The 60,948-nt window shown below is 43.6% G+C and overlaps 1 protein-coding gene across 1 annotated transcript; it reads left to right on the top strand.

The window, feature by feature from the left end:
• The first annotated feature begins 700 nt into the window (after nt 1-700).
• LOC144616131 (uncharacterized) lies at nt 701-23,902 on the top strand. Its single transcript, XM_078445697.2, has 5 exons — nt 701-1,591; nt 9,594-9,735; nt 16,555-16,700; nt 22,809-22,906; nt 23,506-23,902. Exons 2-4 carry the CDS (start codon nt 9,641-9,643, stop codon nt 22,901-22,903), a joined length of 336 nt encoding a protein of 111 aa, XP_078301823.1. The 5' UTR covers nt 701-1,591; nt 9,594-9,640; the 3' UTR covers nt 22,904-22,906; nt 23,506-23,902.
• Nucleotides 23,903-60,948: the final 37,046 nt, after the last annotated feature.

Here is a 60,948-nt window from a genome sequence, read left to right as displayed (position 1 = left end):
TCCCATAGATTTCTCATTTGAGTCTTACAGAAACCTTTGTGAGGTAGATTGGTATGGGGCACCTAACAGTGATTTTGTACACACTTAGGTGTTCACTAAGTATTATTTTACGACTAAGTGAATAATCTTTCTTGCAATGGATCTGTTCCTGAAAGGGGATATGTTAACCTGACGCTAAAGGAATTAAATTATTGTTGGTGTAGTAGGAAAGGTCATGAAAGGAACTCTGCTTTGTGGCCTCCTCAGTGACGAAGTTCACCACCTTATATAACGGAATTTTTACATCTTCACACCAGAATACAGTCAGTCCCCACATTAGGTGTTACAAGTTCTCAAAGATCAAACATTGCCTGGAACTAACGCTAAAATTAAGACACAGAAGTAACCCTTAAAAGGCCCATAGCAGGTACTCAGTAAATAATTGTTAAACTGGGCAAAGGGAGTTTACTGTCTTTTTTTATTATTGGAATTTTACTATTTATAATTTATTATTATTTATAATTTTGGTATTTTGAAACTCCCTTATTGAGATTCAGTAACCACAGCTATTTCATTAATTTGAGACAGCCAATGTATACCGAATGGTTCAGTAAATGTTCCAGCCTACCTATTCGTTTTATTTCAAAAAGTAATTTACATGTAATTGTTGGTATTAACTGTTTTTTTGTTTTGTTTTGTTTTTTTTGGTATTAACTGTTTTTAAGCCGCTTTCTCTATGACTTTTGAGCTAGTCTATTATAAAGTCTCCTTTCTGTTTATCTCAATTGATTAGAGGCTACAATCAAACAAAAAAAGAGGACTTTTTCTTTTCCCTGAGTGAAACAGGAAATCAAGGGCAGCTTCCCCAGACCCAGTCTGTGCCTTGCTTTCTATCCACTCCTCCCTGACACTCACTGCACTTTGTGAAACAAATACACAGAGGTGTCTGCTCAGACTCCTGGAAAGAGACTGCCGACTCCTTCCTGGCTGCTGTAACTCCTCCTATTCTAGGCAACCAGGTTTCAGCAAGTGTGCCTGGCAGGAGTGGGTTCACATTACATTCTTTCCTGAATCCTTCTTTCAGACACAATTTGATTAATTTTCCCTCTGTGAACCATCCTCCACCCCCCAATAAGAATCGGTTAGGATTCTAACCTATACTCCATCAGACTCATCAGCCAGTAAAAGATTCAGTCTTGTGCCGGACAGCAGCTCTGTGAGAAACTCCTGTTGTCTGGCCGTTCTACTGAGAGTCAAGGGTTTAGTGTTGCTGACAGATTAATTTGAATAAATGCTTCTGACACAGGTTGTTTTATAATCCCTGCCTTACTGCATTTTGAGGAACACACACACACACACACCCATACAAGAATATATTGATTGGAACCTCGGAAGAAGCCTCTTGTTCTCAGTCATAATAACATCATTTCCCATAAGCCTTTTACCTCTTCATCCATGAAAAAAATAGGAATGGCCCATGTGAAGGGAAGGTGTTGCTAGTCAAGGGGAGAGTTCCTAAGTCTTTTCCAGGATAGATCAGTGGCCTCTGTGGGTGAAGAGGATGTGTGTGTTCACATAATGTTCCTGGAGCCCTGCCGGAAGCAACCATATGGTAATTTGAAAAGTTGATGCCTAATTTTTGATGTCGGCATTTTCTACTGCCCAGGAGATGGATTTTAAGTTAGATTCAAGGTGGCTGCCCCCAGCTCTCTTTTACTGGGAGTGCCTAGTCATTGATTTGAATTACAAACAAAAATCACATGGCATCATTCACTAGCCAATGTGTTTCATTATCCATTTGGTTAATACTAGTGATGCCCAAATGAGTGAGGTTCTCTCCAGCTTCACCCTTCTGCCACCTTCTCTTTCTAGGTGGAAGAGACCAAAAATATCAAAAGGTAATTTCAAAGGTTCTTCAGGGAAAAGGAAAGCACCAAAAACTGAAAGGACTCAGAATGCACCTTTCCCCAAAGTGTAAAGTATAAACAAATTCTAGATCCAGTTCCTAGGAAGACTCATTGCTGAGACGAAAGCCTGGCAACGTCCCAATTTGCAATTGAGTATAAAAATAGCAGAGTTTCTATTTCAGATAATCTGATGCTCCCCAGGATTTTTAAGGACAAGTAACCTCAGAGTGGACATTTTGACATTTCATTCTTTGCTTTGAAAAATCTATCGTGGCAAAACCTAAGAAGGCTGTTTATCTTTGGGTTTGGGTTTGCATTAGCAGTCATGCTCTGCAAAAGAAAAATAATGTTGAAATCGCACTTGCAAATCAAAGGTTCAAATATAATAGACCACAAAATTATATTGCCAATTTGCTCTTTTTCTAGGAGGTTCATAGATTATAAAATAGACATCAAACCACTACTCACCATAAGAGGAAGGTTATTTGCAAGACTTTTTAAACTTATATTGATGACGCCCATTAAGACTTTACCAAACCCTTATGCCTTGCTAAATGCAATCAGAAAGACCGTATAGTCCCCTGCTACCACAAGCCTTTCAGTCTGAGGATGCTTTCTGTTCCTCTAAAGTGAGTTTGAGTAGCTTAAATAAATCCAGCAGGGACACGGTAAAGTATAGAGGTTAAAAGTAAAACCGCATGCACTTCTGGTAAGAGATCTGGGTTTGGGAGGCCTGAAGCTTATAAACTTAAGGACCCTCATAAAGAAAAGACCCCACATAATTAGATCCAAAAGTGAGCGTTTAGAATGATAAAGATTATAACAAGTTACTGAAGCCTTGATATTGCAGATTCCTCTTTTCTGAGATCTCTTTAGGCAATTACCAGAATTGCTTAACAGAAGTGCTTCTGATTGCAGCCTGGCTTCCCCTTTCCACCTGGAACATTCTACAACTCCCTGCAACCCCTAGCTTAACAGCTTAGCAGGGATTTGTTAAATGAGGGACGCTGAAGCTTCGCTTCATCGGTTTCAGGGAGAATCCACCTCTGCCTCTCTCAACTTCAATTCCCTCATCCATAAATGGGGTAACATGTTATGGGGATTACATGAGACATTGTATGTCAAGCACTTGTCAGAGTGCCTGATATGTAGTAGGTCTTCATTAAAGGCTTGTAGTTATTACCAGTAATAAAGTGTGGTAGCCAGCTGCCATTGTACACTTATATGTGGTTATTAAAGCTTAGCACAGTTATAAGTATTTTTAAATCATTTATTATTCATTTAATCCCAACTGTCTCATGACGTATTATTATTAATCCCATTGTACAGATGAGGGAACAGATACAGAGATGTCAAGGACACACAAGGGAAAAAAAAAAAAAAAACTTGGAGAAACTGGGATTCAGACCTATGCATTGTGGCTCTGGAGCCCAAACTCTTAACTACTATATTACATATATTGATTCACAACTGCCTTTCAAATACGGGAAACTGTAGAATGTCTTGGGTCATATCAGAGAGTGATGTAGCCCTCAGTCCCAACCTGTCAACCTGAGAGCTGACATGAACCTATAGACGCAGGTAAGGTCCTGGGTTTCAGCTAGGGATGCCTGAAGAACAGGTGTGCGGTAATTCCTGGTATGGCTTACCTGCAGTGAATCCTCTCGCTTTTCCCAACGGCAAAGTCAAAAGTGAGTGAGTTGCCTATAAAGAAAGTATTTATTGTAAAAGGTTCACATAGCAATGAGAATACAAGCAAGGTGGGTAAAATAAGGTAGTATTCAAAGAAAGGTTGTTTCCAGATAATTTGGGGGGAAATATGCTATTTCTACAAAAAAGGGGTACTTTAATTATGTAAGAACATTTGTTTTTTTCCTTTTTAAATCACTATTGATACACCTGTGCCTCAGAAAACGAGGCAAATGAGAAGAAAGCTTTTGCACTCTGTTACAGTCATGAGGAGAAGCGGGGCCTTGTTGAAGTTAGACTGACACATAGTGGATCCTCAGAAAGTGCTGGCAGCCAGTAGTAGTAGTAGTAACAGCAGCAACAGCAATAAGGAAGATAGTTGTGTTCAGATTCTATCTTAGCCACTTGTGTGCCTGGGAGAGTTTAAAAATCTTTCTTGAGGGGCACCTGCATGGCTCAGCAGGTTAAGCATCCGACTTCAGCTCAGGTCATGATCTCATGGTTCGTGAGTTCGAGTCCCATGTCGGGCTCTGTGCTGACAGCTCCGAGCCTGGAGCCTGCTTCTGATTCTGTGTCTCCCCCTCTCTCTGCTCCTCCCCACCCCCATTCTCTCTCTCTCCCTCTTTTTCTCTCTCTCTCAAAAATAAACTTAAAAAAAAATTTTTTTAATCTTTCTTGGGGCACCTGGGTGGCTCAGTCGGTTAAGCAACTGACTGGTGGTTTCATTTCGGGTCATGATCTCACAGTTTGAGCCCTGCGTTGGGCTCCAGAGCTGGCAGCACAGAGCCTGCTTGGGATTCGTTCTCTCCCTCTCTCTGCCCCTCCCCTGCTTGCACCGTCTCTGTCTCTCAAAATAAATAAATAAAGTTAAATCTTTCTCAACCTCTTTCATCATCTATAAATGAGAAAGTACCTGTTCTGAGTGTTACATGGAATAACATGGAGCACCTGGTATAGGTGTGGCTGATTATGGGCTCAATGAATGGGAGCCATCGTTAGTACTGTCCTTACCGCCAACAATAGTATTGGTGACTATGTCTCAGGCCATCATTTCTTTTTTTTTTTTTTTTTTAATTTTTTTTTTTAACGTTTATTTATTTTTGAGACAGAGAGAGACACAGCATGAATGGGGGAGGGTCAGAGAGAGAGGGAGACACAGAATCTGAAACAGGCTCCAGGCTCTGAGCAGTCAGCACAGAGCCCGACGCGGCGCTCGAACTCACATACTGCGAGATCGTGACCTGAGCCGAAGTTGGACGCTTAACCGACTGAGCCACCCAGGCGCCCCTCAGGCCATCATTTCAAGCTTAATCTGGAAGAAGAGATCGGTAAGACTTTCAGAACACAATGCTCAGACAACCTTCCAAAATGTGCCAGGAACCTGAGAATAGGCTCCCCTGTCAGAAAGTAATATACAATCCAGTGTAAAATGACGAATTACCTCTTTCTCTCCAAAGCCCTACTTAATAGTAGAGCACTTAGAAAGGCACAAGCCCACAAGAGGAACAGGACAGGGAAATCAAGAGACAAAAGGTTTCAACAATTTTGGATGAAGGAAAGCAGATGAAGGAGTCGTCACTAGACAAGTAGATTAGAGAAACTAGAATCTAAAGTGCCCACAAAGAGGGGGATACTAATGAGAAGTGAGCTAATTCCTTTTTCGCAGAAGGCAAGGGCCACAACGTGGGCCTGAGAACTGGGAAATCGGTTGAAGTAAGAGCACATGTAAGGTTGGGGGCTACCTGCCCCTTCCTCATCTTTTTTTTTTTTTTAATTTTTAATGTTTATTTATTTTTGAGAGAGAGAGAGACAGGGCACAAGCAGGGGAGGGGCAGAGAGAGAGGGAGATCCATAATCCAAAGCAGGCTCCAGGCTCTGGGCTGTCAGCACAGAGCCCGATGTGGGGCTTGAACCCATGAACCATGAGATCATGACCTGAGCTGAAGTTGGAAGCTGAACCGACTGAGCCACCCAGGCACCCCTCCCTTCTTCATCTTCTTGCATACAGGGGACTATCTTGTGAGCCCCTAATCTCCCTGCCCACATTTAGAAGAACTATGAAGGGGATGTGATCCAGATTGAGTACATAGCCATAGGAGAAAGTAGCAGGGGGGAGACTCAGAAATGATGGTGGAGATTACATTACTGCAATTCTGTCTTACCCTCTTCCAGAATGCCAACAGTCTGGCATATACCAGGGGATTCTTTCTCAGAGAAGTGAACAACCTGAGAAAAAAGTCTCCATATACTGACATTGGGCAGAGAGGTGAGGGTTCCTCCAAGGAAACTTGGCTACTCACCCAAAGGAGAGATGCCTCATTCAGTGAGCTCCAACCACAAACAGAGAGCTTTCTATGCACTTTTCAGTGTCTATCTCTTAAATATGAACAGATAGTCAAGAATCTGAGTGACTAAGCCAAAAAAAAAAAAAAAAAAAATCCATGAAGTAAACTTTGAAAACTATAACAACAACCTCAGGGAGGTAAAATACTGCTTCTTATAATACAAGAATAGGGTGCAATTTTTAAAAGGCCTTATAGGAACTAAAATGTGGTAGAAATGTTAAAAGAAAAAAAGCTTCAAAGGAAAATAAAAATTGAGGAAATCAAACAAAAGTTAGATGGAAATTAGTAGAGAAAATACAGAGAAAAAAACTGAGTGGATCAGTCTGAGACATCTAACATCTACCTAACAGCAGTTTCAAAAAAGCAAATAGAGAATAAATTATTCAAAAATTAATACAAGAGAAATAATAGAATTGAAAGACAGAAAACCCCTAGAATGAAAAGGCCCACTGAGTGTTTTTAATAAATGCGTGAAAAAAAATCCACAATGATTTCATCGTTAACAAAATTTTGGAACCCTTGGGCTAAAAAGAAGATGCTCAAAATTTGAGGAGAGAAAGGGCATCTGGGTGGCTCAGTCAGTTAAGCCTTTGACTTTGGCTTAGGTCATGATCTCTCAGTTCCTCAGTTCGTGGATTTCAGCCCCATGTCGGGCTCTGTGCTGGCACCTCAGAGCCTGGAGCCTGCTTTGGATTCTGTCTCCCTCTCCGCCCCTCTCAAGTTTGCACTCTGTCTCCCTGTTTCACTCAAAAGTAAATAAACATTAAAAACAAAAACTTGAGGAGAGAAAAATCAGGGCCAAAAAATGAGAATTGGAATTTTAGACTTTTCAATTATAAATATTTAATAAATATTTATAAACAGCAGCATCTGTTGCAAAGGAGACAAAGGAAACAAATTGCAAAAGTCTACAGGCAAATTGTGTTCAATTTAGGATTGCACACCCAGCCAAATTATTGACCAGGTGAGAGGGAGAATAAAGATATTTCTAGACATATAAGGAGAGCAAACACTACCTCTCACAAACTGTCTTAAGAAGCTTGTGGAAGATGCAGTCCCACAAAACAATGAAATAAGCCATGAAAGAAGAAAATGTATGGTATACAGAAAATAAGGATGTCAGTACAGGAGAGGCATTGTAAGATGATAGTAAGCATCTGGACTCTGGAACTACCAGGTGACGTGAGAGCAGAGAGGGCCTTAGAGGAAGTCTCCCACGAATACAAAAGAGAATGATGAACGTCATCTTGCTATCATGTAGATCAAAAAAAAAAAAAAAAAAAAACTTCTTGGTATTCAGGACATCTGATGATAAAGTTAGAAATTATTTTTTAAGTTTCAATATATTAAAAGCAATGCAACAGATAAAAACCGAGGCAATTATTAATTCAAAATACCGTGTGAAAAAACATAAGCATAGTGCACTATTTGGTTCTCCAGTAAACCATATTTATCAAGCCATAAAAATGTAAATACTGATGAAGGATTTTGCTAAAATGTATGGGGGGTTGGGGAGGGAAGTGGGGTGCGGGAAGAGAGTTAAATCCTCATCTACCCTAATTAGAAGTTATCAATATCTAAAATGAAAAAAAAAACTAAAATAGAGGAGAAGCATATTTTACAAAAAGATAGGAGACAGAAGAATTAAATAAAGAGTTACAAATGTCTGCCTCTGCGGCTAGGGGAAGGAGAAGGTACAGCGTCTTGATACGTTTTCCTTTTGTGCATTCCTCTGCTAAAACTGTATTTTTAAAGCAAGATCAAAAAAATCGGTGTGGGAGATTTCAGAAATAATGGCATTTCTTTGCCCAGGCCAGTCGACGTTTTTCTTGTCAAGGCTCTGATCTAGCCAGTCACCAGAAGCCACGGAGTCTTCTGGCACAAGGAGGGGCTTAGGGGCGCTCCTTCTGGAAGAGTTCCACAGCAAAATGGAGACACAGATGAGAGCTGTGTGTGGGCAACTTACCCAGGTTCTCTTTGTCTTTGTTTTTTCATCTGTGAAAGGGGCCCCATGACATTCCCCCCTCATTAAGCCCCTGGAGGACTGAATAAAGGAGCCACGTGATGTGCTCAGCATAGTCTCTGGCTAATGAGTTCTCACTAAAGGATACTTTATTTTTACCACGATCCCTCAGCCCCAGAGTGAAAACTAGCTGACATTAAGATCTGGAATTAGTAGGATCCAGAGCTTTTGACTTCTGATTTGAGCATGTACGGACAGGTAGACTGAGTCGTAGTCCTGTGCATGCTGTATCAAGAGCGGGAGCTTCATTCTTCTGCACGTCGCTGTCCAGTTCTCCCAGCACCATTTGTTAGACTGTCTTTTTTTCCATTGGATATTCTTTCCTGCTTTGTCAAAGATTAGTTGGCCATACGTTTGTGGGTCCGATTCTGGAGTCTCTATTCTATTCCATTGGTCTATGCGTCTGTTTTTGTGCCAATACCATGCTGTCTTGATGATGACAGCTTTGTAGTAGAGGCTAAAGTCTGGGATTGTGATGGGCATTGAGGAGGGCACTTGTTGGGATGAGCACTGGGTGTTGTATGGAAGCCAATTTAACAATAAATTGTATTTAAAAAAAAAAAGAGAGAGAGCAGGAGCCACTTCTGGAGACCCTTCCCCCCTCCCCGACCTGTCTTTCCATCATCTCTTTCTATCTGGCACTGGGTTCCAATTCTCCCACCAGTATCTGAAGCGCTTTCTCTACTTAGAAATCCTTCTCAGCAAATGAACATGCCTGAAGTTTTCATACGTGAAGTTCAGGGTATGTCTTTTGGAAATGATTTTTTCCTTTGAAATTCTAGATCCAAATCTCAAAAGGGCCAGAGTGGGGGCCCAGTGGAAGAACAGGAGAGAGGAAGAATTTCCTTCGTGCGTGTATTACGTCCTGCTAAATGGAATGCCGAGGGTACGTACACAATTCCCCTGAGGCCCAAAGGCTTTGCCATGCCTGGGAACTGTGCAGTGCATACTGGTACCCAGTGCGGCTGTGACAGGGTGTGCTGTTGCTGTGAGTTACTCCTGCCCTTCCAAACCCGCCTCGAACCAGCATCAGCGTTGTCCGTGAGTTCTCCATCTGCCCTGGCTGCTCTCTCGGAGGCTCTAGAACCAGAGCGAGGCTCAGGGGGGCCCCGGGTGGGGGGGGAGGGGGCTTGCAGCTGCCAGCTCAGCAGTCCAGGCTGACTCCTGAGGTCTGAGTGACAGACTGCAGCCACCTGATCCTTTCAAACACATCCTAGGTTGCCAGGAAGCCCCCAAACATCAGCCGTCCTGTGTCTGCACGTGGCAGTTTGTGGTCTTCGGGTGCGGAGCCACAGGCTCTTCATTTGTGTATGTCTCACTGTGGCTTTCTGGTTGGCGGTCTAGACTCTTAACCCAGTGAGATTCCTGAAGGTTTCAGAGTGACGGGAGAGACCATTAGCAAGTTTTTCTTTGTTGAGAGCTACTTAACCATCGCCTATCAGACAAAATCAGCTGTTTGTTGAAGTGGGCGGCTTCTCACTTTTCTGGTCCTCAGTGACTATTCATAAGATGTTTCCTCAAGTTTTACTTTTGTGAACAGATTGGTCTTAGTATCAGCACCCTCGGTGAATTTTTTTTTTTTTTTTTAATTAAAGGGGCCATCAGAGGCCCAGGGTCTAATTTAATTAAACTACTCTGCTTCATAACCAGAGCTTTGATGGAAGCATCTCTTCAGGATTGATTCACTGCCTCTGGAAATGGGCCTGAGTTTCCCACGCAGGTGTGGCACGTTGGAGGAGGAACAGCAAGGAGAGAAAGGCTGTGACAGTTCATCTCATCTACTCCAGCTTTGGTGAGTACAGCTCTTTAAGACCCCTGGGAGAGGGATTCCGGTACCCACACTCCAGAGCCTTCCCACCCCTGACCACATGGCCCTCTCCATCTGCAGACCCTGAGCCTACGCACACCTAGTGTTTCTGTTCATTGCCGTTCAGCTAAGGAGTCGTTGCAACGGGGAAAATAAATTAGAACTAAATGAGACTGTGATTCAGAGTCCCGGAAGCATGACTGCCGATGAGCATTACTGGTTGTTTTATGTCTCCACTGCCTGGGGGGGGGGGGGGGGGGGCTCCCACATCAGTGACTGGCAATCTGGCTAATCGGCACATGGAAGCCTGGAGAGGGGTCCCACTCGCTGCGAGAGTATCTGTCTTCAGGTTGTGTCCACTCCTAAGAAAAAAATCACGTATCTACGGCATATTCGCAAATCGTTAAAAAGCTCTTACTTCACTCTTTTCCCTTGCCTACCCTGGAGAAGTCCAAATTAGAAAACTTCCTATTTAAGACAATCAACAGAGGAGAACAACAGATCAACTTGAGCTAACATCAGTAGCAGGAAGACCAATTAACAAATTCATGGATTGTGCTGCTTACCCGTATATTCCTAAGGTTAATTATGTGCTCAAGTAATAGCTTTTGCCTTGATTATGAGACCCTTAGGAAATAAAAGTGTGTTTCCACTTTACAAGTATGTTTGCATTTCAGTCCTGCCCTGACACCACAGGAACTGGGTTCCGCAAATACCTCCTCTGCACACAGCTATAATCGAAGGAGAGATTTAAGTAGTCTCAAGACTCAATGTGTAAACAGAAACATAATTCATAAAACTGCTAACCTCCACCTACACATGTCTCTCTCTTTCTCTCTCTGCTTTGGATTATTTATAGTGTCAATTCTTTCCAGATGTTGTGGACCGGAGAGTGTCGAGTGAAGCATCTTTTCCCATTATTCTCTGTTGGGAGGAATCCGTAAAATTAGCTCCTGGGCCTTAAATATATGTACAGAAGAAAGAAACATCACCGACATTTTTAGGGGACACTCTCAGCAAAGGCTGTTCCGGCTTCCTATTAATTAGTGTAGCTTATATCTTTTGAGGGATTATCCCATGGCAAGCACTTTACGTGAATCCATTCGTATAACTTTCTCTGAGCGTATGAGACAGATACTATCATTATCATCATCTCTCCTTTACAGGTGAGGAAACTGAGGCACAGAGAGATCATGCAAACTGCTGTAAGAACTAGTTAAGTTAGAATTTGAACGTGGGCAGTCTGACTCCAGAGCCTACATACGGAACCACCAGGTGCTGTTGTCTCTTCCTTCGGGGCCCAGCTTCGGTACACAGGGTTAGAGGACAGTGGGTTATGTCACAAAATGGAGAAGCGACACCTAGAAGGGATACTGCGTCATTAGTAACCTTCGAGTGAGGTGAAAAGCTACCTCTTCTGCCTGCAATCACTTCAGAAGTAATCTGACCCAAAGTAATCAGAGTATCTGTTTCTTTGGGGGCTGCTGAAAGTGTGACAGAGATGTGACCAGACATCTCTGTCAGGCTGATCCTTCCCTTGGCTTGCCAGGAGCTCCGGGCCGGCCTGGGTGGGGCACCCACCGAGTGCTTGCTGAAGATGGGTTGACCTCATGGCAACACAGCCACGCCTTAACAGAGGCAAACTCTGACAATGTGGATAAATGAAGAGATGGCTTATTAGCTTTTAACGAAGACTAACCACAGAATTCTCTAGAGTAAGACACATGTATCAAATTCATTTTGTATCTACCTTTTCACCAGAGCACCTGCTGGAAAAGGTAGGCGATACGTCCAACAGTTGTGTGCGTAGGTTGTGTGTTTAGGTTTACAGCCAGGTGACCTCAGGTGTGCCCCTCAACAGCCTCATCTGTGAAAGGGTATCTATCTCATAGGCTGTAATGAAGACAAAATCAGATAATCCAGGTAAAGAGACTCAGCGTGTGGTCCTCGGACCAGGAGCAGCTCACGGGCCGCCTTCTCAGAAATGCGGACTCTCAGGTCCCATCCCAGACTTGCTGGGTCAGAATCTGTGTTTGGCCCTCCAGGTAGTTCACCTGCATGGTCCTTCATCACAAATACTGAATTGGAGGAGCCATAGTAAAGCGAACACATGATCACTGTTAGTTGTAATTTTATAAACTGAGATCATTTACCATCAAAGTGAATTCAGCATCGCTGTTCTGGGAGTAAAGTATGCAAAGTGGGGGAGGCCTTGGAAACGAGCTGCGAGTTCCCGGTTGGAACCCCCCTCCCCTGTCTCCACTATTTGTCATTTTTCTAAATTCTCAGAGACGGAGAGAAAGCACCTGAAGAAAGTAGCAGAGACTATCTGGGGAAACCGTTGGGAGAACCAAAGTCAGGGAAACAAACAGTCACAAAACATACAGCTTTTGCATCAGGCAGTGATGGAAGCTGGCAGGTCATGCCTAGTACCGAAACTAGAAAAGGCTTTTTTTAAAAAAATTACTATTATTATTATTTTCAGCACAACCCAAGCCTCCTGCCAGATCATGGCTTTTAATTTAAGTGCACAGTTACTGCTCAAAAGTGATTCACAGGTCTTTAAAGAGCCACTCTCCTTTGGAAGTCAGTTTAGAATGCAGAGGGTTTGAAGATTAGTGTTGAGAGTGAGAGCATTTGACTGCCTAAGGATTCAATCTCTCAGGTACTTAGATATTTTGCAGCGAGAACTGATGTTCATTAAACTGTAAGCAAATTAGAGTTCAAGCCAAAGATATAAAGGAAGACGTAATTAGTGTACAGGAGCCATCCACCATCGTTAGGCTTCTCGTAGGTGAGAAGTCTTCTACTTGAGAATTAGTTCCTTGCACAAAAGAAAATTATGCAGCTGCTTTACGCAGGCTGCCGATGCTGTGTTTTATTGCACTCAATTTACAATGAAATGAAGCAGAAGTCTGCAAGACTGCATTAAAGCGTTAATTTTCCTTTTGGGCTTTACCTCCATTTTATCTTTAGAGGAACCCAGAATGGTTTGGTAAATAGAGTATTTTGCCAGTCAATAAATAAAAAAGGTTATTTTTACCAAGTGGACTCTATATTGCTGCTACACGTGACAGAAGCTTCTTGGGAGTTCAGGGGATGGGAGGGCACGCCATCCTTCAGCAAAACCGGTTTGGAGAAAAAAACACTGCTCCGTGTCCTCCAAAGCTGACTGCCCAGTGGTGGTGTCAATTCTGACACACCATGAGGGCTGCCTTCCTGGGCCTGGGTTCCAGGCACAACTTAGGGAGACAGACAAAGGAATTGAACTTCCAGAGCAAGAGAAATCCGTTAGATGTATTGTAGTACCAATCCTGCAGCTCCAAAAGGAGCTCTGTAAGAAATGAAATACCAGGTCTCCCTCACCCCACCCTGTAGCACTTTATTTTCAGGCAGTCGAACTAGAAATACTGAGGGAGCCATGTTTGAGTTTGTAGAACTGCCACATGCCCTACCCGACACGCCCCTCCAACGATCCCTCCACAGACACTGTGATTTGAAAATTGGGACCAACTTGTAAAGAGCTTGGAAAGGGCACTCCCTTGAATCTGGAGGGCAGTGGTAGACCAGCAAGGTTGGGGGGAAGGCTATGGACTGCGACCCTAATTCTCTGGGTCTGCAGAACAAGCAAAGGCCCCCTTGGGTCTGGACTGAAGGGAAAGGCAGTGGATGCAATAAGCAGCCAAATAGGTCCTTGAGGAGGAGCAGAAATATGGCGGCTTCCTGGAGGGGCTGGGGAGGAACCTGAAAGCTGGATGGGAGATTGGCAGCTCAACAGGGGCATCACACCCAGCCTGTCCTCCACCTGCAGCCTGGAGGTCTGGCTTTGTAGGAAAGGTGCTGCTGCAGCTCAGTGGGCTGGGAACACTGCTTTGGAAACTAAATAATGACAGTACTAACAGCTACCTCTTGAGAGCCCATTTTTACAGTGAGTCTGAGAAATGGGTGACTTTTATCTCTGTTTTACCAATGAGCAAACGGAAGCAAACAGAAACATGCTGTCATTTGCCTAAAGTCACCTAGATGGATCGTGGTGGAGATTGGAGATTAGCATCCACCCAGGAAACTGAAGCTGGCCTCCCTCTCTGCTTAGTTCCAGAACATTCTGGAAACTGGGAAATGTGTAAGACACAAGAAACTTGGGATATTATTTCTGAGGGAAGGAGCAGAATGTCTAGGAAAGTGGCAGAACTGGAGATTTGGGAAGGCAGGGAAGAAATGAAAGAAGGATCCCAAGAAGGAGAGAGGATTGTTAAGAATGGAAGAGAGTTCATGGCCCCAAGTTCTGGGCAGTGAGAAGTGAGGCTCTCCACTTTGTTCCCATTTTGTTTGAGTCAAGAAACTCCAAAGCTTCCTGGAAGCTTGAGTGTGGCAACAACAGCCAGGATGGAACCTGGAGGGACATGACCCAAACCACTCCAGAAAGTCCTCCCCATCGTGGAACATAGGGCCAAGGCTTGGTGACAAAACCCCAGTTAGAGCCCGAGACCCCTCCCCACCGATTTCCCCTGCCCAGAGGATAACCAGGTACGCTCCTCAGGGACACTCTTTCAAAGCAGTAGGAAGCAGACCTCACACCCAGTCTCTGTTTACCTAAATCCATGTTCCAGAGGAGGCTGCTGGTGGTGCCTCACTGGGTTTTGGAAGAGGGAGGAGAGGGGACCCCCAAATGGACAGGTGTGATGCCAGGGCCAGATCACATAAGGCACTTCTTTCTGGAGCTCTGTCAGTTAGTGGCGGTTTGATTTCACACCTGTCTTTCACCCAGTGCCTTCTTCCTAAAAGCACCATAGTGTGTTTTGTTTGTTTGTTTTATAAAGTGTACATTTCAAATTTAATTTTCTCAGTGGCTTTTAAGATACTTGCACCAAGACTTTGGAATCACTTGATGAAACATTGAATGGGGCGCCGGGGGGTGGGGGTGGTGGGAGAGGGAATACAATAGGAAAATAGAGAGAACTAAAAACACGAAGTCCTTTCTGCCAGCACTATGCATGAATCATTAAAAAAACTCCCAAAGCAGCAATATATCTGCTGTTTTGCTTGGAAACAGCAGCACCTGGCACTCCTGAGTGTTTCCTGGGCTTGGTCTGTCAGTGCTTGGCCTCCTCCTCATCAATTAACATTTCTGAAAAGTCCTTCTAGTGTGACATGTGAGGGCACTCACCTTGCTGTCCTGGGCATCAGGCAGCTGATCCCTGATATTTTGTGAAAGAAACAGGTCCTGCCGCCCTCGTCGAGGGTCTAGGGGCTGTGGGAGGAAACAGAGCAGAACCAGGAGCATCGGGAGAGTCCAGGAATGGAGGGAAGGCCCTGCCAGGCACCAAAGAGGACTCAAGTTAAGTCTCCAGTCTGGACTCCTCCTGGGGGACACCAGGGAAGCCCCTGACCCAGGAGTCCCCCTCAAGAGGACTGCTGGGAGCTGCAGGGATGGAAATGGGGTAGGAGGGGCTTTGGACACACAGACACCAAATGTTCTGAGATTTCCAGGACTGCCCCGATTCCCGGTTCCCTATTATTCTTTTCAATTCATTTCTGCTCTAACGCCGCATATACATTGCTAAAAACCCCGAGTTCTACAAAATGGCATGCTAAAAAATAATAGGGCTTATGGGAAAAATAGATCTGGGACAGTTCATAAAAATCTGTGGAACTTGGTAACCAGAACACTAGCAAAAACAATCACAATCCTAATAAAATATGAGCCTGTTTATATGTCTCCTGGCATTTGCACTCAGCATCACCGGCTGTGAATTCTTCCCAGCCTTAACTTCCCCCCATCTTGTTCTAAACGTGGGTCATGGAGGGCACTTGCTGCCACTGGAGATAAGTGCCATCAACAGTGAAAGTTCGATTCATGGTATAGGTTGCCTTATTAGGTGTTTTTAGCTTTGGGGGAAATATAATCAAGCTCCTAGGAATAACTCTTGCTTATAAGAAATATTGAAGAAGAGGCTCCTGGGTGCCTCAGTTGAGGGTCTGACTTCGGCTCAAGTCATGATCTCCTGATTCGTGAGTTTGAGCCCCATGTCGGGCTTGCTACCAACAGCTCAGAGCCTGGAGCCTGCTTCAGATCCTCTGTCTCCCCCTCTCTCTCTCTCTCTCTCTCTCTCTGCCCCTCCCCCACTTGTATTCTCTCTCAAAAATGAATAAACATTAAAACATTAGAAATATTGGAGATTGATGAATATTTTAAACGGCACCATGAATATAACAGTTAGCCAAATCCAATGTAAACCTGATCTGAACATGCTTTTTTCAAACAGGGAAAATTGAGAAATGACTTGTAACAGGTGATATTCAAGCATTAGTATTCATTTCGTTGGGTGTGATACTGATATTGTGGTTATGTTTGTAAAATATTGGCTAGACATAAAAACAAAACCATGAGGTAGATATGTCAGAAAATGTTAACAGTTGTTAAATCTAAGAGATGTGTATGTGAGGTTTCTTTATACTATTCTGTTTTCTGTTTGAATGAGATATTTTTGTAATAAAAAAATATGGGATCTTGTACTGCCAGAAAGTAAAGGAGGGCTCAAAAAAAAAAAAGAAAATGGAACAAAAACCCCACAGTTATGGGAGCAGGCCAACTGAAAGAGCTCCCAATGGCCAAGGTTGGACCAATTTGAACAAGAACAACAAAAAAAGTAGCATTAAAGATAACCAAAGTATAAAATAAATATTTGTAAGTCCACACTGATATTAAAGAATGATTGTATAAATCAATAAACTGTGGAGAAAAGACAAATCTTCTGTGCAGAATTCCAAATAAATCATGTTTATATATACTCTACCCCCAAGGAGGTGGATCGCAACAGTGTGGGCCGTGCATAGTGACTTCCTTCCAAAGAATATGGGAAAGGAGGGGAAAGGAGTATCTTTACAAGTGGAGAAGCCTGGCAAATACTACCTCAGCCTGATGGTGATCAAGGTCAGCATCACCAGTGGTAAGTCATGTTGTTAACATGTATCTTTGATATATAATAGAAATGTCACTTGACCTCTGTGATCTCCCTCAAAATCCCTATAACCGCAGTCTAATTATGAGAAAAACATCAGACAGATCCCAAAAGAGGGACATTCTACAAAATACTTGACCCATACTCTTCAAGACTGGTCAAGTATTTTGTAGAATGTCCCATCTATTAGGATTTGATGACCAGAAAGGTCATCAAAGCCAAGGAGAGTCTGTGAAATGATCACAGCCCAGAGGAGCCTTGGGTGACTTGATGACTAATCAAAATGTGGTGTCCTGGATGGGATCCTGGAACAGAAAAATGACATTAGGTAAGGAACCCTGAATGGAGTTTGACAAATGTACTATGCTGTTCTATGCTAATGTAAGATGTTACTAATAGAGGAAACTGGATGTGGGGTATATGGGAACTCTCTGTACTATCTTTATGATTTTTCTGCAAATCTAAAACTGGTCTTAAAAGTAAAGTGTATTTTTTGAAAATAGGAGCAAATAAATTAGCAAGATATAATTGCCCCCTCAATTATATTTTGATTTTAAAAAATAGCTTGGTGTATGATTGCCAGCATATATCTTGGGGCAGTTGAGATAAAGGAAATAGACTTATAGTTCTTCTTGAGAAGAAAGGATCATCTGTTGGCTTGAAGTTATTGCAGTGATGGAGTCTTGGCACCAGGTAGAGAGACATGGGAGAGAAATGGCAAACCATAATTAGAACAACTAGAAAGTTTAGCCCAAATGGAAGTCCTTTGGTAGCTGACAAAAATCCTCCAGCCCAGAAGTTTAACCAATCATTAAAGGAAAGAGAGGGGCTGTTTAAAGCTATGATAGGTAAAGGCGTTCAGACCAGTGGACCAGTGGACCAGATGTGACAGGATAGGGACCCCCCACCCTCTCACCTCCACTCATTGTTTATCCATTCTTAGATCTTCCCATATTGCCAACCTCAACACCTCTGGAAATACCCTTGGTTCGCTCCCATATTCTTACCACTGACTTACTTTTTTTAAATTTTATTTTATTTTTAATTTTTTTAAAATTTACATCCAAATTAGTTAGCATATAGTGCAACAATGATTTCAGGAGTAGATTCCTTAGTGCCCCTTACCCATTTAGCCCCTCCCCCCTCCCACAACCCCTCCAGTAGCCCTCAGTTTGTTCTCCATATTTATGAGTCTCTTCTGTTTTGTCCCCCTCCCTGTTTTTATATTATTTTTGTTTACCACTGACTTACTTGATTGTTGGTTTGTTTTTTTTTTTTTTTAAATAGCTTTATTGGGATATGATTCACGTACCAAAAATTTCACCCTTTTAAAATGTACAACTCAGGGCGCCCTGGTGACTCAGTCAGTTAAGTGTCTGACCCTTGATCTTGGCTCAGGTCATGATCTCACGGTTGGTGAGTTTGAGCCCCACATTGGGCTCTCTTATTGTCAGTGCAGAGCCTGCTTCGCTTCAGATCCCCTGATCCCTCTCTCTCTGTCCCTCCCTCACTCATGCTCTTTCTCTTTCTTTCAAAAATAAACATTAAAAAAAGTACAAGTCAGTTGTACCTCATGTATTCATAGAGTTGCACAACCGTCACCACTCTCTAATTTTAAAAGTTTTCATCATTCAAAAAAGAAATCCCATATCCATTAGCTGTTACTCCTCTCAACCCCCACTCCCTGGCAGCTACTAATCTGCTTTCTGGTTCTATGAGTTTGACTATTCTGAACACTTCATGTACATAAACTCATATACTATGTGATCTTTTGTGACTGGCTTCTTTCACTTAGCAAAATGTTCAATATCCATTCATGTTGTAGAATATATTTGGTACTCGATTCCTTTTTTATGGCTGAGTAATTTCCCATTGTATGAATGAATATGCCACATTTTGTATATCCATTCATCAGTTGATGGACATTTGGGTTGTTCCCATTTTGAGGTTATTATGAATAATGTTACTATGGGCATTCATGTACAATTTTTGTGTGGTCATAGGTTTTTGTTTCTTTGGAGTGTGCACCTGGGAATGGAATTACTGAGTCATATGGTCACTCTGTGTTTAACTTTTTGAGGAACTGTCAAATTGTTTTCCAAAGTGATACACCATTTTGTAATCCCACCAAGGATGTATTAGGGTTCCAATTTCTCCTCACCAACACTTGTTATTGTCTGCCTTTTTTATTGTAGACATTCCAGTGGGTGTCAAGTCAGGTATCTCAATTGTGATATTGATTTTCTTTTCCATAATGAATAGTAATGTTGAGCACCTTTTCTCTTTTCTTATTTTTCCAGTTTTGTGTGTGTGTGTGTGTGTGTGGTATAATTGACAAATAAAAATTGTATATGTTTAAGGTGTACAACTTGATGTTTTGATATGTGTATACATTATAAAATAATCACCACAATCAAGCTAATTAGCATATCTATCATGCCAGATGTTAAGTACCTTTGCACCAACTTATTGGTAATTTGTGTATCTTCTTTATAGAAATGTCTGTTGAAATCCTTTCCCAGTTTTAAAAATGGATTATTTGCCTTTTTATTGAGTTATGAGAGTTCTTTATAAATTCTGGAACCTATAAGTTCTTTATAAATACAGGTACTTACTAGATATACAATTAGCAAATTTTTTTTCCAATTCCATAGCTTTTCCATGTTTTTTTTTTTTAACTCTTTAAGTAGTATACTTGGAAACACAAAAGTTGTTTTCTTTTTTTTAATGTTTATATTTATTTTTGAGACACAGAGAGACAGAGTATAAGCAGGGGAGGGGCAGAGAGAGGGAAACACAGACTCCGAAGCAGGCTCCAGGCTCTGAGCTGTCAGCACAGAGCCCGACACAGGGCCTGAACTCCTCCACCGCAAGATCATGACCTGAACCAAAGTCCAACACTCAACGGACTGAGCCACCCAGGCGCCCCAAAAGTTTTTCGTTTTGATGAGATTCAATTGATTTTTTTAAATCTCTTGTGCTATTGGTGTTGTATTTAAGACACCATTGCTTAACCCAAGGTCATAAAGATTTACTCTGATGTGCTCTATTAAGACTTTTATAGTTTTGGATCTGGCATTTAGGTCTATGATCCATTTTAAGGCAATTTTTATGTATGGTGTAGATTAGGGGTCAAAATTCATCCTTTTGAATGTAAATATCTAGTTGTCACAGCATCATTTGTTGAAAGGACTATTCTTTCCACTATTGAATTACCTTGCCAGGCTTTTTGATGACCAACTGACCATAAATGTAAGGATGTATTTCTATTTCCTTGTTTTTTTAATAGTTATTATTTTCTTGGGGCGCCTGTGTGGCTCAGTCGGTTAAGCGTCAGACTTCGGCTCAGGTCATGATCTCACGGTTTGTGAGTTCAAGCCCCGCGACGGGCTCTGTGATAACAGCTCAGAGCCTGGAGCCTGTTTCGGATTCTTCGTCTCCTCCTCTCTCTCTGTCCCTTCCATGCTCATGCTCTGTCTCTGTCTCTCAATAATGAATAAACGTTAAAAAAATTTTAAATAGTTATTATTTTCTTGTTACAAAGAAATATTCATGAGAGAAGTTTTTAAAAATATGACAAAGAACATAATAGACTATATTAAAACATGCTGTGATCTCATCATCTAGAGCAAACCAAGTTTTTGAAAACTAGATTCCAAATAGTTTTGAGGGGCACCTGGGTGGCTGGTTTGTTAAGTGTCCAACTCTTGATTTCTGCTCAGGTCATGATCTCATGGTTTGTGAGATCCAGCCCCTTGTCAGGCTCTGTGCTGATGGTGCAGAGCCTGCTTGGGATTCTCTCTCTCTCCCTCTCTCTCTCTCTCTGCTCTGCCCCCCTCCCCATCATGTGTTTTCTCTCTCTCTCTCTGTCACTCTCTCTCTCTCTCTCTCTCACACACACACACACACACACACACACACAAATAAATAAATAAATAAATATTTAAAAAATATATTTTTTTGTAATGCAAAAGCCTGGGGCAGAGGGTATAGGTGTTTTGATAGTCTCAATATCCTAAAAGCTCTGGGGTAATTCTTATGTGTAGCCATATCTGAGAACCACATGAAGAAAGGCCATCTTGGGTTGTGCAGATGTGCTCAGCTGTGGGCATGAGGGTTGTGCAAGCATCCTGGGAGCGAGCTGCCGTAGGCAGCATCGCAGCAGCTGAACTTGGACCTGAACAGTCAGGGTGTCAGTGTGTGTGGAGTGCCGGACACAGCCTCACAGGTGTCCCCCTGCCTTCCCATTGTTGCCATTTTTGGAGAAGCATGCCCATCCTGCTCCTACTTTGGTGACCCACCAGACTCAAGGTTTAGCCTTTCTTTGTCTATGCTATTACTATTTCTGCTGGGCTCTTTTGATTTCTTCCTAATGTCTCTCTTTCTCTAAGTCTTAAATGTACAACCCTCCAAAAGAAGATCTGATTGGAATGATTCACATCTAACATGGAATCCTCATTCTTGGTCACTGGGGGTGACTGTATAATTTGTCATTCAAATTGGGACCTTTCTGAGAGTGAATATGAAAGCTAATTATAGTTAAGCTGGAGAAACAGATATGAACCGAGACTGTTCCAAGTAGACTAAGATGTATCGTCACCCTACTTATAGGCCACCAATATTCTTTAGTTTTAGTGTAGCATTTTCCAAAGTGTGCTCTGTGTGAAACACTATATATTATATCCTTCCTCTTCACACCTGTTTTGGTGGTTTACGGTGCACGTTAGCATATTAGAAGCCAAGAAGGAGTTGATCAACTTTATTTAAGATCTCCCATGTTTGGAGTGCCTGGGTGGCTCAGTCGGTACGCGTCCGACTTCAGCTTAGGTCATGATCTCGGGTTTCTGGGTTCGAGCCCTGTATCAGGCTCTGTGCTGACAGCTCAGAGCCTGGAGCCTGCTTCGGATTCTGTGTCTCCCTCTCTCCCTCTCTCTCTGCCCCTCCCCTGCTTACACTCTCTGTCTAAAATAAATAAACATCTTTAAAAATTTTTTTAAAAAAGATTTCCCATAGTTATTGACTGGGTTCCTTTTCAGTGCGGATTCCTTCTTTCATTTCTCATGACCTACCTCTAGCCAACTGGGGCAGCCCAGCCCAGCCCCTCGAACTCAGTAACCGGGTCAGGGATGGCCACCTGAAAGAACTTGGGCAAAGGAGAGCACTGATCCCAGAACTTGCACAAAAACTACCAAACATTTTTCTCTTTTCTTCTCTGGAAGACGTGAGGTAAACATGGAATGCTGCTGCTATAAAATGAAAACAAGCCCAAGTATGCCATCAGCTCCCTGGAGGGCAGAGAAGAAAGTTCTGCATGCCACTTCACCTTGGCAGTTCCCCAAATGAGAGACTACTTCTAGCAGAGGATTAAAAAAATGGCAATTATTCCTGTCAGTGACCAACTCAGAGGCCATTCATAAGAAAAACTGCAGAGACAGATAAATCACTTCCCCAGAAAGAAACCGGGTCCTTGGTGACATTGTTGAACTACTCCTTGGATGGTTTCTCTACTGAATCCAGCCCTGACTTTGGGTTACTAGTTAATTACATACCTTTTGTTACTAAGCCTGTTTGGTTTGGGTTCTCTTTCACCTACAACTAAAAAGACAAAAATAAAACAAAAAAACCCCAACTAGTTTGGAGAAAGCTGATTTTTGTCTTAATTTTCTAGACCACAGACCCTCTGGACCAGGGTAGTGGGGGTGGCAGGAGGAGGTGTCACATGTCACAAATGTGAGCCGCCGTTGATGAACACCTGCTCGGGAAGAGGGCTGTGGTAATGGCAGGCTGGGTGTACTCTTTCGTACTTTATTTGACAATTTAGCACAAACCATGTTCTATGTCACTAGATATCCTTCTGCAACATGATTTATAATCTCTGTGTAGTATTCCATTGTATGCATTTATCATCCATTTACTTAACCACCCCCTCTAAGTTGTTCTTTTTAAAAATAATGTAAATAATGTTTTGATGAACATCTTGTACATCATTGTTCATGTTCGTCTCTGATTATTTCCTTATGACTAGTTACTAGAGATGGAGTCACTAGGTCAAGTGGTCTTACAGTTTCATATACGATTTGCCAAATTGCTCTCCAGGAACGTTGCACCAATGTATACTCCCAATACCTGCACAGGAGGGAATGTGTGCCTGCAACTCCACATGGGGACATTTAAAAATCTCTGCGAATTGATAGGTAGGAAATATCTCCTTGTTCCAAAGTGCTTTCATTTTATTGTTAATTGGCCATCATTGACCTGTATAGGTTATTTCTAGTCCGAGAAGTGGGAAGGTCCACAAGGAACGCATCACCAAATATACAGGGGAGGATGAGTCCCGAAGGCCGCAGGGCAGTGCGGGGCACCCTGTGAGCTGAGAGCCTGAGTCAGGTGGGCGCCTCGCCTCCCAGAGTTCTGGAGCCGGGCCTGGGATGTGGAAGGAAAGAACTGAAGAGAGAAAAGCAGAGCACAATGGGAGGGGGGCTTTATAAAGACGGATCAGCATCAGGTAAATTCCTCTTTCTGGAGAGACACTGGAGAGGAAAGAGGACAAGGAAAAGAAACTCAGATCCTTTCCCGGGGAGAAGATGCCAGCCAGGGCTTGCTTCGGCAAAGCCATTAAACCCAGTTGTCATGGCTCTTCACCCCATTTCAGAGGGGTTCTTGGAGGAAGGTGAGGGCCTCGTGGCCCTGGGATGGGGACCACCCTGCCTGCCCAGGACCAAGGATGCCTCTTTAGATTAAATGCTAGTTCTCATCTCGGGAATAAAATTATATCGGTCTTTTTTGTCTTTAGTCTGCGGACAGATCCTGCAGGGACGTGTCAAACACCCATCTTTCCTGGACTTCTCTGGCTGGCCTGCAGACCCTCTTTTTCTGCTTGAACCTTTCTTTCTCGTCGACATTTGCCCGTGGCTTTTCGGTCCTGCACACATACCGCACCCCAAAGACAATGGAACCTAAGACTGGTTTTAAAGACCCATGCATTTTGTTTCTCCAACTGCAAAAAAATCCACACAAGAACAAAGAATGAATACCAACTGCACACGCTTTGCCAGCGGAGATAATGACTATTAACATGATATTCTACAATCTAGTAGTTTTCCTTGGCATAGATAAATATGTGATCTTTTCCAACTGTGATTTCTAAAAGAATACTCTTTCCAAGACCTCCCCCAGCGTCTCCTTCCCCCATTTGCTCCAAATAAATCGTGTGCTACAGACTCATGAGTTTATTGGAGAAAGAGAGAGAACAAGGTGACTGCTTTAGAAATTCTCTGTGATGAGCATAAAGGAAATTACTACCTAACCACACATTTCAAAGATTTTCTTTTGTACAGATATGACCTGTCAGATGGCCCCAGCTTCCTAAGCTTCCAGGGGGTTATTGTGAAAGAGATTCTTTCTTTCTTTTCTTTAACAATCATAAATGGAAAATAAGATCCAAGCTGGGTAGTAACCAGGCTGAGCAATTGCTGGGAGAATGGGAGGCAAACAAGAGCAGACAGCGTGGTGGCCGAGGTGAGGCGTCCCCTCTCTGCGGGAAGCAGGCAGGGAGGTTTCCGGACAGGCTCAGGAGGGCTCCACCTGGTTGCCAGAGCAGGCCTCTCTGGAGCACCTAGCACAGCCTTGGATCCCAGATGCAGCACTTACTCTGGTAGCTTCTTTGGTTTCACCGCTTCGCCGCCAGCGTATTTAAGTGCAAGGTTGCCAGTGATGCCCTCGGGACACATAGGGGAGCCCCAGGTGTAGCGGCTGCTGAAGGACTGCTATAGACCAGGGCACCCCGCTTCCTGACCCCATGTGGCCCAAAGAGGCCCACCACCAGGATGAGCTCTGGGTCTAACCCAGTCCTTCGAAGGCCCAGAAAATTTGTAGAGACAGTCCTAGAACTGCACTTGGCTCATCTAATTGGAGAAGATTTCTTGAAAAATAATAATAAAGGTGTTATCCTGACAAAAGCAAAGGTAATTTTTACTGAGATGCTTCACGGGTCCTTTAGTGCTCTTTAAGAATACTGTAGACAGCGGTTCTCAAAGCATGGCCCCAGACGACGGCATCGACTCGGCAGAAATGCAAGTTATGGCTTTCCGCAGCCTAGGGGACCATTGCTTAGACCACACCCGCATAGATGTGACTAGGAGCCGCTGAAAGCAAAGCGCATTCTGATGGAGCTTCATTTGGGGAAGACTTGGGAGGAAGACCTTGCCCATGCCTCCCTCAGGGACCCAAGTGCACAGTCAGAATACAGTGGAGAGAGAGCAGGCGGCAACTTGAATCGCTCATCGTTCTAAAACAAACTCATCCTTCCCCTGGCTCTTGCTTCACTTCCCTCTCTCTCGGCCCCCCACCCTCACTCCGGTCCCTGTCTTCCCACACTTGAATTTTCTTTTCTTGCCCCTGGATGTCCTCACCATACTGAAGAATGCCTCCTTTCAGGGACCAGCCACCCCTTCCCTGAAGCCTACCCTGATTCTCCCCGGTGGGAAGTCTTGCTCCTTTCGCTGAACTCCCGTGGCATTCTGCCCAAAATGATATTGAAGCCCTTGGAGCTCCAGGACAGTGAGCTCTGGGTTACAGTCACCTCTGTCACCTCCACAATCGTGCCTGCCCCTGAAGGAAGGAGAACCCCATGAGCATGCCATGAGCAGCGAGTAAGAAATCATAGCGAAGACAGCTGGGGAGGACTCTGAGGGAAGAAGACTGAGAAGCCCCAGGAATAAATCGGCATCTAAATGGTGACATGATCGACCAAGACAAATTGGCCCCCTAGTTTCCAGTTTAAAGATTGATTATCACATTAATGTTAAATTTTATTTAAATGAGCCTATTTCTTCACAGTGGGCATTCAATAAAATGTCCCTATGGAACAGAATATTAGGAGAAAAGAATAAAGGCTCAATGAAGATGGGAATCACTGAAGGTAAAACGAACTGCATCCATAAAAATATCTCTTTAAGAGTTATTTCCCTAGTTTCCAAGCCATTCAACCCTATGTTTCTTTTTGCTACCAGCACGGGTTGCTCCTTTGTGTGATTAACAATGAGTTCTTTAATTTTCTACCACTTGGCCATGCTGCACGGAGGTTCAGCAAGGTTCATCCTTGTTTCCCCAGCCCTCTCTGACATTTGCATCTCTCATTTCAGGAATGCAAGTGTTGAAAGGCACACCCTGGCTCCCGTGAATCTAGAGCAAATGTTGTTTTAGCTTCCGCCTCACCCCACCGTTTTGCGTAGATCCACTGAACTTAATTCAGCACCAGAATATCCATAATGTCTTGCACAGACTATTGGTGAGAGGTCAATTTACCCCTCTTTCTACAGATGTGACAACTGGCCTATTCTTCCTGTCCCAACCCCATCGCAGCTGCCCGTTGATCTCAGGCTGTGTGAGAACAGCCATTCAAATTCTAATCATTTCCACCAGAGCAAGTGGGGTCAGCACCAACTGTGTTTCTAGGTGCCCGTGCACCTAGATGTGAACAGAGCCCTGGGGGCCCGTGAGAACAACAGTCGGAGCCGGATGGATTGGATCCCTGCCTTGGCACTCGCTAGCTGTGTGACAGTGGCTTGGAGCTAACCTCCCACAGCCCAGTGTAGCCTTCCCTGGAAAATCCCCACCTCAAAAGGAGTTCGTAAGGACTGAAGGAGAGAAGCCGGGAGGGTGCTTGGCACGATGTCTGGCACGTAGTAAGCGCCCAATAAAAGATAGCTCTTGGCTACTGATTCTTATGCTAATAGCAGACTTCCTACTTGATGTTCTGCTGGATCACTGGTGCCAGTGTTTTACTGTTCTCTGTCACCTCTCTCACAGGCTCCTTTGGGATGGCCCTGGAGCCCCTCCATGAACACAGTTCCCCCTGGGGCGTCATCCCAGATGGTTTCCAGAGGCCGGACTTCTCCCCTGTAGCGCTTGAGTATCACCTCATCTCGATCACCGGGAGGGCCGGACTCCCTGCCCCGTAACAACTTGAGAACAGGCACTATGTCTTCTGGTTCTGTATCTTCACTCTCAGTGAATCTCTGCTGAATGAACCAACGCAAAAACAACCCTGCTCCACTTCCAGGGGTGTTTCTGCATCCTCTCTGACACCTGCTGTGTCACTACTTGATCTGGCTCTCTCCTGTCCCTGGGGCTCTGGATCCTTCTGGGAGAGTGAGAGGCTCTCCTCTCTCCTGGTTGCCCATCCACACCCCCAGCCTCTCACCTGGAGCCGCCTGCCCCTCCCTCGGCAGGAACAGAGGAAGCCAAGGTTCACTGATGGCAGAGGATCAATACGGCGCCCTCTGCTAAAGGAAAAGTTCCAGCAATGAGATAAGCCTGCATCGTTTAGGACAGTAACCCAGAGCCTTTCTTTCTCCAATCCAACTTCACACAGAAGCAAAAACTTTTATTTGAACGTACTTTGATTTTAAACATTATCCATCAATGTGCACTTAAGAGCATCCGATATGTGTTTAGCATTTTACTACATGCTGGGGCTAAGAAAGAAGGACTGTGTTGCTTTGAATATCAAGTAGGTTTCCTTTACAATTATAAAATAAAACCTGCATTCCTGCTCTTTGCTTTACTCGTGACCCCAGCTCCCTCATGCACTCAAACTTCGTCTCCAGGAAGGGAGCCAGGGGTCAGAGGGTATTGGCGTGGGAGGAGGTGATCATAGCGCACATTATTTCACTCGTTGTTGGTAACATTTTCATACATTTCATAGCAGCTCAAGTCAATACATGATATAGCATTTAGTGAGAAATAAGCACAGAGGTATTAATATAATTACATCTACATTTAGATGGTTATCAATTAATGTTAGACTCTGGTTTTCTTGTTCATTTTAAGAAAAATATTTTGGTGCTTCCATCTTGGTTGGGCCAGACTCCAGACCTTTCAACTTCCTCTGTGGTAGTTGATGCATGCAACAGACACGCTAGGAAGCTAGCTCACAGAGGGCCAGGGAAGGTTGTGGGGCGGGGTGGCAGTGGGGGGGGGGTACTAAGAAGATAGGACCTCCCAGGAGCGTAGGCCCAGGCATAGCTGGCCTTGCAGAGATTGAAACAGAGTCCAGGAAATGGAAGGATCTAGCACAACTCTTGAGAGGAGTTCTCTCATTCCCTCCCTAGTAGGACTTTATTGATCCTCTGCCATTACTCAGGCTCAGCCCCCCTCTGCCTTGACTTCTACTTCCTGCCTTTCAAATGAACCCCTGTATCCTCTGGCCAGGGCACATCCCTGTACCTTGAGGATTTTATGTCTTCCGTTTCCATATAACTTGGGTTCTCCCTTGGCCCACTGAGCTCCTGCCATGTGATGTGCAGGTGAACCTTTCCCGCTTCTGGTTCCGTTAATCAGCTGACGAATTGTGTCACCGCACCCCACACCCCCAGTTCAATTCTTAGAGAATCAGGGCGCCCTGATTGGCTCCATTGGTTAAGCACCCGACTTCCACTCAGGCCATGATCTCACAGTTCCTGGGTTCAAGCCCTGCAACAGGCTCTGTGCTGACAGCTCAGAGCCTGGAGCTTGCTTCGGATTCTGTGCCTCCCTGTCTCTCTGCCCCTCCCCTGTTCATGCTCTGTCTCTCTCTCTCAAAAATAAATAAACATTAAAAAATTTAAAAAATAGAAAAAGAAGGAAAATTGGATTTCAGCAGCTTGTCTGTTTGGGAAAGGTGTCACTCTGTGCCAACTCAGAGGCCACTGGCTGAGGACAGAAGTAAAGAAGGCATCTCCGTAAGCACAGTGCCATGATGTCAGGGACTAGTCAGGGGCAGCTCTTCTCCTGCTGCCCTGAACTGTGAGCTCCACCCGGGCAAGAAGCAGGGGTTCTTTGCTCACAACTGTCTCCTCAGTACACAGGACGAAGCCAGTCGGTTCACATCAATTTGAGTATTTCTTGGAATAGGAGTGTCACTGAAATACTTTCTCCCTGCACTGCTTTGCCTGGCTAAATCCTACTCAGTCAAGGCCCAAATCAGGAGACTAATGCCCACAAGCACCCTGAGTGTACATCAGCCCGTGGTTCTCACTTTATCCCGTAGTTGTTCATTTAATCGTCTTAGTAAACAATCGCCATTTACGGCAGCCCCAAAGCTTTTGAATAGCTCCTCCGCTTCCTCCTGATAGTTCCCCACGATAGAAATCTCAAATTCCCATTCAAGAATGCCTCCAGTTCCCAGCCTCATGTGCCAGAGTACGGATATTGATTTATATTCTGCCCGTCAGATACACTCACGCAGGACTGGAATTCAGATCTAAGTTTCTCGGTGACAGAAGCAGGACACGGGCCATTCGTTCCACTGACCTCGACCGTGGCAGCTGTGGTGTGGTTACGAAACCCGCAGAGGTGACGATGGCTGCCTCATTCAAAGATCCCTGCGTGTGGCAATGACAGCTTGTCTTTTGGCAGACTATTCTGGTGGAGTCCTGGAAGCTCAGCCTAGAGCCTGTTTCTCCCCAGTGATTTTGTGAGATATTTATAAACTTAATTAACGCCTTTCAGCTTAAACTAGCTGGAGTGGATCGTATTGTCGGCAACCAAGAACCGTGACTGATACCCGCCTTTTTCCTATCAGACCGAAGCTCTTGAAGTCAGGAACGTTCCATGCTCGTCTTGGAGGCTCCAGCGCTTGGCACAGGGCACGACGAGTAGTAGGCTCTCGGTAGCTGTGATGAAGATTGTGGATTCATGCGGTAGTCGTCTATATTTGCTTACCCGTGGACAACTCTTCCTAACTAGTTAGTATCTTTGTTGAAGGCAAAACTCTCCTTTCGATAAATTGTACTTTCATCTGCTTATACTGATCTTTGTCCATTTCAGCAAATGGGTTGGGCACTGTGCATATAAAGCTGAATAAGGTAGCATCCTCATTTCTCCTTCAAACCAATGAGGAGAGCCATCATTTTACTATGTAACTGTGATTTGTAACCCATGGTTGGGAGTGAGAAAGCAAGCAAGTGAGATGGTATTTGGCCATCCTATATGAGGTGTGAGCGAATGCCAAAAATGCTACGTATGGTAATTCTAAAATATTCCTGATTTAACCAGCGTCAACTCTTGATGATTTGCGCTGATGGTGAGGAAAACAGCTTTGACTGTCTGAAAGAAGCAGATCAGCTCAAATAACGTTTACATGGGGCTTTGGAGCTTTTCTTTTCTTTTCTTTTCTTTTCTTTTTTTTTTTTAATGTGGCAGAATCTTATGTTCTGGGAATTTATTTCAAACAACACGATGAAGCAGAACTGGAAAGACTTGACTCGGTTGGATCTGGGAATCCATCCAGTTTCCCTCGCCTGCCCCTCTGTTGAAACCTTTCCTCTAACAGCTTCAATGCTGGGAATAGACCCTTCATCCACTGGATTAATGCAAAGCACCCAGAGCACCGCTGCCCTTACTGAAATCTTTCTGAAAGTTGGAAATATCATTAAGTGTTTCATTTCCAGAGTTTCCCTGTTGGGATACAGGGCTTATAGAAAATCAGAGCAACATGCAGTTGAGGTGACAATGAAAGAGGGAGAAAATAGTATCTTGAAAGCAGAAAAGATACAGCCTAATCTGCTGACAGACCTTGAATAGTTTTTATGTCTCTATTTTCTCCACTGCCTTGGAAAAAAAAAAACCCAAAAACTTTTCTTTAACTTTCCTGGAATCCCAAGTTTTCTCAAATAATAGCCATTCTTGGCATTCACTTCTCGCCTGGCACAGGGTTACAAGCTTTCTGTACATTATCTCATTTAATCCTCATGCTGACATTCTCTGGTATGTGCTCTCATTCCGGCGTTACAGATGAGAAGACGGCTCAGAGGCAACAAGGAAGGAAATGTGCGTAAGGCCACATCAGCAACCATTCAAATTCTGGCTGTTCTTGCTCCAAAAACTGTGTGCTTGCTCCTAGTCTACACTTCCCCAATACTAAGGAACATAAGAGTAAGTTCCAGGAACATCCTCTTGTCCTTTTCGGCATTTTGAGGGACTTAAAATCTTTTGCATCCTTATCCTATTTCAAAATCGGGTCCCTTCTGATTATTTTCAATGGCTAAGCCTCAAAGTGTACAAGCCTACCCCGTATGTTTTTACTAAACGTATTCCATGACAAAATCACATTCTCCCCACGTATGGCTAGTTTTATAGTATGCATGTGTGCGTGTGTGCTTCTGTGCGGCTTCTAAAGTGTGACCATAGGAGTCCGCAAAATAACATCTCATATGTCTATGGTGATTTTTTTTTTTGTTTACGAAGGGATCATGAATCTATTATCTATTTTTAATCACAAAGCTATGAAATTTTACACATAAAAAAGCCAAAGCTCCAAAAGGATAACAACGGGTCATGATTATATACATGAATATGTATATTGTAAATGGCAGAGCTGAGCAGGTGCAGGGGTCCTCGGACCCTGGGCCCCTCACTGCTACTGAGATAGCCTGGCTGCCTTGGCTCCCAACAGCTCCCCTGGGGAAGAAGACCCAGCTGAAGTGACAGACCATCGAAAACAGGGCTCGGAAAGCTCGACCGTAATTTCCCACAGAAGGAGAAGTCTTCAAAACAGTTCACAATTAAGTTTCCAGTGGCATAAATGTTCCTGACATGGAGTTTCAAAAACACAATACAGCCAAACGACTGCTCTTCAGAGCACGCAGAACAAAGTGTAATTTCACAACTTAGACCTCACTTTTTACAGTTTTCAAGCAGCTTTCTGGGAAGATCTGTGTGTTTTGGGGGTGGCTGGTGCTCACAAGTTCTGGTACTTTATGGCCTCCCTGAACTGTGTGGAGGGGTCTTCATGGGCTGGTGGAGAATGCTTCCCCCTTCTTGGCTAATTGCTGCACAACTTCCCACTCTCTGTAAATGGCAGATGACAAAACTCCCAAAGAAACTTCTCAGGGCTGTATTTGCCCATCTCAAGGGAAATTAAAATACCCACATTTATATGCTCTGATGTTTGGGGCCTCATTTGCATATTTTATTGAACACTCACGCAGACACACACACACACACACACACACACACACACACACACGGTTTTCTTTCAAGAAGGAAAATGCATCTCTCTGTTGGCACTTACCTGCATAACCATGTAGACACTTAGAATGGTTTGGAAAGCCCCAGGAGGCAAAATGCATTGGAAAACTTTGAGAACAGTGTTCATTTTACAGCTTTCTCTATAGCCTTCCTAGATACTAGGCTCAAAATTTATCCAGTAAAATCAGTCTTACAATCGTAAGCATTCAGCAATAAAGTCTTTACACAATTTTTTTTTTTAAATCTGAAAGTTCTCTCATAAGTATAGGAAAACCCCCAGACAAAGGTGAGAGCAAGAAGAGAATTTATTCTTTTCTTGGGCTTATTGCCTGATGTTTTTAGTAGACAGTTTCTGAACAGGTAGATGGGGAAAAATATATATGTGACACATACACACCATATGTATGTATATGTATGTGTATGTATCCTTCTCTATGTATTTTTTTTTTTAATTTAAACCTCAGGAAGAGAAGAACTATGATCACCCTCTTTTGGCTACCCCGTCTAGCTTTGAGAATTGAGGTCAGTCAGGACTCAAAGACTCTTAGAACAAGTGTCAGGAAACCCCACTCAAATCAGTTTAAGCAACAATAAAAGAAAAAAAATTCTTTAGCTCATGTAGCTGGAGAGTCCAAAAGTAGTGAAGTTTCAGGAATGGCTAGATCCAGGGCATCATACAGTGTCATCAAAACTTGGTCTCCTTTCTCCATCTCTTGGTGCTGATTTCCTTCTCAGCCAGACTTTATCTCACTCCCCAGAAGATCTGAGCTTATAACCTACCAGCTTATCCACTCCAGTGAAGAGAGTGTCTTTATCAGTAGATTTAGTAAAAAGTCCTGGGACCAGTTGGTTTCTGTGTCCATCTCTGAACCAATGACTGTAGTCAAGAGGACAGATCATGAGATAGATTGTGTGATCAGGCCTGAACCAGGCACCCATTGTCAAAGCTCAGAACAGGGTCGACTCACCTGCACATATAGCCTGAGATTGGGGGAGAGATGGTTTCCTAAAGCTAAATACAAATTCTTCCCCCAGAAGGGGACATAGATACTGGTAGGCCAAATATACAAATGTTCACTACATTTACAGACCCCTCAGGATCGATTTCAAGACTCTTGTTTTCTCTAATTAAGTCCCATTATTCTCCATAAACTAGTTTTTCAAAGATAGGAATCCTATTAAGAGGTGAGATAGTGTTACCTCCCTAGTTAATCTGTCCTAGCCCTTTACCTGATGTGGTTAACTGGATTACTATTCAAAAATGTTTGCTGTGTGATAAAATTGCATAGAACTAAACACAGACATACAGACAAATGAGTGCATGTAAAACTGATGCATGTGGATAAGACTGTACCAATGTCAGTTTCCTGGTTGTGGTATTGTTCTATAGTTGTGCAAGATGCTACCATTGGGGGAAACTGGATGAAGGGTATACTGAATCTCTTTGTATTGTTTTTTATCATGTATGTGAATCAACAACTATCTTAAAATCAAAAGATTTAAAGAAATTGGTTGCCCTTTCCTGGGAAAAATGTGTATTTCCCAACTCCATCAATGGCAGATGTTGGCCAATGAAATGGAGTAATAACAGTGCTGAGCAGAAGCTTTAAGAGCAAGGTCACAGTTTGCCACATTCTCATTTCCCTCTGCCATGATGACTGGCAACATTCCAGACAGAGGTGGCTGAGTGCTTTAGCCTGGGTCTTGGAGAAGAGCACAGCCAGCCCACAATGGACATGTAGTGTGAGCAAGAAAGCAATCTTTGTCACCGTGAGCCATTGATACTTGAGGACTGTTACTATAGCATAACCTGGTCTAGTGCTTCTGAGACTCTCTAGCTTGTTTCAGAATCATCTGAAGAGCTTGGTAAAATGCAGATTTCTGGGCCTTGCTCCAGAGATTCTGCTTCAGTACTTTTGGGCTGGGACCTACGAATTTGCATTTCTTTCTTTTTTTTTTTTAAGTTATTTATTTATTTATTTATTTATTTATTTATTTAATTTGAGAGAAAGGTGTGGGGCAGAGAGGGAGACAGAATCTCAAGCAGGAGCTACAGGGTTAGCGCAGAGCCTGATTCGGGGCTCCATCTCACTACCTGAGCCAAAATTAAGAGTCAGAAGCTTAATTGATTGAGCCACATAGGTGTCCCAGAATTTGCATTTCTAACAGGTTATGCTGATGTAGCACATCAGAGGGTCACATTGTGAGTATCACTGACCTGGTCCATCTTGACCGATAAATCTTCTTGGCTTTTCCAGGGACCCTACCCTTGAACTTCCACAACTTGTCCATGTCCCTCCTATCACAGGGTCTGGAACTGGGGCTGGAACACTGCCTGACAGATACAGGTGCTGAGTGAATCAGTTCACTAAATATATAACCCAGTATTCTTGACAGAACTTAGTCTACCGACTCAAGTGGAAAAAAAAAAAAAAATCTTTCTAGCCTTATAATCCCAGTACAATGACTGTGATCTTTAAAAAAGATGCTAAACGTCACTCCTCATCAGGGAAATACAAATCAAAACCACACTCAGATATCACCTCATGCCAGTCAGAGTGGCCAAAATGAACAAATCAGGAGACTATAGATGCTGGCGAGGATGTGGAGAAACGGGAACCCTCTTGCACTGTTGGTGGGAATGCAAATTGGTGCAGCCGCTCTGGAAAACAGTGTGGAGGTTCCTCAAAAAATTAAAAATAGACCTACCCTATGACCCAGCAATAGCACTGCTAGGAATTTACCCAAGGGATAGAGGAGTATTGATGCATAGGGGCACTTGTACCCCAATGTTTATAGCAGCACTCTCAATAATAGCCAAATTATGAAAAGAGCCTAAATGTCCATCAACTGATGAATGGATAAAGAAATGGTGGTTTATATACACAATGGAGTACTATGTGGCAATGAGAAAGAATGAAATATGGCCCTTTGTAGCAACATGGATGGAACTGGAAAGTGTGATGCTAAGTGAAATAAGCCATACAGAGAAAGACAGATACCATATGTTTTCACTCTTAGGCGGATCCTGAGAAACTTAACAGAAACCCGTGGGGGAGGGGAAGAAAAAAAAAAAAGGAGGTTAGAGTGGGAGAGAGCCAAAACATAAAAAACTCTGAAAAACTGAGAACAAACTGAGGGTTGATGGGGGGTGGGAGGGAGGGGAGGGTGGGTGATGAGTATTGAGGAGGGCACCTTTTGGGATGAGCACTGGGTGTTGTATGGAAACCAATTTGACAATAAACTTCATATATTGAAAAAAAAATAAAAATCAGGCTCATTTTTTTCTGGATTACAAAATGTAATTTTCTGGATTAGAAAATGTCTGTTGTAGAAAATTTTTTCAGGGGCGCCTGGGTGGCTCAGTCGGTTAAGCGTCCGACTTCAGCTCAGGTCACTATCTCGCGTCCGTGAGTTCGAGCCCCACGTCGGGCTCTGGGCTGATGGCTCAGAGCCTGGAGCCTGCTTCCGATTCTGTGTCTCCCTCTCTCTCTGACCCTCCCCCGTTCATGCTCTGTCTCTCTCTGTCTCAAAAATAAGTAAACATTAAAAAAAAATAATAATAAAAAAAAAAAAAAATTTTTTCAGACCCCAAAATAAGAACCAACCCGTAATCTAATCACCAGAGGAAGCTACTTGAAAATCCTGATACATTTCCTTCCTGTTTTGTGTCACCCATGGTTCTGATAGAGTTGCCTACGGTACTAACCCATGTCCGGTTCATGGTTCTCCCAGGCTTCTTGGCTTCCCTTTACTTATAACTGTTCTTATCTAATCATTTCCCATCTGTTTGTACAGTCTTTCCCCAAGACTTTTTCACCAGGCCCTTGTCACTAGTGTTCTTTGCTTTGATGCCTAAAAGATCAGCAAGTGACTGATGCACCCTTGCCCGTGAGTTATAGAGTGGCTCTTCAGTAGTACCTGAAGACCTTCTCATGCTGGTGTAGGCCCCACATCCACTGCTTTTCAGGGCTTGGGCTCCCTGCCATCTACCTGGCAGCTTCTGGCGCTGTGACTTGCCAGAGAACCAGGCCAGGATACAAACCACTACAGGTCCTAATGGGGTCTCTGTGGGAGCCCTCCAAAGGGGAATGCCAGACCTGCCCTCTGCACTCAGGAGGAGTGTGGAGATGCCAGAAATGACCGTAATCCAGAAGCTCAACAATGAGACAGACTACCGCTGGAAGTCCAACAAGGGATGGAGGGAAATAGGCTCTCCTGAGTACCCAGTGCGTGCCGTGTGAAGGGTCTTTACAGAGGCTTTCCCATGTCACATTCACAATCCTCCTCTGAGCCAGCTTTTAGGTTTTACATAGGAAGGAAATGAGAGTTTACGAGGTTCAGGTACTATTTGTGTGACTAAAAGCGAGGAGAGAAAAATCTTGGTTTACTTCCAGAGTCTGTTAGCTCATGCAAATAAAGGCATGAACTTCCACGTAAGGATAGACTGGCGTGCTCATACTTTACAGCCTAGAAAGTCTGAGGAAGGATACATTCAAGGACTCTGACATGAAAGAAAAACTTGTGCTTGACCACGGATGGGTTCGTCCAATCCCAGATCCTCACAACAGAAGGAGACCCCATAAATCCCAGATGGCCAGGGTGGGGGTGATGTTTAGACCCTCAGCCTCTAGAGTCCAACTTCTCAGGTTCAAATCCTTGTGAGCTCTGTATCCTTCAACACGCCATTTGACCTCTATCTCAGTTTCCTCATCTGTATAAGAAAGGATGATAATAATAGTTCCCACATTATAGGGGTTCTTTAAGGATTAAAAGAAGCACATATAAAGCACTTTGTAGAGCACTTGGTACCATAGTAAAGGTTCGATAAATATTAGCTATTATAATAATTAGGGTGCATGCTGCACAGCCTAAAAGAGGTAACCAGATCAAAGCGAAGCTTACTTCACAGGGTGGGAAGTAAACTTGCTTCTTTTAGCCCCAAAGGTGGCACAAACTGAAAATAGAAATAGAATAGGAAAGGGCTAGATCGTGAGTGGGTAACCTTTTCTCTACCATAAGCCAATGACACACGAGGGGAAAAAATCCATTTCTGGCCCCACATAAGTCAAAGAAGAAGCCATCATGGGCTGCGAAGGGAACTCAGTTAGTCACCGGTTGCCATGCCAATGCAAGCATCACCCTTCCACCTACTCCCCCATCAACACATTCGAATAAGTAACAATGATAATAGCATGCACTAAAAATGCTATTTTTAAAAAAGCTAAATGTACTTCTATCAAAGTCTGTTTTTCAGAAATGATTGCTGTAGGCCACATCAATATTTGCATAGAACCCCTAAAATGGGTTGAGTATAATCACAGAAGAGACATCTTCTGTACATTGGTTAAGGGCTTTTTGGATGAGGGCTGAAGGAGGGAGGTCCTCCTCACATTCTAAGCTTGACCAAATGCCCCTTTGTCGTGTCAGAAATCGAGCTAGGGTTAGACAGCCCTCAGTTTACTCTGCCTTCTCCCCACCCAAAAGCCTGATGTGGATCCCGGACTTCATCGCACCTTGTTTTAGTGTTACTTGGGTATCTGCAGTTTGGTGATGTGTTTCTCCAACTAAAAAAAAAAAAAAAAAAAAATGATCTAAGAATTTAGTTTCTCATAATGAATCTTAAGAAACACCGTAACTGACATGCAAAAAGATTTACAATAGCAAAAACCAAAACAAAACAAACCAAAAAACCCAAACCCAAAACAACCAAAACACAAAAAGTAAAAATAACCTAAATGTCCAAATTAAATTGCTGTGCCTCCGTGTGCTAGAATATGATGAGCTATTAAAAATGAGATGGTCAAAGCACATTTGATGAGGTGGGAAATTATTATATATTGTTAAGTGAAGCAACCAGGTTACAGAGCAGAGGATTTGGTAAAATCCAACCTTGATGTATGCAATTTTATGCAAATATATGCATAGGAAAAACTAGTAGTGTGTTACTCTAAAATGTTAATGGTTATTTCTGGATGATAGGATTACAGGTAGCTGTTGGTTTTCTTTCGTGCCTTTCTAGATCTCCAAAAAACACTTTTTATGATAATTGCATATTTCTTTTGTAATCAGAAAAAAAAAATCCAATAAATTGTATATGCAGAGAACTGATGGCCTACTGTGTGCCTGGTGCACAAGAAGACATGACCTCAGGGAGAGCTGCAATTGGCTCATCTGTGGCCGGGCCGCGCCTCACCCTAGGGCACCAGAGGTCACATCTGAGGTGTCAGCCAAGATAACTAAGTTCAAGTCTGAGATGACCTGGGCTCTCAGAGGATTTGTCAGCTCCCCGAAGAAACACTTTGCACTTCCAGAGCTTGGCCTCACTCAGCTCCGTCATCAACAGTGTTTCAGTGTCTCTAATTGGTCCGCGCATTCTGGTTCTGAGACAGCCACAGATCCTGCCCTAATGTTAATTTTCTCATGGAAATTTGAGGGCGGGGGTCATTATTGAGCTGTGGATGCCCCACATAAGTTTTTATGACCAAATAAATCCTCACCGTCGCCTGGCTCTCTCTCCCAAAACTCCCATCCATCCCCTAGGTCCAGGAGTGTCATGCGAAAAATCAGCGGGAGAGGGGCGCCTGGGTGGCGCAGTCGGTTAAGCGTCCGACTTCAGCCAGGTCACGATCTCGCGGTCCGTGAGTTCGAGCCCCGCGTCAGGCTCTGGGCTGATGGCTCGGAGCCTGGAGCCTGTTTCCGATTCTGTGTCTCCCTCTCTCTCTGCCCCTCCCCCGTTCATGCTCTGTCTGTCTCTCTCTGTCCCAAAAATAAAAAAAATAAAAAAAACGTAAAAAAAAAAAAAAGAAAAAGCAGCGGGAGAAGCTGTCCCTCCGGGTGCACAGTGTTGATCACTGTGTAAGACTACAAAGGGAATTTCTCAAAGTCCAGCCCTTCAACCACCTGCCCCGAATTTCCTGGCGTGAAACTGCAGATTCCTGGGTCTTCTCAAAGCCCAGCAAAATCATCATCATCATCATAATCATAGAATGAGGTTATTCTATGCACCCTAGAATTGGGGGCTCACTTCCCCAAGAGCCTGAAAAGGGGAAGTAAGAATGCCCAAGCATCTGGACTAAGTAGTGTACAGAGGGACACCACACCTGACCTCAGATCTAAAAATACTCAGCCATTTATTGTGTGCTTGCTGTATGCCTGACACACCCCTGGTGCTTTATATCCTTGATCTCAAATAATCTTCTCTACTGCACTCCCAGGGAGGTTTTTATCCAGATGAGGAAAACAAGAGTAAGAGTTTACTGGAACTCACATTAAGAGTCTTCATAGATGAACTTGACCACTGCAAATGGTTCCTGTCCCCTCTCTTCTCTGGTTTTCTCTTCTCTCTTTCCCAAACCCACACCTAATACACCGAGATTCTCCCACACTGCTAACCCCCATGGATATCTTCTTTCCCAGACACCTTCACTGCATGTTCACCCTCAATGCTTTTCCAAGAGCGATGGCTGGCTGCATGACTGTTGCGTAGTGTGCTAAGTAGGGCCGAGTGTGGATTCAGCATAGGGCAGACGTGTATTGGGCGGGGGGGCCCGGTTCCTAGCTATCTTCCCTGGACTCTGCTGCAGGGCGTGGCCAGGCTTCCATGCTTCCACCACGTGGCCCCTCTCACCTGTCCCCGCTCCCACCACTACAACTAACCGTGTGTGCCAGAGACAGCCACTTGACTACCACAGAGACATTTAGCCGGGCAACCTTAAAGCTAGGCTTCGTTACATGGGTACGTCCTGGCCTTGGGAGTGGAGGTGATGTGTATGACGCAATGCCTTCCCTCCGTCCTGTTCTGGCACTGTGGGTGTGCGGGTGAGCCATCTTGGATCACATGGGCCAAGCGGTCATCCTAGGAATGGCAGAGCAACAAGATGGAAAAGAGCCAAGATCTTTTAGGACTGTACAGGGGAGAGCAGCCAGGACTACACAGCCTTTCAGGAGAGAAATGCGCACTTTTGTTTCAGCTGACTGCTATTTTGGGGTCCCCTGATGCAACAATCAAACTAATCCCCCCCCCCCCCGAATTGCACTGAGCTGACCAAAGTTTTCTCCCAGGAATTTGGAATGAATACCCCGAGCGTTTGTTAGCTGTGAGGGGCCCAAAGGCCACGGCCACAGTCAGAACCCTGGCCAGCCCAAATGGAGACCTCGTTAGAGAAAGGAGCATAAAGCAAATGTGCAGTGAAGAGGTTGGAGAGTGGCATCCTGGAGAAGGTGGTACTGCCATTCCCAGTGACATTCCAGGGCCCAGCATAGTTTCTAAAGGGCCCAAATGTGTATCTTGGTTTTGAATGTTATAATACAACATTGCCCTGTTTTCTTTTTTTTTTTAATTATTTAAATCATTTGTTATTTTTTAAAAATGTTTATTTTGAGAGAGAGAGAGAGAGAGAGAGAGAGAGAGAGAATCCCAAGCAGGCTCCAAGCTCAGTGTGGAGCCTGATGTGGGGCTTGATCTCAGGACTGCAAGATCATGACCTGAGTCAAAACCAAGAGTCAGATGCTCAACCAGTTGAGCCACCCAGGCACCCCGACCCTGGATTCTCTTTGCTCGAGCTTCATGTACTGTGGTAAGTGTTTTATTTATTTATTTTTTGTCTCAGAGCTGTTGGTCAGTCAAGGCTCTGTCTTATGACCACCCTCCTCCATTGGCAGGGAAGCTCCCTAAGAGAAGGGCATGGTGTTAGTGCCCGTTCAGTGCTGGGCACACAGATGTTCAGTAAATATTCAGTGAGATAGGTGACCCAGTCAGTCATGGGTGTCACTGAGGCAGGGAATTTTCATGGAGGAGCTGCCTCAAGGACACAGCTCACAAGTGCCAACTTCTCCTCCTCTAACTCATGCTTTCCACGGTCTCGTCCAGATTCTGGCCCAAGCTGTTTCCAAACCCTGAGTGCGTATTCTCTCTTCTCGCTCCTTCATTTTAAACTCCCACTCCAACTTTTAAATCTTCACTCTAGTTCATCCTCCTCTGAGGGCTTTCTTAGAAAAACCCACCCTTTAATGCCTTAACATCACTCCTGCCTCAATCTCCTTCCCCTCCCAGGAATGGCCCGTCTTTGGGGAGCTCACCAGTTGGACTATCAGTTCCCTTTTTGGGCCATATCACCACTTTTCTTGGTGGCCCAGTAGGGCACACAGGCTGTGGGCTCCTTCCCCCAACCATCAGCCTCTTGTGTCCTGCTCTGAACATAACGATGGCAGTGATGCTGGCCCACGGTGGCCTCTGTCACCCAATACAGTGCTCTAGGCTCTGGGAATTCAGTAGAAGACAAGACACCTCAGCATTTCTTATCGAGGGCAGTCACCACCAATTAGTGCTGAATGTGGGCCAGCTGGTGGGCCCTTCTCTCCAACCGTGTGAAGCAGGTTCCACCGTGCTGGATACTGGGGATATACAACGAACCAGATCTGGTCCCACCCTTCTAGAACCTGAAGTGTCCAGGTGAGGGTTGCCAGCAGAGATGGCAGCAAGTGGAGGGTTCTGCAGGGCTGGGCTGGGCTGGGAACCGCCCACCTCTCTCGTCCTTTGTCTGAGACTCTTCTCCTTCCCCATCTTTGCTGCAGTTGGAAGAGATGCCCATTCAGAGCCAGGTGCCATGGTGAGCTCAGGCCTGAGGGGCTGCTTCCTGCTCTGGAGTTCTCAGCTGTGAGACAAAAGGGAAAGACACCTCCCCATAGGTCTGTCTTTAACCTGCGGTCCCAGGCCTGGATGACCCAGGTTACGTGATGCTGCAGGTGAATGCCGCTCCTGGTTAACCTTCATCTGGGGCTGGCCCTGGGTGAATGGGGAGGGAGGGGAGACTGAACTGTTTTCCTGCCACAGGGAGAACAACAGAAGCCCAGGCAGAGCCCTGCCCATGCCCTCAGGAGTGACCCATTCCTGCCTGCTGGTATCTGAGAGGGGCTCAAAAGGGTGGATAGGGGTCTACGCAGGTTCCCCCTGACCATGGAGTTAATACCAACGGAGCCAGAGAAGGGCAGCCAGAGAGAAGGGTAGAGGACAGGGGATGGCCAGTGTCACAGAGAAGCCAGCTCAGGCATCAACAGGGCAAGGTCTTGCTTGGACATGGATGATGGAGCAGAGGCACAGGGAGGCCTGGACCACCTTCAGAAAGGCACTTCTGGGGAGTGTTGGGAGGAGCCAGGATGCCTGGCTAGGAATTTTCCCTAGCAAGATCAGCCTGACCTCAGAATTGGAAGGGACTTTGACCTGAGGTGTTCCGTGGCAAGCTGGTGTCTCAGGGGCAATGTCATCCAGAGGTACCACCCAGTCCAGGCATGGGGAGCAGGATTGGGGGGGGGAGGGGGGGGGGCTGAAACTGCCTCTTGGAGCTGGCCAGGCAGGTTTACAGAATAATTACAGGGCCCCCGGTGTGGAGACTGTTTGCATATGATTTGCATGTGATTTGCACATGAATAGCCTGCACTTTCTGTTCCCAGGCAATTTTCAAGTTAAATATTAATTGTTGTTGCCCTTAGGGTTTCTAATATCTTGATTCTGGTTTCTCTGTTTCTTCTTGCCCCCTTGCTGTCAGTGACCATGATCTCTGGGGAGGAGAGGGACTGACCAGGCATGGGGGGCGGCCCCACCTCTGCCAGGTGAGGGGTGGCCTCCGGGGCTGGGCACCCAGGAAGAGAGCAGAGAGGGGGGTTGGCAGGTGTGGGGGATCAGATATCAGCTGCACACAGAAAGTAATAGGCATGTAAATCAACAAACCAGACATTACTGCTAGCGAACCTTCCTACAGTCCTCCCGCCCTGGCAGGGTCTTCTCTTTCAGAGAAAAGACTTCTCTTTCAGTGGTCCGTGCCCCAACCCAGGCCAGCCTGCCCGCCCCGGCCCCTTGCACTGCCCAGGTCTCCATGCTCCCAACCTCTTCCTCACCAGAGGTCTGGCCACAGGCAGCCGGCTGACGGGGGGTGGGGGGGTGAGGGTGTGTGGGGGTGTGTGGGGGGTGAGGGCGTGGGGGGGTTGGGAAGGTGAACCCCGCCTGCCTGGGCCAGAGCACTGCAGAGCAGTGGTTAGCCCACAAGCTCTGAGACTGACTGTGTGCCTGGATTTGGATCCTGGCTCTGTGCTTTACCAACTGTGCCACTTTGAGGAAGTGGCCGAGTGCCTGTGTGCCTCCTGTTATCTCCTGTGAGATGGAGTCACCCGTAGCGCCTGGCTGATGAACAGACCGCGCTCCCTGCGAGTTAGTCATGGATATTTGTGCCCCTGGTGTGGGTCACCTGGTCCCAGCCTCGCGCCGCACCAGCATTGGACCATCCAGCTTCTGCTCAAACATTTCCTGAGGCAAAATCTTACCAGTTCTGTTCTCCTGAGGGTTGTTTACACCACGTGCATTATAACCACATTAAAGGAGCTTGGGGAAGGGAGCTCAGAGCCTTTCCAGGCAGCCCCTTCTGTTCTTGATCAGCTGTCATTAAGAAAAGACTTCCTTGGGCTTTCTCCCGGCTCTGCCCTACACATGGACTCAAGTCTGTTTTCTGGGACATCTGCCTGAGAGCCTGTGGAAGATTTCAGGACGTACTCCTTCCTGTGCCTCCTCTCCCCATGCTTCTTAGACCAAACACCTCACTCTTGCTCCAGAACATGGTGCCCCGGCCCCTCCCCCTCCCCCACGCCAGAGTGGCTCCTGTGGGCCACTGATTAAGCTGAAAGAGTCCCATTTGGAGTTTGCCAGCACCTGACTGGGTCCAGAAAGTCAGAAGTGTGAAGAGCAGCTGAACTGACCAGAATTGTGCTAAGAGTTGTAAATACATGCTCTCTCTTAATCCTCACAGCTGCCGTAAGAGGTAAATGCTATTGTTAACCCCATTTCGCAGCTTTGAGAAATGAGGCTTAGGGATGCTGAGGAGTTTGCTCCAAATGGCTCACCTTTTATGCTGGGGAAACTGGTTGTGACCCAGACAGGCTGGCTCCAGCCTCCAGCTACCATCTGCTCCTGGACTAGCTCCCCAAAGGTATTTTTTCTCACAACTGGGTTTTCTTTTTCTTCTGTAAGAGATAAATGAACAACATATGAATCCTCCTAGGATCTGCCTGTCTCCATAATCTGCATTATAAGTGGATGGGTATATAGCAAGCAATGGTCTTTGTTTCTTTTGGCTTCCCTTATAGATCTGAGGCCTTGAATTCCCCCTGGGCCTCCCTTATCCAAAGGATTTCTACTTTGGCCTCTCTTTTCTACAGATTCTCTTGACATCCTCCTTGCCCCCAGTTGACTTGGTGCCTCTGTGACAAGGACACCAACTCCTTCCTACTTGCAAGCTCCAACCCAAATTTCTTCTCCTTCCTCCACATTACATCATGAAACCTGCTCACACATGCTTCAACTCAGGCCCATCATGGGCTGAGCACTTTCAGCAGCCCAGGTGCTGGGGCCCTGACTTCCCAGAAAAGTGCAATTTCTGGAGGGCTTTCTAGGCTAGGGATCATGAGTGTCCCCCAGGACGAAGAACCTGGGGGCCTTTCCAGGCAGCCCCTTCTGTTCTTGATCAGCTATCATTAAGAAAAGACTTCCTTGGGCTTTCTCCCAGCTCTGCCCTACACATGGACTCAAGTCTGTTTTCTGGGACATCTGCCTGAGAGCCTGTAAAAGATTTCAGGACGTACTCCTTCCTGTGCCTCCTCTCCCCATGCTTCTTAGACCAAACACCTCACTCTTGCCCCTCTTATGCTGGGAAATCACTTCTGATGACCATAACCTTATTGGAACTGCATTTTTTTTTCAGCAGAAAAGTCTAGAAATCTCTGCAAAACTCATCCATGCACCAATGTGATTAGGGAGGGTGAATATTATTAGGAAAATGGTTAATAAAGTTGTTACTTTCTTTACATTTTCAAGAAAACAGCTCTGGAATTAAGGTTTCTATTTAAAACTTCAGGAGCCTGTGAAGTAACTAGGAGCCTGGGTGGATTCTGACTTTATTGAGAGTACCCCATGAATGACTGAATATTTTGTGAATCCAAGAGAGAGCACTCGGGAAAAGGAGGACACTTATTTACATTCTTATTTCCCTGGACACAGGATAGATACTGGCTAGTGAGTTTGTTGGTGGGGAGGTTAGAAGTTCAAAAGTCACCCCTTTAAGTGCCATCCATATCCCATCAGGAGGGATCCAGGAGAGGCCTGCGAATTAGGGAGACTTTGTTCTAGCTCCTTTTCTCTCTTCAACTGGCCTCAGACCTTAACTTCCTCTTGTTGGTTCTCAGTCTCAGTAAAATAGACTGCCCTAGGCTGGCCTAGGTTTGCCTAGATCCTCAGTTTCCAAACTTTTAGAATTGTGGACCCTTCTCTTCAAAAAAAACTCTTGTGATCCAAAATGTAAGACAGAAGAAAGACAGAATTCAGCTTTGGCTGAGTTCTCTGGGGATGTGTCCTTAGAGCCCTAGAACAGGTCAGTTTGGGAATCTTTCCCTACTTGATCTCTAGATGCCTGTCAGGCCCAGGGGAACCAAAGGAGACTCTGGTTCTTGGAGCTTGGACTTAGTCCATGGAAATTGGACTTCCCCCTGGATAGGCAAGAGAGCTGAAGTGTTGATAGAATTTTCCGGCACCATACTTGGTGGTCTCTCTCCTTGCTTCCTTCTCACCTTTTCTCCCACTGACTCGTGCTCCTTCTTTCCTTCTCTCTCTGGCATCTGGAGGCAGGGCTCAGCACCAGTTGTGGTTTTCATTGTGGAGCCTAAAGCTGCTGCAAAGCCTTAATCTGGAAAGTTCTCCTGGGCCTATTGAGAGGACTAAACAGCATTCTTCAATGACATCCCCAGACAGTGGCCCATGCTAAATGGAGAATGGCTGCCTTGGGGTCCATCATGAATGAGTCAGGAGGGGTTGACAAAACAGATCATTATTTCTTGAATTTATTGCCTCCTTTACCTGAGGTACAGTGTCGATGTCGCTGAGAGAAATTTCTTTTAATGTCCTGGATCATTAAAACCCAATAATCTCTTTGAAATGGCTTAACTGCTTCCTGCAAGGAGATAAAGTAAATAAAACTGTCGTCTCTGTGTCTGCTGTCACTGTATTGATGCAGGATTTCTTTTCTTTTCTTTCTTTTTTTTTTTTAATAACTGCATTCATTTTAGTTCGGGCCAGTGCATTTATGCCATGATGGTGGTTTATAAATTTGGTAATTAAATCCTGTTATCTTGACACTATGGGCAGAATAAGAAGCAGTATGATGCTTCCAAAAGGAAAAACATTGTGAGGAGAAAGAGATCTGTTTTGTATTTTTTTTTTTTTAAATCATTTTCACAGAGTCTTTTTTTAGTGCTAGATAGTTGACAGATCCCGACTGACAGAGAGATCCTTGTGTGGGGAAGGATTCTAATGAATCCTGTGAGATTCCTTGTCACCCCAGCAGACTAAAAAGTGTATGCTATTTGTAATCCCACACACCTGGAATTTTATCTAAGCTCTGTGGCTTACTATTTGTGGGGCCTCAAGCAAATCACTCACTCGCCATATTTGCCAGGGTGCTTTTGGCTGCAAACAAGAAAAATCCCAACCCAGAATGACTGAATAATTACAGAAAATGTTTAATATCCTATAAGAAGAAGTTCTGGTGTAAGGTAACTCCAGGGATGTTGAATTCAGCATCAATGTAAATGAAGTGGCCAGATTCTTTTCAGTGTTTTCCTCTGACATCCGCAGTGGATTGGCCTGGGCTCCTAACCTGGCCTTGTGATTGTAAGATGGCTGCTTCAGTTCCAAGAATCCCACATAGATCCAACAATATACAGCCGCAGAAAAGTGTCTGTCTCTTTTACCAGAAAGAAAGCAGTTCCTGGAAGCTCTCTAGGAGACACAGCATCACATCCTATTGGCCAGAAGTGTGTCACATGCCCATCTCTAAACCAATCACTGGCCAAAGGAATGGAATAATTATGATTTACTTAGAAAAAACATAGTTACCTCCTCCTCCCTCCCAGGCCCGTGATGGGACCCCTGAAGTAGATGGCCGTGTAGAGAAGTCTGGATGCCCAAGCAAAACCAAGCTTCTGTTAGACAAGAGGGTGATGGGTGAGTGGTTGTTGGGTTGGCAACCAATAATGTCTGCTACAATATCTTTGAGCCTATTTATTCATCTGTAAAACTGGATCATAAATACCTACCTTTATAATCCTGTTGTAAGGATTCAAAGAGGTGAATAATAGATGTTAGTTCCAAGCCTTTCTGTTGTGGACAAAGTGTTAGCAGGAAAAGAAGCTGACGAGTTCTCCGGAAGAGGCTGGTTGGTGGGCACAGGTATGTTTCCAGTTCAGTCCCAAGAGGCCAGAGAATCAGGCCTCCACTAATGATAGAGCTTTGTGCTGGAATTTTCCTACCAAACATGTGGTTAGCCTCGGTCAATCCTCCAGGTGATCCTCCTAGTGGTCCTCCTGTGGTCTGCCTTTTACGTTTTCTAATATGCTCATGACTCATATAACTGGAATATGGACAGGGGTGACCTTGTTTTCTATTGCAAAGTGTGTCTCCAGCTAACAAATGGTGCCATATGGGCTTATTTCTAATTCCAGTGTTGAGTCTGCCTTACATTCCATAGGAAGAGGGATACAGGTGAAGCCTATGACATCCTGGAGCCGCTCTGCCTCATCATTCCCCCAAGACCAAACAGACAGGAACACCGAGGAGGTAAAAGAAATTCTCTCCTGAATAAGCAGAAAGTTCTCAAACTAGTAAACAGTGTGGAGGCCAGAAGTTGGAACCCTCATCAACTTGATCAAAACCCTTGCCCAACATAAGGATGGGCCCTTCCAGACCTGACTCTTGGGAAAAGGGTGCCTACTGTGAATGTTTCTTCCCAACCAGCCTCTCTCTCTCTGATAACCCCTTGCCTGTGAAGTCCCTTCTTTCAAGTCCCTCGGTCCACCATCATCACCCTCTTCCCTAGGAGACCCCATGACTTCTTGTGGAGCAAGAGGTTCCTGGACACACCAGGGGAGAGACTAGTTTTCATTAGGACAGGTGTGGGTGACAGAGGAGGTGTGCTGATGTTAATTCACTACTTCCTCTCTAATGCACCCGAGAGGTAAACACATCTCCCCTAGGCAAAGTTTTACTTGGTTGAAGACTACACAATCTTAACTTGTGTAAAGGACATAGCATTACCCCTATTAGGAAAGCTTTGTTCCTGGCCTTTCCATAACATTACCCCCTGCCATTATTGTACTCAAAAGCATTTGGCTTTTTCTTGAATCTGCTATTGTATTACATTACAAGGGCCACACACTGACAATGAAATGGCTCTCTCTGTGGTACCCAGGAGGGATGGCACCCACTTGGATTATATTCTTTTGGATTCCCCTGATGAAAGAGTGGGGAGGATTTCACTGCATGTAGTTTTGCTTTTGGTCTGTGAATGAATTGCTCATTTCATGAAAGGTAGAAGTGGGGAGAACATGAGCTTGTTCACCACAACATAGAACACCAGAATGAATGGGTAGAAAGTGAAGTTTCTACACTTAGGACAAATAGAAGGAAATGTCACATTATCCAGCAAAAAAACAAGTTTTTAAAATTTCTTGTTCCAAGAGATGAAAAAAATAAAGTTATAAATAGCCCTTTAAAGAATAGATTTGCATATAGTATGATTGTTTACCAGGAAAACCCAAAGAAATGAACTAAAAAGCAATTAAGATTAATAAAATAATATCATCTTAAGGTCCATTAAAAGAAGAGGATACAAAAATCAGTAACATTCCTGTGTACTTGGAATATTCGGTCAGAAAAATATAAGGGACAAACAAAAAAGTGTTGGTCTAGAGCAACCTTCCTTCTCCATGGAATTTAGTCAGGCTACCTCCTACCTATTGACCAGATGTAACTGTAGACATTATGCCCTCAGAAAGGGCTTCCCAGATCCCTTAGACTGATTAGATACCCCCTGTAGTGTGTTTTCAGAGCACTCCATACTTACTTTGGTCATTGGAATTACCAATTTTTGCTCAAGTGTCTATCTTTCCTACTAACTGTATCTTGAAGGCGGGATAGAGAATGTCTTCCTCACTGCTAGACTTACTGCCTTGCATAATATTGTTGAATGAATTAAAGAATAAACAAAACAGAATATTACTTAGGAAAATCTCTCTTTAGAGAAATGTGTGTGCCCTGTATGAAGAAACATGATGTACTTTACAAAAGATCAAAGAAAACTTGAGAAGATGTGGACAAGTGCCTTGTTCTTAGATGAAACAGCTGGGTATTGAAGAGTTGTCCTTCTGCCCCAAATAATATATAGACTTAATTGTAATGTCAACTAAAATCCTTACAGTGTGATTGGGGGAAATATTATAAAATTATTCTGGAAGGAAAGGTCCATAAAGGAAAATTCTGGAAAAATAAACTATGAGTTTCCTGCAGAGAGCATCCTGTATCTTCCTCTATCTCTCCAAGTAGTCTCTCACACACAGCATGGTTAAGCATCCCACCCCCCTTCCCTGACTGCTGGGTTCTGTCATGGGGCAGGCTCTTGAAGATAGCAGAAAGGCAAGCAGGAAGTTCCTGGGCTAATAAATCTCTGGTTTTTTTTTTTCTTCCAGAAAGCAGTGAGAGCTCAGTGTGGGCAGAGACAAGGTAAGCTTGTGAATGCTTTTTCAGAGTTTGGCACTGATGTGGCTATTGTGGTGGGACAGTCACAGTCTGGGACCTGGACAGGATGCAGCTAGAGCTCCCAAGGTTCTGTGCAAGCATTTGGGTATCTTTCTACATCCCTCCCCTCAAAAGGTCCCTCCCCAATGGCTAGTCTGGCAGTATCAGTCCCTCCATTGTCCTGCCTCTGCTTATTGTTTGCCTGATCATCGCCTCCTTATAGAACATGCTAGAGCAGCATTTCCTGGGGAAGGGTGATTGTGTGCCCTGGTTCTCTGGGATGTCCTCAGGAGGGTCTTGTTGACTTCTGCAGCTCTTCCAGTCTTCTTGCTCAGTAGTGTCTGTAAATCAAGAGTATCTTAGCCTTGATGAAGATGTCCCCAGCTCCCTTTGACACATCTGGTTCCATTAGTGCAGGTCTCAATACAAGGAGTCAGCAAGAACAACGGGAAGCACTAGGTGGTTGAGCATTTAAACATCTCATTCTTGAACCAAACAATCGGTCAATGTTTAACATCTTACTCCCTCACCTCAAACGTCATTAAATCAAATTTGATCGAACTCCCTATAAAAATATATCCACCATATCACTTTACTTTGTCCCTGAAGTTGGAACATACATTGTAAGTTATAACACCTAACTCCATCCCCCCAAACATTTAAACCCATTAGAAGAACTCTCACAATTATTATCAAGTCCCAGCAGACAATTCCAATGAATTTCCCATTGGACACAGGACCACAAATATTCCCATTGGATATAGTTTTAGTGATATTTTTAGACCAGGCCAGGGGAGTAATTTCTCTCTTTCCCATTTTTGTTTCCAAATGATCCCAGCTCAAAGATGGATGATTACAACAGGTGACTGAGGTCAAGAGTTATTGCATAATAAGAAACCAGGTTGGGAAATCTAAGGTCCAAGAAATAGAAGAGAACAGTCCAGTGAGTTCTGAGGTAAAGGGGCCCAAGGAAGCCACTGAAGTGGAGAATTCAGGGGAAGATGCAGGGGGCAGTGGGTGAGATGCTCCAGGGATGTCATCAGGAGCTAGTTCTATTGTTGGCTGCTCCTGCAGATGCTGGTCACAGGGGAGTTTGGATGTGCCTGGGAAGGGATGTATTCTCTTGTCCTTATTCCCTGTGAAGAGGTGAGCTACTTGCAGGCAGGAATTGATTGAAACTTACAAAGTCAATCTCAAAGTCGCTAGTTTGGGACCATATATTCCATGAGACCCCACTCACTGCTGCCTAAGTGAGAGCATACTCAAATTCAGACCCTGTGCTTAATTCCATGGAGACTTGTTCTTCCTTCACCTTCCCTGAGGCGGGGGAGGGGGGGGGTGTTGCACCAGTGTGCACCTCAGCCAACTGAATAGGAAGTCCATCCTCTAAAATTGTTCTTACACACCCTTTCCCCCGAGCTTTCACTGACTTCTGCTATCCTTTGTGTTCAGCTTGACTAGTCCACCTGGCAGATGACCCAGAATCCTGTTGTTCATGGAGAACCACCACTGTCTAGAAGTCCTCACACTGGGCTCTGTGCCAGCTACCTTGCACATTATGGGGGCCTGAACTATTCTCAGCGTAAGGGACCGCTGGTTTCTTCCTAAGGAAAGGGGATTTACTAATTGCCCTAGTGGGTTTACTTCAGCCAATGCCCCATGCTATCCCCATGCTTGACCTCAGCTTGCTTCTTTCTCACCAGCTAAAGCTCTGGGGCCACGCGTGGCTGGGACTGTGCATAAATCAATGACCAGGAGTGGTAAGAATGGGATTAGGAGATTTAGAATCTGGGTTTAAATCTCAGCTATGCCATCAGAGCCACAGAGTACTGTGGATGACTTTGAGCAAGGCATGTAGCCTTGCTGAGCTTGAGTTCTCCCATCTACAAAGATGGGACTACTAATACCTACTTCCTGGGGTTGCCATGTGGAGAATAAATGAGACACTATGTGTGAATACACCTGGCATTTGGTCAGTAAATCTTTAAGCCCATTCACGAATCTTGTAGGACAGAGTACAATTTCTCATCCCCCCCCCCCAGAAAATTTATCTTCATTTAACCCTGTGGGTAGAACCTGTGTTCTCTTTTCCTCATACCCTGTGAGTAAGCAAGCTACTAGCAGGCAGGAATTGATTGAAACTCCCAAAGTCGATCTCAAAGTGCCTAGTTTGGGGCTACATATTTCATGAGAGCCCCACCACTGTTGCGGATGTGAGAGCACACTCAAATACCCGTGTGGAACAAGCCAAAGGGACATAGCAGATTCTGCATTTACACAGTGCAGAATCACACTGCCAGCAGGTGCATCCTTAAGCGAGAAAACGGCTGTGTAAATATGATCTATACACACCCCCACATGGATTAAAAATATAGGCCAATATCTACTTGCCAAGGAAAAGACTAAGCTCTTTTCTTGAAAGGATATATTTAGGCCTGACAGTGAATCCCAGTATTTGCTGAGAGAAGGGGCCTGGGTCTGACGTCATAACTTCCCCACCTCTGAAGGGCTTGTCCTCCACAGTGCCTTCGGGCTCATGCTCCATAGAGCTATCATTTTGACAGGTGAGGGGAGGCAGACTCCACAAAGCCTTGTTAATTTTGGAGGTGGAGTAGCAGGATTGACACTTGTGGTGATTCCTCACAATAAGACCATTGAAATAGTGTTCGGAAGGGGATGAATGGAAATGGGTTCTGACATCTTCTGTACAAGGTGACGACGGATCACATTTAATAACCATTTTGTGCCTGTCTCTCTGGGCTTGTTTAGTGGCTTATTCTTCTCTTGATATCAGGGCATGGCTCCTATTAATCTTAGGGAGAGAAAGGGGGGAATTAAGGAGAACTCAGCCTCTGAAGAGGAGGTTTTCACCCCTTGACTTGAGCTTTTCCTTGGATCCAGCGATTGGCCAGCGAGTTTCCCAGAAATAAAAATGACTAGGTGAATTTTGAGAATGAACTCAATTCCACATCCACCTGACTGTTAATCCCACTACGTGTAGCACAGAATATTTAGAGGCAAATTTCATAAAAAGAGGATAGGGAAGCAGAAGTAGCCTGAGAGCCCACACTAGGACTTTTTATGAGAAAGCAAATTTAACTAGATATTCTTGCAATCGGTGTTTTTTGTTTGTTTGTTTGTTTGTTTCTGGTCAAGTGTTAAGTTTTTCTACTTGATTTTGTGCCTCTCGGCATTGATGGTTGGGTCAGATTAAGGACCACCTTCAGACTTGAGTTTATTCTCAGTTACTTGGCTTAATTTCTCATGAGTCATGGTTTGCCAGGAAGCTCAGAGATGCTGGGCCAAGCACATGGACTGTTGCGCGTGCCCTCATTTTTTCATCAGTTTACCTTTTTGGAAGCCATGTAGTAGCTTCAGCCCCACCAGTAGCACCTCTCACTTCAGGAGCCTCAGGGTAAAATACCACTCAGGCAGTGGATAAGTAAGGGCAGTCCTCCTTGCTTTCAAAGTCATCATTTTCCAAACCTGCCTTGTAGAACCCCAGGACCCAGACTCTAGAAGGAGACTTGCTATCTCTCCAGGAATTGAGGAAACGTTGTTGTAAGGAACATACCCTGAGATATATCCAGGGCTTGGGTCTGGTTGGAAATGGATGACCTGAAATCATCCCGTTACTTTTCAGTACAGAGACTCTAAGCCCTGTGCATATGGGTGTGTGTCTTCATTTCCCTTTGCTGAAAGCATTCACAGACTGTCCTCCTTTCTTTTTCCCCTCTGGCCCCAAGCAGTAAAAGTGAGGAGCCCTTGCTTTTAAAAAGCCTTTAAAACTCTGCCACTGTCTACTGGAAAGTGCTAATTCCTGAGTCTCCCGATAATTCTCACCTCTTTGTGGATCACTCAGAGCTTTGGTGCTTTGGGCTATAATCAGTCTTACTTTTCATCTTTCATCTATTTCCTGCCTGCGACACATGGTGTTCCCTGCCAGTTTCCACTTCCTCTATCATCCATCTATCTCTATCTACCAGCCTATCTATATATATCTACCTGTCTGTCTATGTATATATATCTCCATCTCTATGCTCAGAGTTGACAAATGCTAGCGAGACCCATAAAGAAAGAGCCCCTTCAAGTTTAATGCACAGTAAATATGCATCAGTATATGCCTGAAATGACCCATGTAAGATCCTCTGCCACACCTACTCAAGAGAGTATTATTATCTTTCCTAGTCCTCTGAGAAAAGATCAGGGATAGAAGACAATGTCATTTCTGGAGGGTTTCTCCAGAGATGGTGGGTCTCTGCTTTTGAAAGGCTAAACATTTCTTTCTTTCTTTCTTTTTATTGTTTTTGAAAGGCTAAACATTGCTTAAGTTTATTATTTATTGAGCGCTTTTTAGGTGATGGGCACTGTGCTGGGCCAGAGGTTCAAAGATAAACAGGTCATAGCCTCTGACCTCCAGGACTGCAAGTCTAGTGGATGAAAAATCGATCTGAAGACATTGCAAATTACTGAATTTTACTTGCTGTTGCAAAGTGGTCTAGAGAAAAAACTTAGTGGAAAGCAGACACTCAGCCTGGGTAATCTAACTGGGAGAACAGAAGAAAGCCAGCTGGAGAGAAAGGGAGAGAGAGAGAGAGAGAGAGAAAATCTGGCAAAATGGTTGGAAAACAGTAACTATAACCAGACCATGCACTCAGGGAACCTGTCTCTTTTGTTCATTGTTGTGTTCCTAAGGTCTAGAACAATGCCTGAAACACATTCTGTGTTCACAGAATTATTTGTTGGATGAAAGGATGGATCTCGGTGGCTCATTTCCCTCTCCTTTTTGGCTTGGCCATTTGCTGGAAGGAATCCCCCACCTCCCCAAGATAGGAAAATGCCATTGGACAGGTATATCTTGGGAATTTGCACCATCTGTTTGGGGCCCCATGGAGAGGATGCACCAGATGGACCCCAGATCTATTTTGGTCTTTACTTTGCATGTTTCTTGTTTGTCTGCATCCCATGCAGATGGATACTCTCAGGTTATTTATAGCAGGAGTTTGCATACAATAATCAAACAGTCGCTCTAATACCAATGCAAATTGAATTATTTTGGCTTTGCATTCTTCAGAGGGCTTGTAGCAAACACAGTGTTAAATAGGTGTGGTACCAAGACTGTTCCCATATAGTATCAGCTGTCACCAGTTTTGACCCTCATGCCCAAGACAATTCTCTATGAAATATGGGTCACAATGATTTTATTTGCATGAATTTCTCACAGGTTTTAGTAACAGACCATTAATAGATACAAACTTCTAAATAAAATTCAGTGCTGGAAAATTTAATTTAATAGTATATTAAATAATTAATACACACAGTTAAAAATGTAAATATGGTTCTTATATATTAGGATGTTCATGATTTTAGGATTTATAATGGTGAATAATTGAAAACTGTCCATATGTTCAACGATAGGAGGTTGGTCTAAAAAATTATGGTACATTCACATGATGTAATACCATGTAGCTATCAAAAAAGCATATTTCAGGATAATACTCATAACAATATGAGAAAATGATCATATTATATATATATGCATAAACATATATCATGGTCTAATCTTATAAAACTATGCATTCCTACAAAAAAAAAAAAAACCCTGAAAAGATACAGTGAGTAATTGCACAGTGAGAAGATCAGGGGTGACTTTTATTTTCTCTTCCTGCTTTTCTGTTTTTAACAATATTTCTACAATGAACATTTATTCCTTTTGTAATCTAGAAAAAAATGCAATAAATGCTATTTTGAAAAATTGTCCCTTTGGTTTCTTCCAGTCAGGGCTTTGTATCTGGAATTTATATAAAAGCTTAGTTCAGGGCATCTGCTATTAAAGACAACCAAAGGGAAAATATAAAGCATAGAGTCATAGTCTTTAAAGTAGGCATTTAAAAAGTTGCTTTTAATTTCATCTCAAAAGAGAGAGGTAGGTGGTGTCTTCTCTGCAGAGATTTATTAATGCTGGTTTGTACATCACCCAAGCATCTCACACATGCCCTGAAGCCCATCTATAAAGAGCTAACATGTATAGGCAACACATGCGTTTTCCATATCCATAAATTGTGCACTGCTCGAGGCCAGTCGTCTATCAAGTTTTCCCAGCAATGAAGACCAACTTGTGGAATCTCAGCTTTAAAAAAAAGCAGCAGAGCTTTGGGAAGAGAGGTTCTCAAGGAGCAGAGTTTGTGGGCCCTCCTTTAGCTTTTACCCTCTTGCCTCCCAAGACCCTGTCTTGGACCTTGGCTCCGATCAGGCCTTTGGGGTGGCCTGGTCATGCACAACCTCATGTGTAAGCCCATGTTGGTTAAAGACATGAGTTTCCTAAAGCCTGAGGGAGGAACAGTCTGACTCATAGCCACTGTTTTAACTTGAACAGTCACACTATAATAGCTACGCAGCGGGCTCCAATGATTAGCAGCAGTATTTATCTTTCCTAGTTCGCATTTACAGTGACACATTCGGTGTTACCCACCCAGATCCAGCATCTATCAAGTCAGCTGCGTCATGGGCACTATTTTTAACTATAGGGAGAGGAGCCATAGCTAATGTAATCTATGATAACACTGTAATTAAAGTGTCCTGCATAATGAGGAAATCTAATAAATAAAGTATAGCAAGTATTATGTTTCAGAACAAACAAACGCTAGAATTTAGGTTACCTTAAAATCCAGCTACTACCACATAGCCTCAAAACTTGTCACTGCAATTGAGAAATGAGTAACAGCCTTCACTATCAGAGAAAACAAGATTAGGGGCAACCTTCCCAACATGGGACTGAGACACTGATGGTGAGAAATACAGAGCACAATTTGCTTGACAAGAACTGGTAACCTGGGACCACCCAGAAAGACAAAAAGAAAGGGACTAGCGATTGAACGTGCCCAGATTCTAGTGTAGCATGTGATAATGGTTTTCAAAAATAATGATACATCAGTGATAAAAACACATAGACTCTGCTTAGCTCCTTAAAATCAACTTCATTACCATTGCTAATTTTATCATGTTATTGTATCACCGCAAATGTGAGGAAACTGGGTGACTGGTGTCCTTTTATTTCCACTTGAGATTTGTTCCAGGGAAAACTGTAGATGTTTTTGCTTTCCTCTATGTCTCCTACACAATCTTTGAACTAGCTTCTAGATAAGAAGAAATATCTACCCTTTAGTCCTATGATACTTCCCACTTCAGAGTGGAGAGAATACGGAGGGAAGCTTTTCTGCGAAAGAGAGAAGGGGAAATATGATACATGGGGTAGAAAAGTCGAGAAGACAAGAAAATATCTGGGGATGCTCTGTATCACCTTTTGGTTAGAAGAATTCCAGTATCTGTTGTCCCTCTGAGCATGACCATGAGTCGATGCCTTTGACCATTAGCAGAATAGCCATGGGAAGTTTATAGCCTATGGTGTTCTGATTGCAAAAGAATCTAAGTTCCAGACAGCTCTGACAGGTCAGCAACTGGAGAATGGGCCAGACCAGCCCAGGATTTCCATTTTGGAGCTGTTAGCAATTACAGCTGTTCACAGGAGCCCAGGGCTCTGCAGCCGCCATCTGTATGATTTCACAATGCCAGATTAAGCATTTATTGAATGAATATATAAATCAATGAACTGCGTAATTGGAGAAAGGAAGAAAAGCTCCAGTGAGCCCTGAGGGCTACAAAATTCCCTCTAAGTACCACTATCCACATTCTATAAGTTTTAACATGTAGTACTATCATTATAGTTCATAATGATTATATTATGGTTTCATTATTATTTCATTTTTGACACATGAATAATCTGGAAATAAATTTTTAATTTTAAAGTGAATGTTCTAAAACGTTTATCTTTTTATTATTTATTTTTAAGCTAATTGCATTTCATTATAAAATATGATCTTTAACTATACAGATTCTTTGAAATAGGTCAAGACTTGTTTATTGACCTCTATTTTATACATGTACCATTTCGCATATGTTCTAGAATAAATTTCATACATGTGCTATCTGATTTTCAATCCAGGGATCAATATATGTCCATGAAATCAGGTTAGTTGTGTTGTCAAATCTTCTATACCTTTATTAATTTTTGTGCCTGCTTGATATATCAGTTTCTAAGAGAGGTATGTTAAAATGTCCCACTAGGTTTGTGGGTTTGTCAATTACTCCTTGTAATTCTACTAAATTTGATTTTTAACAACTATTTGTTTCATTTATTTATTTACTTTTATTGAGGTATAATTGACATATGACATTATGTTAGTTTCAGGTATACAACATAACCGTTCAATATTTGTATATATTCCAAAATCATCACCATAGTAAGTCTAGTTAACATCCATCACCATACATACATAGTTAGCTTCTGTCACCATATATAGTCACACAAAAATTTTTTTTCTTGTGATGAGAACTTTTAAGATCTGTTTTCTTATCAACTTTTAATTATACAATGCTGTATTATTAACTTTAGTTACCATGCTGCATATTAAATCCCCATGACTTACTTATTTTATAACTGAATTTTTACTTTTTGACCCCCTTCACCCATTTCCCTCACTCTCTATCAAATTTGATTTGTGTATTTGATGCTATAGTTGATGTTTGTGTTAGTCATACAATATTAAATCGCTAATTTTTTTCTAGTGTATTCAGTGTTTTATTATTAATGAAGTAGCTTTCTAATATTTAAAAGGCTTGAAGTTTATCTTATCTATATTAATATAAGTATACATGATTTCTTTTGGTTAATATCTATATAATATTCTTTTTGAATAGGTTACTTTCAATCTTCCATTTTTTTATGTTTTATTTTATCTTATTTCAAGTTTATTTATTTTGAGAGAGAGAGATTATGTGAGCAGAGCAGGAGGAGAGAGAGAGAGAGAGAGAGAGAGAGAGAGAGAGAGAGAGAGAATCCCAAGTGGGCTTTTCACTGTCATTGCAGAGCCCGACACAGGGCTTGTCTCATGAACTGTGAGATCATGACCGGAGCCAAAATCAAGACTCAAATGCTTAACCAACTGAGCCACCCAGGTGCCCGAATTTTTATATTTTAGATATGTCTCTTACAAACAGCATATAGCTAGATATTTAAAATATCATTTGATTATCTCTACCTTTAATTGGCAACTTTAGCCCATTTACATTTATTGTGATTGTTGATGTATTTGAACTTATTTTTTCCATCTTGTGCTATTTGATTTTTTGAGTACCTTTTTCTTTTATTTTGTGTGAGGATTTTTTAAATAAAATATCTTTCCTATTACTTTTAGGAAATTATTAATTACATTTTCATTATTTTAGTGGTTACCCTTAAATGTTTAATAGTGCTTAACAAAGGCTAAAGTTACTTAGTATCTCTTAAGCTTAAACTTTTAGCATATTTAAATCTGACCACTCCTTCACATTTTATACATTACTGTTGACTGCTTTTTAAAAATCTCTAAATTATGCACTATTTTTTAGCCCTATACAGTAACTACTTTTTTAGATTTATTTGCATGTTTGCCTATTCTTAACTTACATTGCTTTTTGCATCTTAGATCTTCCCTCAGAGATCATTTTCTTTCTTCCAAAAGTATATTTTTTAAAGTTCTTTTCATGATAGTTTGTTGGTGATAAACTCTCTCAGCTTTTATATGTCTGATGAAATTTGATATATCTTGGAATGGAGTTGGCAAGGTTTGCTGATGACTGGAATAGAGGGTGATAATGAGGGAAAGAGGGTAGCCAAGAAAGTTTCTAGCAGAGTACTCCCCCATAGCAGGCACATAAAAGGCACTTACAGATGGTGCAATGAGAAGCAATGAGGGGTAGTGTTGCTAATTATAATAAATTCTCCCAAACAGACACGTAGGTCCAAAGATTAAGTTCTGGGTCCCTAAGACATTTATAAACAATTTCAGGTGTTCATTCATTCACCAATTCATTTTTGAACTTCCCAAATCTACTATACATTTATTAATTCATTATTTAATTTGTCATTTAAGCAGACTTTTAAAACATCTACTATATGATAGCTATAATATTAGGTGATGAAGATACAAAAATGAATAAATACTTACATGGACTCTGCCCTTGTGGATCATGCAGCCTTGTGGGAGAACAAATAGTAATCAGCTAATCAATCACTCAAATAAACATAAATCTGTGATTGTGGTTAGTGCTATAGGTTTCTAAAGAACCTATAATGGGAGGTTTGACTGTCAGGAGGTCAGAGTAGGCATCTCTAAGGAAGGAAAATTTGAGCTGAGAGCTAAAAAGTGACAAGGAGTAGAGTGCCTGGGTGGCTCAGTTGGCTGAGCATCCAACTCCTGATTTCGGCTCAGGTCATGATCCCAGGGTCATGGAATCAAGCCCTGCATTGGGCTCTGCACTGAGTGTGGAGCCACCTTAGGATTCTCTCTTCTTCTGCCCCTCTCCCCCGTTTGAGTGTGATCGCTCTCTCTCTCTAAAATAAAAATTAAAAAAAAAATTTTTTTAATGACAAGGAGTAAACTAGGTAAAAAATGGGTGAAAGAGCCTTTCAGGCTAAGGAAATGGCAAGGGCAAAGTCCCTGTGGCAAGAAATGGCAGGCACAAAGCCTTGTGGTAGGGATACAAGCATAAATGGGGGAGCAAAGGGCATTATGTGGCTGGAGTAGAGAGAGGAAAAAGAAGGACTTAGGTAGAGACTGGAATAATAAGGAGAGGACAGTTCTGGGCCTTGATAGGCCACATCAAGGAAGTGTCCTTATCCTGAGAACAATGAGAGCTGCGGACATGATTTATGCAGAGTTAGTGACCAGATCAAATTTGTGTTTTGAAGAGATGCAAGCCTCCCGGTTTTTTTCTCCTGCACTGACTGACTTGGGGACTGCAGAGTGACTCTAGCTTCTTCCAAATAGCAACTCTCTGCTTGTGTGGGAGGGAAGTCTGGGCATTGTCCACTCAAGGGGCCTGCTCATAACATTTTCAGCACAGGTGAAAATAGACAGTGGGAGGTTTTTCTGGGACAGACACGGGTACTGTTGGTTTCCCTTTCTATGCTCTAAGCCAACTCTCAGATATATGCTCTAAATGTCTTGAGGAAGCAAAGGTATAATTAATCGAAGAACAGCCAAAAGGGCCCTCATGAACCTTTGATCCTGGTGGAATGAGAAGCTGTAGCGATTGAGGATCAGTCAGTCCAGGACTGCTTAGTGCATGGTTTTCTGTGACCTCCCTTCCTGGTGGGACTTTCTGTCTCCTTTCTTCCCTCTGAGCTCTCTGGAGCCCTAATGTGGCTGGGAAGGGGCAAGATGGGATGAAAGAGAAGTAGTTGGTGAAATGGGGGAAGAGGAAAAAAAGAGAGCATCAGTAAAGAAGAGGGCTCACAGTGTCAAAAGCAGGGCCAGTGTGGAAAGAGGGTCCAAGGAGAGCTTTGGCACCGGTTCCAGGTTTCCCTCTGTACCTAACCCACTGTATGACCTCAGGCAGATGATGTAATCTCTCTCTTGGCCTCTGTGTCCTCATCTATAAATGAGAAATTTCCCAAGGATGTCCACACACCCGGGAGTATAGTGAGGGGTGTCTGTGAAAAAAGATGACGTAACTTCCTGTGGAAGATCAACCTTGCTAGAAGATGTTTGAGGAAAAAGTGTTAATTTTATA

This window comes from Panthera onca, chromosome B1 (assembly GCF_046562875.1).
Source record: "Panthera onca isolate mPanOnc1 chromosome B1, mPanOnc1 haplotype 2, whole genome shotgun sequence".
Classification (NCBI taxonomy): domain Eukaryota; kingdom Metazoa; phylum Chordata; class Mammalia; order Carnivora; family Felidae; genus Panthera; species Panthera onca.
The sequence above is the reverse complement of the archived record's forward strand: the minus strand, read 5'-3'. Positions and strand labels throughout refer to the sequence as shown.

Coding starts and splice junctions, on each gene's coding strand:
- LOC144616131 (XM_078445697.2), top strand. CDS start 9,641: ATGGGCCTGAGTTTCCCACGCAGGTGTGGCACGTTGGAGGAGGAACAG. Junction 9,736..16,554: donor TCTCATCTACTCCAGCTTTG/GTGAGTACAGCT, acceptor TCTACCCCCAAG/GAGGTGGATCGCAACAGTGT. Junction 16,701..22,808: donor CAAGGTCAGCATCACCAGTG/GTAAGTCATGTT, acceptor ATTGCTCTCCAG/GAACGTTGCACCAATGTATA.